The sequence below is a fragment of the Aotus nancymaae genome, unplaced genomic scaffold (assembly GCF_030222135.1).
Source record: "Aotus nancymaae isolate 86718 unplaced genomic scaffold, 86718_ANA_hifiasm-v0.15.2.pri h1tg000020l, whole genome shotgun sequence".
In the NCBI taxonomy this organism is placed as follows: domain Eukaryota; kingdom Metazoa; phylum Chordata; class Mammalia; order Primates; family Aotidae; genus Aotus; species Aotus nancymaae.
The window spans coordinates 10,111,334-10,183,422 of record NW_026988432.1 but is presented as its reverse complement, the minus strand read 5'-3'; the positions used below and the strand labels follow the sequence as shown (position 1 = coordinate 10,183,422).

General features: G+C 34.5%; 1 protein-coding gene and 1 pseudogene across 1 annotated transcript; both read right to left on the bottom strand.

The window, feature by feature from the left end:
• Positions 1–31,864: 31,864 nt before the first annotated feature.
• LOC135276029 (small nuclear ribonucleoprotein G) lies at positions 31,865–32,289 on the bottom strand. The gene has a single exon (XM_064378954.1). The coding sequence runs from the start codon at positions 32,220–32,222 to the stop codon at positions 31,992–31,994; it is 231 nt and encodes a 76-aa protein (XP_064235024.1). The 5' UTR covers positions 32,223–32,289; the 3' UTR covers positions 31,865–31,991.
• Positions 32,290–34,031: 1,742 nt separating this feature from the next.
• LOC105726061 (myotubularin-related protein 14-like) lies at positions 34,032–42,946 on the bottom strand (annotated as a pseudogene).
• Positions 42,947–72,089: the final 29,143 nt, after the last annotated feature.

Genomic DNA, 72,089 nt, shown 5'->3' with positions numbered 1-72,089 from the left:
AAAAACTAAGCTGTTTACAAACAAGTTTGTATATTTAAATTAATTTTAGTCATTTAAATATAATTTACAAAGGGAGAAGCAGGAACATTGAAATAGTAATGCCTGGTAAGAAATGAATGGCAATTTTATTTCAAACAAATCTACAAGATATTAGTGTTTATGTTTTGTTACTTTCTGATCTATACAAAATTCATTACATTTTTGTTTTCCAATATTATACAGATAGGTTTCCATAGCAGCTTTCTACAATGGGAGTGTCTTGGGAATATAATTCTTCATTATTTATCCCTAGATTTTCATTTAGGCACAGATTTTATTCTTACATGCCCCTGAGGATTATTTTCATTAGCTCTGAGTTCATTTTTTAAAGAATATGGCAGGAAACCAGCAGGTAAAATTTTAAAATTGCTACGAATGCCTTTCCTTGGTCTTTCAAGGTTTACATTTTCTAAAGGAGTCTGAATACTAAGAGTGACATTCACACTGATTTCAGATCACTTTTGTTAGTCTTCAGAAAGAAGACTGATTTACCATGTGTGGGCAGTCCTTCCTTATGTTTCCACAATAAACCCTTAAAGAGTAGGATGGGTATTTTTAACACCATCCAACCCAGTTTGAATGAATGTCTTCTTTCATTATGTTTACTGCAGAAAATAGCCCCAATATACACAAAGCACTTTCAGAATTCCTCCCTGCTCTATTTTGTATAAGGATGTGGAAGACCAGGTCCAAGACTCAGTTATTTTATCAGAGAACAGTGTGACTGTGAACAAAAGGGTCAACCTGCATATTTCAGTTTCTCATTGACAAAAAAAGTAGAAAGGATGATATCTCTAAGCTCACTTCCAATCTTACATTTCGAGACTTTTAACTGGAAAGATTTGAATATGAGAAGCTTCTTTTTCCATCTCTTCCAAACCTTATCTTATTATCAACAGACTGTTGAATTGAATAGGATAAAGAAATCTATAAAATTTTTATGCCGAAGAGGGATATAATGGCACTCCCCTCTCCTTTGGTGTTGGTAGGTGGCAGTGATGAAATATATAAATACCATCTTAGGGCTTTATACCGTTAACTGATCAAAATCAGTCCCTCGACTCCTCTCCTATTGTCTCCACGAGTCACTGCCCATATTAGAGTCTGACGTAAGAATTAGTCACTGTGAGACATTCAAAGGATGTTAGAAAATGTAACTATAGTAAGCACTGATACATGAATGTATACATGGGGTATTATATTTCCCTTATAAATGTAATGTGATTAATTGTTGAAAGGCATAAAAAAGGATTTAGGTCTCAGGAAAAGAAATTGTGCCATTTTATAATAAACTTCTGAATCCTAGATGGACCCTTCATGTAATTATTGATATGTTAGCAATAGAACTAAACAATATTTTTGTAGTTTCCAATTTGCATTCTACAAAAGACTAAGCTCTACCTGTATGTATTACAATGTCTACATTTTAAAGTTAAAAGGAGGGAGAAGATGCATGAGGATTTTACTTGCAAACAGGAGTGGTAGATGAAAACTTACAGGTGACAGGGATGAGACAAAAAAATGATGGTTGGATATTGTGAGAGAGCAAAGAAATGGGAAGGAGAAAAAAAACACACAAGATGGAGGGCAAGAAGTAGGGAATCGTACAGAAATGACTAAAAGCAAAGTAAATCATCTGTGAGCTATAAGCTATTCATAAGCTTCTATTATTAAATTATTTTCGTTCACTCTGAAACGGATTCTCCTGCTGGATCAATTTATTATGTATTTTGTCTTGTCAATTTTTAATCTAGGCGTCTAGTAATTCTAATTACAATGTTATGCCTCTCCCCACCTCTCCAATGAACATTCAAAGATGTAAAGGTATTATGTTTATAACCAAATGCTGTTCAGTTATTTCAGTAATCTAAGTACAAATTTAAAACACATATAATGGTGGCTGATTTTACAGTATACGAAAATAAAAACATGTGAAACTCAGTAGGCACAACAATAAATGCTGAGTATGTGGGTGATTTAATGAATAAATAAAGCACATCTACATGACAGTCAATAGACAGAGCAAAATTAGTAGCAAGATTCTTAAGATTAACTCTTCATGATTTTCTATAACATTGTGTAAACTTGTTAATAACAAATACTGAAACAAATTACCTGCATTTATCACCCGCCCATGATTCATTAGTTTAACTCAGAGATTGGCAAACTCAGCCTGTGGGCTCAGTCTATCCTGCCATCTGTTTTTGACAATTCTTTCCTCCACATCTGTAGTTTAGTCATCTTTAAGTGTATAATTAGTATCTGAACCACTTTTTATCTTGTCTTCTATTCTTTCGTAGAAAATGAGAGCCATTGAAATAAAATTTTGTTAAGAAAAAAATGACTAATAATAAGCTGTTTCTAAAAGTCCAGTGGAAGTAAGTTCACTATCTAGACCTTAAGGACAATTAGAAGTTAAAAAAAAAAAAGGGCACATTTATTTATTTTGCCTTTGGTCAAAAATAATAATCATCTAAAGAATCCATATGATTAATGGTAAAACACATAAAGAAGAACTGAAGTATCTGATAAAGTTCAAATCCCAACTCCCCTACCATTTATAACTTTTTGCCTTTGCTTTTAAATCTATAAAATAGTGATTTTAATATTTTCCTCATAGATCATTGTGCATATTACATTAATATAGAAAAGGTACTTAGAATATAATCTAGTACATAGTGTCCCCTCAGTAATATTATATCTTATCCATCACCATATTGAAAGTCAACTATACTATAACATTTGATGATGATATTTGGACATTTCTGGAAAAAGAAAAATCAACTGCAATCTCAAATCAATGTTTGATGTTGCAGAATTAATATGATGCTATTATTGGAACTATTTTGCCTTTGTAACACTTAGTGATGATTTTGTGTCTGATTTCTTACCAGGCCAGGAAAATCAGTTAATTTCAGCTTTGTGGTTTCTTTCTCCTCTTAAATAAATATATTTAATAAAATTAAATCACAAAAAAGTAAAATCTCAACTTAGATTGGTATTAAACTTCTCTAGATGAAAAATATGAAGAAATACATAAGGGTAACATCTTTCTTTTTCTCTAAGTCAGTATTGTGACTTCCTACTCTGATTATATTAAGGAAGTAAAATATTCTACTTCATTTCAATTTACAGCATTTTTTGATAATATATTTTGTTTCCAGGACACACAAGTACACGATCTAACTCTCTAGATCAAGAAAGAAAAATATACTCTGTACTAGAATTATAGGTCTAAAAGGTCAAATTGTAAACCATTCATTCTCACTGAAAATAGATGATAAAAGCCTTCAGTCTTGGGTGTACTCACCAATGGAAAATTCAGGGGAATTGGAGAAAAGGAGCTTATGTACTATATCAAAAGACAGGGGATTTGAATGCAGCAGTTGAAGTTACTGTTGCCAGGTGACAGGTGACAATGGTGAGAATTAGAAAGATGCTGGCAAGTATGTCAATTTTGCCTGTCTTCTTTCATTATGTATTCATTTTGTATACATAGATATTTTTCTGAAAGGACATGTAAAAATAGAAGAATAGCAGTAAATAGTGTGTCCATTTTATGACACCCTATAATTTGCCAAAGCGGCAATTGTTTATTCTCTGTGAAGGTACAGACAACCTCCCTCTGTTTCCATTTCATATTCAGCGGAATGCTGCCGTGCGAGGGCTTGTGCCAGAGCCTCACCTGACCCACGCAGCTTCCCTGGAAAGGGCCCGCCTGGCTCCCGCTGAGAACACTGCTGGTCTGCATGCTGGGCTGGGAGTGCTGCTGCTTTTTCAGTGCCCTCAGCATTTTCCCCAAACCCAACCACACTGGAATCTGGCTCTTCTTTAAGCCATTTAAAAAAGTATTCCATGGCTACTGTTTAGATTTAGATTTGGTGACTCGACTCTCTTCTTTCAGAGGTAACTGTTAGGTTGGGAAACTCCTTGACATCTTCAACCCTTGGCTGCTTTCGAAGTATCAGGAGTCCTATTTCAATTTAGACTTGTCTTTCTTTTCTTTCTTTCTTCTTTTCATTCGTTCTTTCTTTTTTTTTCTTGAGGCTTCATTTTGTTCAAGGTCACCAACATGTGATGCTTCGGACGTTTTCACAGGATAGATAATATGTTTCTCTTTGTTATAGGAAGGATCTGAAGATAAAACTTCAAAAAGTTACACACTGTAACACCTTTAGGCTCTGCTGATGAAGGAATACTTCTTCATAGGGTCATAGGTTTAGCATGGAAGTATCGTTAGGGATTGGAGACAGTGCTATATGTAATGTCTGCCAAACAGCATCACCACTGGTGTCCAAGATAACGCTTGTACAGGAAGGGGAGTTGGTAGCAGTACTAGCCATTACAGATTCATTACTTGTTTTTCACCACTATTTCACCCTCTGAGAATATGTCAGCTGATTTTACTGTTTCTCTTAGAAGATAAATGTTGGTCCAGGTGGAGTAACCAGATCCCCACTTAGGCTGCTTTTGTATCTCTGACATATTATTGTTCTCTTGACCTTGCAGTTAAGGAAAATCCAGCCTGATAAATTCAAATTCAGGATTGGTGAAAGACCTACTTTTTGCAGTGGTTCTGGATTTCCTGTTTGTTTTTGTTGCCTAGGCTGCAGGGCAGTGGTTAGATCATATCTCACTGCAGCCTCAAACTCCCAGGCTCAAGGGATCCTCCTACTTCAGCCTCCTGAGTAGCTGACACTACAGGCATGCATACCCATGCCCAGCTAATATTTTTATTTTTTGTAGAGGTGGAGCCTCACTATGTTGCCCAGGTAGTCTCAAACTCCTGGACTCAGATGATCTTCCCACCTCAGCCTCTCAAAATGCTGGGATTATAGGTATGAGCCACCAAGCCTGGCCCCTGTCTATTTGTTCATAATATTAACCATCTGATTTCAAACTATTTTCGGCATGAATGGACTAATGGTGTGAATGTTTGGCTGATTTTGTCTCAGATGATATAGTTCCATCAGCCCTTTTACTGTCAAACTTTTGCTCATCACACTTTTTTTTTCTCATTATTGTTGAGTTTTGTTTCTTGTGGAAGATGGCACATGGAATCCTTTTAGGGCTTCACTGTTTGAAAACCTTGGTAACAACTGGGTTGGTTATAATTGTACTGGGAGCATGTATTGAGCAAGCCTTTTGTGTAGAGTCAGGGTAAAAGGAGAATAGGCTTACAGATGAAGAGTTATCTCAGAAGATAAATTCTGAGGTGGGAAAGTTGAAGCTCCTAAGGCCTTATTTGCAGAATATATTTTCTGCTCTGTCACTCGTGGTTCCAGAACAAATAGATAGTGGAACCATAGACGTCCAGCCACATCTATGGAAGACACATGCTTCTGAGGACTCTGATCATGCCACATTGGGCCCAGGTAATCTGGGAACAAAGGGTTTGACATCTACTGACAACATAATGACCTAGTCTTGCAGCTCACATGGTCCCTCCAGGGAGCACAGGGTGGGCTGTGTGGGGATAGCCAGCAGCCAGCCTGTAGGCTGGTCCTGATTCTTTCTTGATATCTGATTCCTGCAAGATTCTTATCATCAGCCTCTCTTCTTTTCTCTACCCACTCCCACATTTACAGGCAATAGTCACCTTCAAGAAAACTTTGTTCTCTCTCCTCCAAAAGCAGCACCTTTCCAAGATTGCAACCATTGACCTCATGTACTTCCCAAGCTCCTTCCTGCTGACTCCCTGTTGCCAGTGTTGCACTTTGCCATGTGTCAGATGTACTGTATCAGATGTACTATATCAGTTTCTACTCAGGGTAAACTCTTTTCTTCCCAGGGAATACTTTGGTTGACATCATCTGGGCTCTAACACTGCTTGTGCTCTTTCATGTACGTTTGCTTTTGCATAGATCCTGCCAGTTTCTCTACACTGGCATGGGATATATAGCACCTATGAGACTGTTTAGGGGACAGATGTTTTTACCTGTAGACCACTTGGAGTTCATTGTTTTCACCGTTATTCTGTAGGTAGAGATTATGATCGATTTAATTGTTCTCCTCTGTCAATAATACACAGCAGAGCCAATTATTGAAATCAGGTCTGTTTGAATCCAGAATGAAGATCTTCCTTGTTTACCAGGCTAATTTTTCCAAGTAACTAAATGTGATGCTTCTGCTCATATTTTTTATGTTCAATTACAATAACTTTTTAAAAATATGATTTGAAAATTCTTTAAAATATTTGGTTTAGTGTACTTATGGTTCATATTCTTCATTTTTCTAAATGATAAACATTGAACTGAATGGAAAGTTAGGGAGTAAATTTTTTATTAAGTGATGCTGACTATTATTTAATATATTTATCATCTGTTTCACTTTAAGATATTTTTCATTGTATAATTATTGCCTTTAAATCTGGAAATCAGCAAACATTTTAGGAATCCTTTTCTTTCCTAAGCCTTTTACTGTTTACTGCAGTATTTTTAAGCTTTATCAATCAATTAATGAACCAAAAAATTCCATTAAACATTCATCACAATAATGCCATCTGCATCAACACCCGACTATATCCCTTAAAATTTGGGATGAGTTTATTGGCCTAGAGATATTAATAATGATATGGTTTTGGGAGGGGAAATTACTTCTCATAATTACCTCCGTAACAAACGAACACTAGAATACCACCTAGTGCATCATCTGATATCAAAATAGCTGTGTGTTTTATTCTTTCTTAATAATTGATGGTAGAATGATTGTTAAATTTGCCTCTAGCAACTTTTTCTTTACAGAGGCTTTATGATTTGAAAGCCATATGACAGAAACTCTTAATATTTTCTCATATATACATTTTTTATTTTCAGAGTGATTCACGCACAGACACAACAATTTTAGTACAATCAAAACTTCACTATTTCCATCATAAAGCATTACTAGCTAATCTTTGAATGTCTGAGGAACGGTAACTTTTTGTTTCATCTTCTAAACTTTCTCATGCATAAAAAATTAATCTTGTTTTGTATGCTTAATTCAGTTACACCTTTATGTATTTCGATTTACTATTATTTGTTCCAAATATTTGAATAAAAGCACTTTTTTAAGACTGTGAGGTTAATTTATTTTCTCAACAAGGTTTATCTTGTTCAAAGATGATATTGTCATTGCAATATAAGAGAAAACAATGATGATAATACATAGCATTTTTAATCAATGTAATCCAATTCAGAGTTTGAAATATGACTGAAGCAAACTCCACATTTTCTCCCTTGAAATCACACATTGAAACGTGTGTTGGCACAGAGATGGGAATACATGACAGCAGGTTTTCTATTTTGGTGGTGAATTTTAAGTAAAACTGGAATTGTCATAATAAGAAATATTAAGTTCATGAAAATTCAGAAAGTAATGCATACCTTTATCTCTCATTAATTAAAATATTTTAAATCATTTGTTTTTATAATTTTGTTTGATTATAAAATAAAGTTTATAATTTATTGCAATGCATTAGAAAAATATATAAAATGTATTTGCTACAAATTACAAAATGGTAAATTTCCCCCCAGCTTAGCACCTTAAAACAACCATTTTATTTTCTTCATGATGTTTTGTTTCAGGAATTTGAAATGTGCTTCGCAGAGGAGTTCAGATTAGAAAGAATATCTCGTATAGCTATAATCAGATGTTGCCTTGGGCAGCAGTTCACTGAAGTTTCTACTTGGCTGAATGTTTAAGATCGCCCATTCAATCCTGGCATTAGAGGCTGGTTGGCTGCAGTAAGTTCAATGGTGTTGCTGACCAGATCACCTCCGCTTTCCAGCATGGCAGTTTGAGGGTAGTCAAATTGCTTGCATGTTGGCTGCATTGACCTGAGCAAATGTATAATAACCAGACAGAAGCTGTCCGGACTTAATTGGCCTAGCCTCAGAAACCATATAGCATTATTTCTTTCTTACTTAATTGTGGAAAAGGTAAACCAAGATTCAAGAAAAGAAAACATAGACTCTAGTCTTCAAGATATTGCTTTAAATATCTTTGGAAGAATAGTCTGGCATATTAACTTCTATTGGTGTATTTTAATAGTAGTATTTTGATTAAACCCATTGCCAGCTTTTTTTAAAAAAAATTGAGAGACAAACACTAATATGAGGTTTTTCTGTAAAACTGTATCTATACCTTGGTAGGTCTGGAGAACATTGATATTCTGCTTTGCTGTATGTGTTGACTGCTACCATGATTAGTTCACTTTTTAAAAATTTTCAATTTTATTTTTTATTAACAAATAATTTTACATATTCATGGGTACATATTTTGATATGTACAATGTATAGTGATCAGATAAGGGTAACTAGTATGTCAATCATCTCAAAAATTTATTATTATTTTTATTATACTTTAAGTTCTGGGGTACATGTGCAGATCGTGCAGGTTTGCTACATAAGTATACATGTGTCATGGTGGTGGTTTGCTGCATCCATTGCCCGGTTATCTACATTAGGTATTTCTCCTAATGCTACCCCTCCCCAATCCTCCCACTCCCTGCTATTCCTCCCCTAACCCCCCACCCCCCAGGCTGCAGTGTGTGATGTTCCCTTTTCTGTGTCTGTGTGTTCTCATTGTTCAACACCCATTCATGAGTGAGAACATGCAGAGTTTGGTTTTCTGTTCTTGTATTGGTTTGCTGAGAATGATGGTTTCCAGTTTCATCCATATCCCTGCAAAGAACATGAACTCATCCTTTTTTATGGCTGCATAGTATCCCATGGTGTATATGTGCCACATTTTCTTTATCCAGTCTATCATTAATGGGCGTTTGGATTGGTTCCAAGTCTTTGCTATTGTCAACGTGAGCAAAAGATATAAGCAGACACTTTTCAAAAGAAGACATTTATACAGCCAACAAACATATAAAAAAAAGCTCATCATCACTGGTCATTAGAGAAATGCAAATCAAAACCACATTGAGATACCACTTCACATCAGTTAGAATGGCGATCATTAAAAAATCAGGAGACAACAGATGCTTTAGAGGATGTGGAGAAATAGGAACGCTTTTACACTGTTGGTGGGAGTGTAAATTAATTCAGTTACTGTGGAAGATAGTGTGGCGAGTCCTCAAGATATAGAAATAGAAATTCCATATGACCCAGCAATCCCATTACTGGGTATATACCCAAAGGATTATAAATCATTCTATTATAAAGACACATGCACACATATGTTTATTGTGGCACTGTTCACAATAGCAAAGACTTAGTTCTCTTTTAATGTGGCCATGATTTTCCCCATAAAGTTGGTGGCTTGGGTTACTATCATGTATCTGTATCCCTATCCAAAACTTTAACCATACAGATAGGTAAATAAATACAACAGTCAACATAATACAGATGGTGAGTTTTACTATAAAATAATGACTTATAAATATTGCAAAGACATAGATGATTTATGTTTAATTTGGATACATGATTGCTTCCAGAGGAGTTTTGGGATCAGAACAGACAGGAACACAATGTTATCGAATTGCATCTTAATGTATATTGCTTTATTTAAAAAGCAGACAAAGTAAATATGACAAAATGTCAACCAGCATACATTCTGGGTTATGAGAATCTAGTTTTCTCTATCTTCTTTTATATATTTTCAAAAATACTCAGTATGATGTAGAATATTTATAATAGTTATAGATGTGTATAATAAAATATTCTTTAACATGTAGAATTTCACTTTAAAAATGCAAGGTATAACTTTAAATATATCTTATTTTCATTTTGTCTGCTTTTTAAATAAATATGTTGTGCATATTCTTTTATCTTAATCATTTCCATATATTTAAAATATGATATCAACAATTTAAAATAAATGATATTAAATTTCAATTTAATTATATGAAAATATTGTACATATCTTTACAGATCATTTCTACCTAAATAATTGCAGGTACAACAATATTATCTTTCTGCATTTATCATTCCAACCTAAGCAGTCATGGCTTCTTGTATTTGAAAACATTTCTTTCCTCCAATCTGTAAGACTGCCAAAATCAGAAGAGAGCCAGACTAATGACAGCAACTAGACTTGTTGTGTCTGGAAGGCACTGATAATGCTCCATGCCTATTCATGACATCTGTGTAACTGAAAACAGTGATACTTAAATGAATCTTGGAATCATAAAAGTGTAACAAGCAATTTCCTATTTTTCTGCTGTGTGAAATGGTGCTACTTTGCCTTGTCTACCTTGCATTAGTCTCTGAAATCAATATGCATGGAAAAAGCAGATCATTTTTAATAGGGTCACTTTATTAGCTTAAGAGCTAAAATGTTATCCTAACTGAATACTGATTTCTCAAATATAATATAAATGACTTCCTCTTGAAGGGTCATTTGGATCAATATTGAATCTGCCTTAGGGTCTTTTTGTAGAGGTAATAGGATAATGGTGAGAGGTGCCGTGTGCTAAGAATTTTAACTGAGTTCGTGTTAACTAACTAGTTCTTTAGAACCTAGAGGAAAATAGAACATGACCTAGAGAAGGCAGGAAAAAATAAAGTCTAATTTCCATTTATGACAGTTTGTCAAATTAGACTTTGTCTGATATGTTCACACCATCTTATTTTACAATCTTTGTGTACTTTTCCACGTGAGATTTTGGTAATATAATATTGTCATCTATAACCCACTACATATTTTGGACCAAGTATTAAGATGAATTTTCTTAAAGAAAGAAAAGGGTTAGGTTTTTTTTTTCTTTTTCTTTTTCATTCTTTTTGTTGTTGTTGTTGTTGACTTTGCAGTGTCTAGGTCTTCCATCATCTAATAATAATGGTGGACATTAGAGTGCTAAGTACGTGCTAACATTTAGTCCACAGTTCAACACATTAGGTAGACATTTTTACCCATGCACTTTAAAAAATAGATTAGAAAATTGTAACCTGTATCAAAGCACACAACTGTCAATTGTTGCAGTGTAAACTCAAACTGCATTCCAGATCTAAACTCTAGGAATTTAAATGTTGCTTCACATCACCTCTCTCATTTAATCAAATCTCAAATCCCACAGTTAGGCGTTTATCTCTTTGTCCTTCTCTTTCCATTCTAATTTCTAGAAGAGTCTATCTATACCATTATCTTCATTTTTCACTCCAAGCCTTTTGACAGCCTTGTCTTCGATTCCAGTCCCAATCTTGCATCCTAGGTCTGATCTTACGTCCTGGTGTCCAGATAGTATCATCACTTGGAAAACCTGCTGTTGTCTCAGAGTAAACACAATTCAGGTCAAACATATTTTTTTCCATCTGTAATACTTTTTATTTTTTTCTCTATCCATGTTTTTTATCTTTAGTAAAGCCACACAGTTTCAAGAATTTCTGCATGATTTCAAAATCGGTTAAGATAGAAAGCAATATGAAGAATTAATGTTGGGTTCATTGTTCAACTCTTGCTGTGATTGGACTCATGATACATGCCAGACAAAGTTTATGCTTTCATGGAGTGTAATACACTATAATTAGAGAAATGTATCTTAAACATTTAAATACACAAACAATTGTATAATTTAAACTTGTGATAATTGCTATGAGCAAAAAAATATACATTTCTATTTAATAGCATGATAATGGGGAAATTTAAAATGAAAATCATGCAATAAGGAATAATAAGAGGGTTTACAAGGAGGAGGCATCATACAAGTCATCTCAAGGCAGTAATACATAAACTGAGACCAGAATGATGCCTACAAATATGATGAATTATCTCTCTCTCTGTCTCTCTCTCTCTCTGTCTCTGTCTCTCCGTCTCTGTCTCTCTGTCTCTCTGTCTCTGTCTCTCTCTCTCTGTCTCTGTGTGTGTGTGTATTTAGTTGGAAAACACAGAAAGAGATTTGAAGAATAATTCCCTGGTATTTCCTTGAACACTTAGTTTCATGCATAGTGGTGTCTTTCACTGAGCACCGAAAAAGAACGTGATTTTTGTGTTGTAATATCAGGTAACAATAATTCTTTCTTGAGATGATTTTTTTCTCACATATGTTCCTATTGTTAAATTCTCATCTGGGGTCTCACCTTACGTACAAATCACTTCACTGCCACAGCCAACTCACTCTTAATTTTAATTTCATCATCTGCCATTTCCATATCCCTAAATATGCAATTTGACATGATTTGACTTTCAGAATCTATTACAGATTCCTATTATTTTAGGAGTAGAATATATATTTTCATTCAGTGTTCTTAATCTACTGATACTACATGAACTGTACCGTTATGACCATAGGGTTTTATTTTTCCTTTGGTTATGAGGATGCCATTACATTGATATTTTTCACTTACGAATGTATACCAAACTTAATCTCGTTCACCAGAAACTGACCCAGGTTTTCAGTACTGTAGAAGATTACATTTCCTCCCCACTTCTTTTCTTAGTAACAGCATATCCATTCTTCAGGTTTCAGTTTACATATCCTTGAGACGTTTTGCTTCATTCTGCCCAAACTAAATTATGGTGCCTTTTGATACCTATATTTCTTTCACAGCAATCATTGTCATTTTAAATTATGCATTTATTTGCATGTTTGTGTATTTAAAGTCCATTTCCCAGGCTCTAATTATATACCACGAGATAAAGGCCTTTCCAGTATCCAGCACGTACTAAATACTCAATCATAGAAGAAAGACTCAAGGAAGGTGTAGTTTATGGGCTCTTCATGCATATAACATGCTTATTCATATTTCTCCAAGTTTGATTATATAAACCCTTTTGACAGAAATGCTCTCCTCTCCATTTATTCATTTTATGTTCTATCAATTCTTTGAGATTCAAACCAAGTTTAGATGCTTCATCATGTCCAATATTATTTTAAATAAAATGTTTCTATACCAATTTCTATGGTGTTTGTAGCCATATTTTACAATTAAATAATCATTCATGTGATGTTTTCCAGGATTTTCTTGCCAACACTGTGAGTACTCAGCGATTGATGCACTGTGTTTTCTACTTTTATATATCTCTCAACATCCAGAGAACTACTTAAGATAAATAGTGCTCTTTAAGAAATGGCTTGAGTTTTAAATTTCGACTTCACCTAACATGTAATTTAAGATTTGAATAAAAAGTAGAAGTTAGCCTGTCCAATTCAGGCATCTACAAGAAAAATAATTAAATACCCAACAATGTAATGAGAAAAGTAAAAGGATAAATTACAAATGAAATCAACAGCGAGTGGAGAAAACTCCACAACCAGCCTAGAAATAAGGAGAGGGAAGAGTTACATTTACCACTCTTTGAATTGGGAGCTGTGGTTCCAGCAATGAGAGAGACAACTGGTAGGAACTTTGTCATCTTCAAGAAAGAAATGAAACCACTGACATCCCTGACTCTAGCAAGCAAGAGATCAAAGGAAAAACGGCACCATTCTCATTCTTCTTTCCCTCCACAACCTCCAGCTTATGTTTCTCATTGGCTGAACCCAAACCAAAGACAGGGCAGACATTCCTTTGTTTTCATAATAGCCAGCAGCCCAGGAGATGAAGCAAAGTGAAGAAGACAGGTGAGCTGAAGGGACAAGGAGAATCTTCAGGACCATGATATTTCCAGTCTTCCTGCCATAGCACAGAGGTCTGAATATACATTGGGAACAGCAAGACAGAAATGTTTCTCTCCTGTATAAGTCTCCAAAGGTTGATAGTCCAGCACTGGTAAGTTCCCTCTGTCCTTCTAAACATAAAGCTTCCCCCTCTGCACCCAAAGATCCTGCCAACAGTCTTTATCCTAGGCAACAGGAATGAGAAAAGCAAGCACAGTGCTTTGAAGAGCTTGACGTGAAAGGAGCACCTGTCACTTCTCGTGTGCCATTGTCCCAAACAAGGTCATCCATTGCACAAAGGGCCAAGCTAAGCCTTGGCGATGTTCATCATGAAAGCAGAGAGAACTGATGCTGGTGTGAAACCATCAAAAGTGCTCCAGGCAGAAGAAACAGCATATATGAAAGCACCAAGACATAAAGAAGCTTGTTTGGAAACATTTATGCCTGAAGGAGAATGATTACCAGTGTTTATAAATACAAATACATATAATCTTTTCCTGAAGTTTACACATTATGTCATATATTGTATACAATATTTCTCTTAAAGTGCCTTGTCTTGGACTGTCAACTTGCTACATGAGCCAATAAAATGTGTATACTAAATATACAGATAGAGTTTATTGCTGCAATCAAATAAAACTCACAGCAAATTTAATAGGATATATTTCTAATGACATGCATAATTGTCTTTTTGCTACATGCTAATTATGTAGATATAAATGAAATGCCATTTCCATATAATATAATAGTAACTATAATCACTTAAGTGGAAAACCAAATCACATACTTAATTCTACAAGATTTCTAATAGACATTTTCACTAGTTTTTAATTCTCCTGTGCATCCTAGTGAGGCAAATAAACAGACACCATTACCTGCTTTTACCATCTTCTGGGGTAGTTTTATTTAACACTTTACTCTGAGATTCTCTGTGTTCATTTTCTATTAGTGGCTGTCTCCTATACATATCATATCTCTATGGTATTATCACATTGCCCTGCCCTTTTATAAGGGCCAACAGTGAAGTTATAGTAGAGCAATGATGCACATTTAGAAAGAGGCAATACATTGTGAGGAAGTCAGTCCTAATTTCCTACTTTTGTCTTTCACCCCTTCTTCAACTCCAAGTCCTAACAGTTCAAATTCAGTTATCCTTCGCAGGCCTATCTTAAGGAGCAGAATAATTACAGGATATTTTCTCAGTTCTATCTGCACTAATTGTCCTGGGTTTTACATGTCAAATGATAGACCAAGTCATTCCCTACTCGGAGACAAAATTCATAATATGCAATTTTTATAAAATTAATAAATGTTGAAATAGAAGGGAAATGTACCATGCAATTGACAAAATTTGATAGCTTTTTGAAAGGGAAGGGCATTAGGAAATAATCACTGAAACTTGGAGAGTGAGAGATTTTTTTGTTGTTGTTTTTTGGAGTAAAAGGAACAAGAAGACACTTAAGTTTTAAAAATCATATATTTTACAATTAATTTGTAAACTGTTTCCATTTGTCCAAATATGGACATTGATGCCTAGTTGTGTATACAAAATATCATTTTTTATTGTTTTATATTTCTTGGCCACATACACTTTTAAATGCTGAATGTCAAATATCTTTATGAGTACAAAATAATCTTTAAAATTTGGATTGCATTTTATCACGTTGATTTCATCAGCAAGGAATAAGTGCCAGGCATTGTGCATTTACATACTTTACCTCATATGCCTTATATGTGACCATACAATTAGCTCATGACTGCAATTGCTATATTTCAGTTTCCTAGGTAATCATAACCGATCACTCTATTTTAGTGTTTATATAAATATATTAGGTACATATGGGTGACTCCTAAGCTATGTAGCTCTTTTATCTACCATCTTGTGTTTACATCTACCATCTTGAAAAACTTTTATATTTTCCCAAGTTAATACCTGTATCATCTTTCTTGCCATTTTCTGTGTTCCTTTCAATATTGCCACCTCTAAAATATCTGACAAAGTTATAGGAATCTATTTAATATGTTTGAACAAATCACCTCCTGTTAAAAAAATAATCACCTTTCCCTCATGTTTCACAAAGTGCTTATTGCACCATTGTCTTCCTAGAGATTCTTTTTGTATAAACCTAGGGATGCTCATAACAGATACTATATCTTCTGTCCTGAGTCCTCTAAGTATTCCTTTTTATTAGATAACAATCATTTTAAATAGAAACATCCTCTTATATCAGGTTGAAAAAGGCCATATGAGAATAAATGATTTTTGACTTTATATTTAAAGCTGGCTTTAGTCTACCCTTCCTCCAACACATGAAAATATACTTCATTTGGGAAATTAGCTGGATATTTTTAAGTGCTAAAGATAAAACTTCTATGTGTCCATTGGTTCTTGGCTTCCAAAACACATGTAAAGATGTTTTATTCTCTGTAATTAAATCAGCGTATAATTATGAAGTCTAAAAGGCCTAAATAATTTATACATATTATAAGTATTTAAGTTATGCAATAAATGTAAGTTGATAAAGCATGGTGGAAGTTTCTTGGGAGTCTCAACTAAGGGTCCCAATTTTGAAGAAAGTATCACTGTGTAGCATACTGACTGCAAACTATGTATCCATATTAAATATATTCCCAATATTCAGTATTTAATATGCAACTTCAAGGACAAAAGTTCTTTATGACTTTAACAGGTAGTATACACATTTTTAGTTAATTTAGACAAAACCATAGTCAGCATTTGAAGAATATATGTACCATGAAATGTAAAAAATACTCAAAAAATAACAAATTTAAAATTTCGATACTGAATTTTCCCAAACTTCACTAAAGCTTGAAACTTATCTTCTAACTGTGTTAAAATAATCAGATTTCTTAAGTCCCAATGCAGATAAATTTATGCTAGTGCATCCTATGAATGCAAATGGAAAAACGGCAATTGGAATGCAGTGGTTTGTAATATATATATGCACCTATTCATAATTAATGTTTGAGGTTCTCATCTTTAAGCAGTCTTTTCCCCTTTTTCCTGATAGACGTCAACATTTCCTTCTTGGTGTTTCTATACTGCTTTTAGAATGTTTCATACAGTTTTTTTTTAAATTAATAATAAACATAATTTGAGAGAAAAAATGTATTGCTGGATGAGAGATAGTATGATGTCCAGCACAATATTCAGGCCATATTAGTTACTTAGGAAAATTTAGCTGATAGACTATGTTCATTAAGATTCATGCTTCTAGAATACAAGCAACAGAGTTAAGCTCATTGCAATTTCATTGTTAGTTGTTAGGAGAATTTGTCTTATGTCTCATGCTTAGATGCATGTGTCACCAGTATTTCTGTGTGTTTTCAGAGACACTATCTGGTCTTTCAGGAAAATCAATTTAAAAAAATATAGTCATAAGTGGAGAATTATAAAACATAGTAGCCTCAAATGTAAATATTTGACCTGATAGAGGTATAAAAGACAATTTATCAGATAAGAAGGCAGTTTCCCTAGAACTGATATATTTCATGCACATATTGGTGGCTTGCAAACAGAGATGAAATCCACTCTTTTTTAAGCATGAGAGATTACTGGGAACTTTGTTTGGATTTCTCCGACTGCTCTGATGTTTTCCAGTGCTTTATTTTTCCTGTTATATTGTATCCTTTGCCTTTATTAGCGTATATGTGAATATACAGAAATAATTGTTGCAGTGAAAGTGGCAGAATTTTTGTGCAACATCTCCAGATTTAATTTGAATATGACTAAAGCTTTGGAAGAAGTAAAGAGAAGAACAGGGAGAATGAATCTTCTCTAATGCCAGGTTGCCTCTTGAACCACCCCTGTTTTGAGGTTTTCCAAACACTATGATCAATGAAGGAAAATGGGATGTAGCGATAACAAGTCCAATATCAGGGGAGATAGTAAAATTGGTAAAGGACAAGATAAAAGCCAAGGGAAAATCACAAACCATTTGGTTCCTTGGCTGTAAAAAAAAGGAAGAAAAAACTATATTATTGAAAGTCTAAATAGAGCCAAACATGTTCACAACTCTAAAATCTGTCTACTTTAATTATGAACCAGGTTAGGAATTGAAATGTCATCCTGATGAAATATTGTAAAAGTATCAGAACTGATCCCACTTCTTATTACACAAAGCATTCTAAATATATGGGTTCTGAATAGGTAACTCTTGAGATTACAGGTTATTTTGTCAAGGAATTGACTCATAATGTGGACGGATATAGGTAGCTCCCACAGTACTCTTACTGCAGAGAATTTTACATATTATTAATAAGAGCAAATTTCATTGGCTCTGCTCATGACTGAAAGAAGAGAGATGTTTAAGTTAACACACGATTCTCAAGTCTCAGTAGACAACTACATTCACCACTGTCTGTTTGAGAAATGACACCCTTTATCCTATCCCTAATTTATTAATCTATATTAAATGAGGAGTTAGATCAAAGTATAGGGAGAAAAACAATTGCTTTGGTCTTGCTGAATAGAAATTGTAATAGTCCCACTGAGGCTGTAAATATTCTGATATACAAGTGTAAGCTACTTTGGATTGGTTATGTCAGTGAGTCTCAACTGGGGCTGACTTTGCTCCTCAAGGGATACATGGTAATGTCTGGAAAGTGATTTAAACACTTTCTAAGTTGTTACGAAAACCTTCCAAATTAAAAATTAGGAAATCTATCACCAAGATTAAACCCAGTGGTGGTTTTTAGAGGCTTTCTGAAAATGGAATGTAATAGGAGAACATGAATGATGTGGCTGCTGAGGTGCTGATGGTCACCATCAGAAAGTAAGTGCCTCCAAAGTGAATCTCATCTATCAACTCCTCTGACATTACAAGAGCCTCAATTGATTTGTTATATATACACAGCCTTGATAAGTTTAACAAATCTGGGAAAAAGAAAACCGAATATGCAGATTCTCCCGGGTAAAACCAGTGAAGTCGATACAGGGTGAAAGAGAGCTATCATTCTGAATGAAAGGGGAGGTCAAAGTCTCCTGGCACATCCCCCAGCCATCAACATGGGTGTGGAAAAATGACATGCACGTGTAAGGTACTCTTATTGGCATCACTGAACACCAGAGCATGGTGCACAGACCCTAAACTCATGATAGAAATTTAAATGGCAATGTGATGATTTTTGAGGATGATCATGTGGTGATTAGAAAGCATGTAAGATACAGAATTGGGAGCCTCTTCCTTTACACAAGTCTCCGGGAAAATCATCCTGCATATCTGCTCTTGGTGTGCTTTTAACTGGACACTTTTTAAGGGAAGTTTTAGATTTACCTATGTCCATTCAGTAAGATAATTGAAAACAATACCTTGGCTGGGGTGTGTAGAGGTATCAAAGCCTTTCCGTTCTTACTCAAGATGTGTTAGAGTACATGTCAGTCCAGCATAACCTGCAAGAAAAGCTGCCATAACTTGGAGGTTAACGATAGACTCTAGATGGGGGGAAAAAAGTGATGTCTCCAAAGGTGTCAGCTTTACTAGAAGTAGAGCTAACAAGACAAGCTGTGCCACAAGTTGAAGTATATTTATATTCTGTTGAGATCGATTTGTCTAATTCTGTCTTTTGATTTCTACTTCATAAGAAAGTCAAAGTAAATTTGTATTCACATAGTGACTTACAATACATTTTTACTCTGCTGCCACAAATATACTTATAACTTGGTTAAATACTGCATTAGGATGATTTTCGTGATATAATATTGATATCTCTATGTGAAAATCAAGCTAAGACTAAATTACAAATGAGAATTAATGGTATGATCCCCTGGGGATAGCTGCTCAACATACTACAATACAAGGTGTGGCACAGATGGCAGAAGTCTTAGGAATAACGTGGACATGAGCTCATTACACATCATTTGTCAAACAATCAAAAATAAATTGTTTATTCCTGAACCAAATTATGTAAAAGAGGCACAGACAGTAAAATGGTTCTTTTATTTTTGAAGAATGATAATTAAACTAGTGTTTCTATGAAACAAAGTTGAATTTGAATAGGCCTCTGTTGTGGGTTGAATTGTGTTTCCCCTGAAAAAAATGTATTCATATACTAACCACCAGTATCTCAGAATGCGACATGATTTGTAAAAACAGTCATTGTAAATGCCGTTAGTTAACATCAGGTCTTATGGAAGTAGTCTGGGCACCTGATAGGACAGGTGTCTTTATAAGAAGATGGCCACGTGCAGACAGAGACACAGGGAGAACACAATGTGCCAATAAGGGTGGAGCCTGCAGTTGGGTAACTGCAAGTTGGGAAGACCAATGACTGCCAGCAAGCTGTCGGAATCCAGGTGAATGAAAGGAGGTAGCAGAGGGAGCACGGCCCTGCTGAAGCCTTTGCTTCAGGCCTCAATCCTCCATCACTGACAATGATTTATGTGATTTTTAAGCCATTCAGTTTGTACGATTTTGCTTTGGCATACCTAGGAAACTAATTGAGGTTCTGAACAACACATTATATTGCAACTCCATTGCTTAGTTGACCTCTCTGGGTCTTCAGTGTTAGATTGTGCAGATCATATTATTAGAAATGTTAGCAACCCCTACTGATTTAACTAACATGTTTAGTAAGTCCTTTGCTGCTACACTGCTATAGCCGCAAGATTTTGTACTAGGAAGTTACCTGGAATTGTTAATAAATATATACTCTTTGGAGATAATAATTGTCCTATGATTGGGAACCCATTCAAACTATCTTTATTATTAAAGTACATAATCCTAGTTTGATTCTTAAAATATTCATGGTGACACAAGTAATGTATCTAAGCAACATTCTAATAGGGAGGAAAATATACAAAGAAGTTTTCTCGTGAAATATAGATGGTATATTTAGATGGGGAAGTGTAATAGATAGTTGTCACATAAATGAGCAGGTGGTAGTCAGGCTTCTGGGCAATACTTTAGAAGCGCCTGAGAACCTACCTAATCCCACAGCTAAATAAGCACTGTCTTTTGGTAAATTGTTAGGTGATGTATAAAAGGCATCAGTGTTTACTTGTGGTGGTTTTCAGGTCGCTGGGAAATATTTGGTTTAGAAGGTTACTGCTTTATGTCAAGATATGGTCACATTCTGAAAAATGATACACACACACACACACACACACACACACACATCTCCTCAATGACTAGAATTACTAGTGATATTCTTTGCAATATCAGGTGAAATTAAGAATAAAAATGGTAGTAATAATATTTCTGTAGTATTGGATTATACCAATTATTAGGTAGCAGCCATTGGACTGAAAATACAGTCTAGAAAACAGGCCTGAATAATTAAATAATAAAATGCACTTTTATGGAAAATGCTATTGGATGCAAATTGTTATATACATGGAAAGAAATAGAATTAAGTGGAGCTATATTAATACCCATCAAAAAACTGTTCCTCTGAATGTGAAAAGGCATAATAGAAACAAGTAATGTTCTCATCTGTTCTTTGATATTAGCATTCTGGGTACCTGAGATGAGCATTTGTGATATTCAAGCAATGTACATGGACAGAAAAAGGTCATTTTCTACTGTGTCCCTCAAAAGCACAAAAATAGATTAACAATTGTCATCCTTCTCAACATACATCAGAAACTAAGGTGTGGTAAGCCATACTATGCAGGTGTGGAGCAGCCCACAGTGGGCAAATGGACTGCATTGGTTCTGTTATTCACAGATCTCTGTGGATACCTATGCATCTTAACTGGGCTATAGACTCATTCTCTGTTTAGATCTGCATGCCCAACCACAAAAAGCAAATGTCTCTAAACAACTACAGGATTGAAACAGAAAATGTTATTTTAATTTGGAATCCTTGCTCAATTATTATAAGAAAAATGAACCCATTTCACTGCAGGTACAGGGAAACAATGGGCTATTTGATTGCTTTGAAAAAGTACCTAGTCAGCATCATACAGTTATTTAATAAACATTGTTTGAGGTCATGTGCAGTATTTTATTAATATTTCATTATGAAGAACACAATAGCTTCTTTATAGCTGGGTATTGTTAACTTTATTTTTTTAAGAAAAAAAATCGTTGAAAGCTAAATTTGTTTTATTCTGGAGAGTTTACAGCCTCAATCTACACAAGAAGTTTAAAATAGAGAACATAATCATTGTTTGATACCTTTCAGTTTCTTCTATGGTTTTTGAATTCACACTTTAAATTCTTTGCATTTTAAATTCCTCAGCTACAAGTTTGTCAATTTTGCTTTGCAATTTTGTTGAGATTTCCTAATTTATTTGTTTAGAAAAATTTAAGCTATTGTCTCTTTCATTCTTCATGTTTGTTGATACAGCTGCTTTCTTCCTTCTTTTAGATATTGGCATTTTTTCTTGCTTAAATGTATCTGTTGTAGATCTGTTAAGTATTTTTCTTTCATTCAAGCTCTTTGATGCATTCTAATGTATACTTTTTCATTTTAAAAAGTATTCTGATTTTTTAATTATTTTCTTCTAACTTTCCACTGATTTACTTTTGTTATATCATTACGTATCTCACTTACATCTTATAGACGATGAAAATAATAAAAACTTTCATATGATAGATTACATTACTGTTTACCAATATACATTTTTCCTCCTGGTGATAATTATACTATTTTGCCCCTTATGGTAAGACTGGGCCATGGAATTTAAGGGATATGATTTCCCCTGCCCTCTCTTTTCTCTACATTGTATGCCAGAAATATGCTGGCATTAGCTTGATAACAGAATAGATTAGTTCCCAAAATATTATGTGGGGTAAAAGCACCAGCCAACCAGTGAGACACAAATAGTGTGTTGATGTTGAATAGTTGCTGTCTTCGCATACTACAATTTGGCATTGTTTGTTACAATTATATCCCAACTAAACTGTCTCTTTCATTGTAACAGGGCTAAAGGTAAATAAAATTATGTTGTTCAAGAAATGCATTAATATACATAGGAATATTGCATCTTAAAACTCACAGGACCCCAAATCTAGTACCCAGTCTAATCAGGAGGAAAAAAATCTGCTAATTTCAATACATGCACATCCTATAACATATGTGCTCAAAATTGTCAAGATTATTTTAAAACAAGGAAAGTCTGAGAAAAAATCATGGTCACATAGACAAATTTACAATAAAAACCCCAAAAACATCAAAAAGTAGGCAAAGGATATGAACAGACACTATTCAAAAGAAAACATTTATGAAACCAACAAACATATGAAAAAATGCTCATCATCACTGGTCATTAGAGAAATGCAGATCAAAACCACATTGAGATACCATCTCTCACCAGTTAGAATGTCAGTCATTTAAAAATCTATAGACAACAGATGTTGGAGAGGATATGGAGAAATAGGAACACTTTTACACTGTTGGTGGGTGTGTAAATCATTGCAACCATTGTGGAAGACAGTGTGGCAATTCCTCAAGGATCTAGAAATAGAAATTCCATTTGATCCAGCAATCCCATTACTGGGTATATACCCAAAAGATTATAAATCTCTCTATTATAAAGACACATGCACACGTATGTCCATTGTGGCACTGTTCACAATAGCGAAGACTTGGAACCAACCCAAAATGACCATCAATGATAGACTAGACAAAGAAAATGTGGCACATATACACCATTGAATATTATGCAGCCATAAAAAGGATGAGTTCATGTCCTTTACAGGGACATGGATAAAGCTGGAAGCCATCATTCTCAGCAAACTGACACAAGAACAAAAAAACCAAACACTGCATGTTCTCACTCATGACTTGTTGTTGAACAATAAGAACACATGGACACAGGGAGAGGAACATCACACACCAGGGCTTTTTGGGGAGTGGGAGGGCTACGGGAGGGATTACAGGGGTTTAGGGAGGAATAACATTAGGAGAAATACCTAATGTAGATGACTGGGGGATGGATTCAGCAAACCACCATTGCACGTGTATACCTATGTAACAATCCTGCATGATCTGCACATATACCCCAGAATTTAAAGTATAACAATAAAAAAGGAAAAATAAAAAAAAAGATCATGGCCAGCATGCACGTAAGAAGAAAAAAATGACTAAATATAATGTGGTATCCCACATGGGATCCTGGATCAGAATACAAAAAGCAAAAGAAAACCATTAGGTAAAAATGAAGAAAATCTGAATGAAATATGGGCATTATTTAATATTTTTTTAAATGAAAGAAAAAATATCTGGAATGAAGCCACAGAAATGCTAAGATTCTGATCTAAAATACTTCTCTGAACTGAGCTCATATCCAGTATTTTATAAGAGCTATGACTGCACAATTTCTGAGTATATGCATACATTGAATACAGTTCAGTTACCTTTACATACAAACAGCAAATTGGCTGGATGTAGAATTTTAGGTCTCAGCCAACCATCCTAATAGTCTGTGGACGTCTTTCCCTTATCTTGCTGTTCAGAATTGCAAAGGAAAAAAATCAGAGACATACCTAATTTTACTACTTTTCTAAAGTAATTTGAATTCATATTTAAATGTTGTACAGATTTCTTGGAATTACAAATATATGTTATCAGGGCTTTTCTCTGTGTATGTGACTATTTTCAAACTTAATTTTAAATTAATTTTTCAAAACTTGGGTGAGGATGCTTGATCTCTAGATACTTTGTGGTTCAGGTAGTTAGTCTTACCCACTTCTATCCATTTATTTTCCTGTATTCACTTTGAAGGTTTACATAATATTGAACAGTTGACCTCTTCCCCTATTTCTTCATTTCTATTATATTTTTTTCTCATCAATTTTATCTCTTCCTACATTCATCTGTATTTTGAGAGTTCCTTCCAAAACATCATTTCCGTTTAATAATTATTTTAAAATGACAAAACTATTGAGATCAAAACTTTAGAAAACACATGGAATGAGGAATATTATTGCTTCATTTATGAGAGCTGGGATATCCTTCCTTTCAAATCATAGCTAGTGGGGGAATAAGTACAATCCCCACTGAAATTCTGAGACCCAGTTGCTGCTCCTTTAGGGTTGCTTTTCTGAAATTCTGCCTTTCCTGACGTCTTGAGTCTCTGAAAATCCTGGCATAAACTACAAGGTTTCACAAACACCATTTTCCTCGACACAACATCAGTGCTATCAGGGTCACCACCTGCCTTGGGCAACATAAAAGCCATTCAGCCAGCAGGAATGCCATTTGGTCTTTTCCTCAATCTAACCAACTTCTAATGTTATTTTTTGAAGCATCTACAAATCTCAGATTTCATTGAGATTGTACACAGTCCTCTAACCCCATATTTGTGTTTCTAATTAATATCTGTGGTCTTTAAATAAATATGGAAAAGGAAGATAATTGGAGTGGTAGGGAATGTGTCTCAGTTCAACAATGAAGTGAAAATGGGAGTGGAAATAATTATTGTCATTTATTGGTTCATGATCAGTTGAAAACTTGCTTAAGAGAGATACTTTGATGAATAAGCTAGAGCTGTTTTCTTTATACTTCTGTTTATTGCACACAGTGACCACAAAGCTTTTCCTTGATGGAATTTCTCTATTTTATTAATTTTTTCAATCCATGCATTTTCAAAACAGCATCTATGCTTTACAGACTTATAAGCCCATTCATTGAGGATAATGCTTGTGAGGCTTATCTGAATTATAGCATATAATTCTAGAGTGAGCTATTTTTAATACATTTGTAAGCAATTGGACTATTGAAATTTGAGTGTATTTCTATGATACACTCTATTTAGAAATGAATAAACAAAAGGCAAAATCTACACTGAATGCAGCTGCCAAAATAATTTGACATTGAGAATGCTGTAGCTATAAACATGAGATAAACATGAGATAAAAATGCAAAACAGTCTAATGTTTAATTCATCGTGACTCTAATTTTCTGTAAACAGGAAGGTCAAATATAGAACGACCTTTCTCTCATTTCTAGTCAGGAAGCGCAGCGTTAGTGCTGTGCAGGTCTTCACATTCATTTCAGCCTGAGGAAGACTTACCTCAGGAATTCATCATTAAATCTGTAAGGAACTGGGTTTCGTAATCCAATATATTTTCTTTGCAGATTTTTACTTTCTATTTTGGAGTAATAAAATTTGTAAGTGTCATATATAGAAACTTTACCTTCTCTTTAATCTTTTCGGTGATTTTTGGATGGCATTTACTGGTAACAAATTGTGTAAATGTGTGAATGTGTGTGTGTGGGTGTGTATGTATGTGTGTAACTGTGTAACTGCTTTCAATCAATTTTTAAAGAATATTCATTATTCTAAGTAATTGCCTTTAAATACTTAAACTCTGTATTGATCCGTAGGTCTGCAGCTCAATTTGGCTTCAATTAGTGCTACTATTCTTGTCTAGCCTTCTACACAATTGCTAGTTTGATATAAGGAAATAATGAAAATTCCCAGAGCAGCCAGTATCGTTGTTCTCAGGTCAGTCTGTTAGACCTTCCTTATAGGCAGTGATTGTTTTCCTTAGGATGGCATGAAATAGAGTTCACATTTTAGAGTGAGACAGGTCTTGTTTCAAATTCTCTTCCTGCTGTTTTCCCTTAGACTGGTTATTCAGTCTCTCTGTAGAGCCTACTCCACTCTCTTACCCACTAAAGGTAAAATAAGCCTTTATTCTATAGTGTCTCTTTCATGTAAAAGTGTAAAGATAAAGATGGTGACATCTGCAAAATATTTAACAGAATGATTGCCTCCTCATAAGCCCTTACAAATCCTAGCTTCTTAGTCATTAGCATCAGTATTACTGAAGAAAACTACAGGTGATACAAGAATTGGCATGCAGAAGTGACCACTTTTTTTGGTCAAAAGTGACCGTAGCTTTTTTGTTTTGTTTTGTTTTGTTTTTTTCTTGAAAGAGGTTCCTGAATTCATTCTGGGGCCAGCTAGATTAGGTGGATTGTGGTTAGATGTCAATGTGGTAGGAAAGATTGGGCTTGTGCTGAACATCTAGCAAGTCTAATTCCAACACTAGGGAGTCACCATGGATAGATTCCCCAATCACTAAAATGATCTCAACTTACACAAGAAACTATAGAAAGTTTAGAGTTATAACAAAGTAAATAGATTAAATCAGTAATCTAAAACCTACCAAGAACAAAAAAGTTTAGGACCAGATAGATACAATAGTGAATGCTAATATTTGATATATAAATAAGAATTAACACATATATTTAAGGAATATTTAAATGTTTAAAGAAAAATATACATGAATCATTTTCAAGCTCTCCATAAAGTAGAAGAGGGAGCACTTCTAAACTGATTCTATCAGACCAACATTAACTTCATACCAAAACCAGATGAAGACATCACACACACACACCTCCCCCCCACAATTACAGTCCAACATCTCTCATAAATATTGATGTCGAAATTCTAAAAAAAAAAAAAAAAAAAAACTAACCTGAATCTAACAATGTATTTGTAGAATTATTCACCACAGTCAAGTGGGATTTATCTCAGAAATGTAAGGATGATTAAACATAAAAATAAATCAATTAATACCACATTAATAAAGCAATAAAAAAACCCAAATGATTATCTAAATTGACACATAAAAGTCGTTTGACAAAATACAACATCATTTCGTGGTTAAAAACACTCAAAACTAAGAATATAAGAGAGTTTCATCGACATACTAAAAATATTAATAAAAACTCACAGCTAGCCTTATACATTGAATAGTGAAAGACTGAAAGCTTTCTCTCTAAGATCAAACATAGAAGGTTGCCTGCTTTTACTACTGCTATTCATCATTGAACTGCAATTTCTAGTCAGCATTTAGACAAGAAAAAGTAGTAAAAGGAATCTAAGTTTAAAATGAATTAGTAAAACTGTGTAATATTAGATGACATGATTCTATAATATTAATAGATGACATGATTCTATACATAGGATTGTAAAGATTCCATAAGGAGCTACTAGTCATAATAAATGATTTAAGCAAAATTTCAGGGTATAAGAGTAACATGCTAAAATCAGTTTTTTCTATATACACTTGCAAAAAATCAAAATAAGAAATTAAGAAAGGAATTTCATTTACAAAAATTAGCACAAAATGAATCAAGACTAAATATAAGTGCTAAATCCTTACAACTATCAGAAAATAACATAGACTTACATTTTCATGAAGCTGGATTTTGTAAATGAATTCTTAAAAGTGAACCAAAAGTATGAGCAAGAGAAAAATAAATAAATATTTAATATTTAAAACATTTATATATAAAAGGACATTATCAAGAATGTAAAACCACAACTTATGGAATAGGAGAAAATATTCACAAATTATTTATCTGATAGGGGTTTAACATGCAGAATATAATAATAATTGCTAAAATCCAAAAACAAAAAGACAAAAAATAGACAAATGTGTTGAACTGGCCTTTCTTAAAGAAGATATACAAATGGCCAAGAAGCACATGAAAAGATACTCGACATTAGGAAAAATGCAAATCATAACCACAGTGCAATACAACTTCACATCTACTAGAATGGCTGTAATAAAAAAACAGAAAATAGCAAATAGTGATTATATGGAGAAATTGGAACTTCATACACTCCTAGTGAAAATGTGACATGATGAGGCCATCATGAAAGCAGTTTGGCAGTTCTTCAAAAAGCTAAAAATAGAATTATCCTGTGATCCAGGAAAGTCAATGCCTATGTACATATCCTGTATAATTGAAAACAGAAACTGGATACTTTTATGCCAAAATTTATGGCAGCATTATTCACAACAGGCAATAGGTAGAAACAACCCAAGTGTCCATCAACAGATGACTGGATAAATGTTGAGTGTGGCCACTGTCACTGAATTACATATTTTATAATGGTTAATAGGAAAATTTTATACAGATTTTACCACAAAACTTAGTTATTAGCAAAAGAGGTACAGTGGGTTGAAAAGCTTTAGCATACCCATTCCAAATGGTGAAACTTACAATAATCTCTTTGCATTTAAGTACAAGAGGAGCCTTGCTTCTTGGATACAAGGACCACTTGGGTTTGATACGACCACAGCATCAGATGTAGATCTGTGAGGGTGTATTCTCTGTTGGTGAGGAAGCCAGGTCACTAGCTCCGTGAAGAGACCAATATTAAAACCAGAGTAGCCACAAATTTTACTAAATATGAATATTGATTTAATGGATATTAATGGAACACCCATTAAATATCTATTCATATTGAGATTCTTTTTTAAGTCTCCTATATTATTCCTATATTTCATGCTTTTTTTCTAGAAATAAAACTGTAAAAATAAGTTGATGGGAAACATTGGAGTAATCATAACACATAATGACCAAATGATATATGCTAAGCAGTATTTTCTTTTTCATGTAATATTATCTCAATTTTAATTGTTTGAGTAATCTTGAGAAGCAGGCATTGCTACGTGGATTATAAAAGGGGGTGACATGTGAGACTTCAAGTATGCAAAATCTGTACAACCAAGAAAAGCTGGAAATGTGATTAAGACCAAATCTGTCAGACTCTTACATTAGTACTTACTATGTCATTGCTTTTTGCTACGGCTTCTTAAGAAAACACCATACAGTAACGGGACAGAGAGACAGACCTGTGTTCAAAAGGTGGTTATATAGAAAAACTCTCCCCTTCTCCCCAGGGAATTGCTCTGTTACTAAAATTTTCCACTATTGCTTTATAAAGAAAGCAGATTACCACATTATGAAAATGAATTCTTAAGAAGATAATATTCAAGGGGTTTAAATAATTTCTTTCTAGCTAAACAAAAAGAAGTACTAGTTATTTTGAAAGACAGAAGGTGATAATTGTTTGGCTGTGTCTCATCTTGAATTATAGTTCCCATAATCCCCACATGTGGTGGGAGGGAGCCCATGGGAGGCAATAGAATCACAGAGCAATTTCCCCCCATGCTATCCTCCTGATAGTAAGTTCTCATGAAATCTGAGGGTTTTAAAAAGGGCTTCCCCCTTCACTCTGCTCTGATACGTCTCCTTGCTGCCGCCATATGAAGAAGATTCTGTTTGCTTCCCCTTCTGCCATGGTTGTAAGTTTTCTGACGCTTCCTCAGCCCTGCAGAACTGTGAGTCAGTTAAGCCTCTTTCTTTTACAAATTACCAGTCTCGTGTTTTTCTTCATAGCAGCATATAAATTACCAATCTCAGGCGTTTCTTCAGTGGACTAATACAGAAGGCAAGTACCCTCATGAATTAATATTAAAACTAAGTAAAATAAAAGGATACTTAATTTCTAGCAACTTAAAATAATTTTAATAGATAGTGTAATGAAAATTCTGAAAAACCAGAAATTTCCACATTGAAGAGTAGAGTGGACCACAAGAATAGATATGTTAAGGCAATGGCTAGGAAAAAGGTGAGATAGAAAATAATCATGATCTTTGTTCAAATAACAGTTAGTAAGAGGAATGCAAATATGTCTGACTTATGATTAGCCCTTGAAATGTAAGAACAGCCTGCCTGCCTTCTTTCCTTCCTTCCTTCCTTTCCTTCCTTCCTCTCCCTTCCCCTCCCCTTGACTCCCCTCCCCTCCCCTCCCCTTCCCTCCCCTCCCCTTCCCTTCACTTTCCTTCCCTTCCCTTACTTTTTCTTCCTTCCTTCCTTCCTTTCCTTCTTTTCTTCTCTTTCCTTTCCCTCTCTCTAAAGCCAGGACACTATGAAATAAAATCAGTCTTTTATAAGTCACAAAATAAAACACAGTAATGAGCATCTGGTATTCTGGTGTAGGGCTGTCAAATGATTTTGAATATTCACTCAGCAGGGTATCTGCAATTTAAATACCTTGTAATAGCTAATAAGGATTGTCAAAGAAGCACATTAACATGCCTTAGGGATTAATTCTGTACTTTACAGACTTCATGTGTGTGAATAAGGCAAGCCCATCACGAGTTGCACAATCCCAAAAGGCTATACTTACATTTTTTATGCAATCATCCTTGAATAATCAAATACTATGTCTCACATTGTATTTTACTAAAAATAACTCAAATACAGACTATTAATGATGTTATTAAAAGTTTATTCTGCTTTGTCTTTTTGAATTAATAGCAATGTGTTTATATGTCTATAACAAGTTTGTCACTTTAAAGGTAAAAAGTATCTTAGTGTAGAGTCAAAGATAGGGCACTAATATGTCAATTTAGAAAAAAAAGTAAGAATGGCTTTATTTAGGCAGATTTTCCATCTCATTGCTTTTACAGAGAGCACTTTTAGTTTGTTACACCTTGTAGGAACTCTGCCAACACAAAGCTGATGATTTCTAAACATGAACATGTCATGTCAACTTTCAAAAGAAAGGAGAGTAGATAAAGAGAAGTAATGACATAAACTTTAGAGACTACATTTTGAACTTCATCTTTTCAGTAAACCAAAAAGAAGACAAACTACCTTCTACATTGACTTTTTATGATCTTTTTATGAATTTTTGTCATTGAATATGTCATTTCTTTTATAGTGAGTCAATATACTTGTTTCAATGAGATCACAACGACCCCATAACTTGTGTTTAATTTGATTTACACAAATTATATGAAACAAGTTGCTGAATAGTAATAATTACACATGATACTAGTAAAATAATAGGTAACTGTTTGGGAAAGTGGTACTATTAAGTATCATCTTAATAATGACAATACATTTAGCCAATTATCACTTTAATTAGATCAAGTATAAATTGGAGAGGTAATTTCCTATTGCCTTAAAGCATTCAACTTGAATCTGGATTTGAATGATGATAATATTTTATAAAACCAATAGGAAATACATATTATCATAGGACCACTTGCCAAAATGCTCAGATTGATCAAGATTATGGCATTCTGAATCCTCCATCCTATAGTTATGGCTTTCTTTTGGCCATCAAAATGTAACTCAGACACTACGAATGTCCATTCCTCTATCAATCATTCACAGAATTATTTTGACACTAATTGGAAATACTTTTTTATTGTAGCATTGGTGAAAGGATTATACACTAATTCTGTCATTCTTTCAATAATCTGTAACTAGCCATCTTTTACAAAACAAAGCTTTTCCTCATCATCTAGAGCTAGTTGGTTATATCGAAATGTTGTTCTTTGGAAAGACAAGGTAAATGCTTTAATTTTACCTTTAATTCTAAATTTAGAAGTGTTTTAATGGCCACCTCAAATGGTGACAAAGGCTCTTCTAAATTCCTCTTTTTTGACCTTATTATAAACCTATGAACTTTATGTTAATAAATAAAACAAGCTTGTATCTTTAGTCAAGTAAATTCATATGACTATACCTACATCTTTTATATTTTATTTCTTTAAATCAATTTTTTTTTTGATTATTACAAAAGTTTATTTAACAAAAAGTCTAATATGAAAATGTACATGATCTAATTTTTACATCATAGTAAAATAGGCCCTATGGAGAGAGGACATGGGTTTCTCCGCTGAACAGCCATTATTTATACTCGTTCCAAGGCTTCTAACATGATGATACTATTTCCTCGTATTACCACCATTCCAATATTGTTCTGTTGTCCGCTAGTTGCCATCTCCACACATTCATCTATCACAAGATTCATAAAGGGATCAAATCCCCGCAATATTCCTTGGACATGTCTGCCACCATTTAATTTCAACGATAACTTCTTGTCCATAAATTTTTTCAACTCGGGAGGGTGAGCTTTACTCATGGTGGCTACTCCGCGGGCACACAGAGGCCTTGGAACGGAATGCACGGCCTACTCTACGCTCCCGCGGTAGGCCCGGCCTCTTTAAATCAATTTTTATAAAAAATATACATTATCCTTTATAAAAACTTTGGCCATGGTGTATCCTTTTAAGTCTTTCCTTCCTCGCTCCATTTTCCCCAACACGACGTAGGTGTTATCTTTATTAGTTCTTTGCTTACTGCTGCAAATGTATGTGTACAAGGAGACACTTATTTTCTCCACACATTTTTACAAAAAAAAGCAAACAAGGTCCGCTATTCAGCACTTTGTTTTTTCATTAACAATTTATCTTAAAGATCTATAAATACTAATATATAGACATCATCATTCATTTCTTTCTAATTTCTCCATAATACTTCTATTGTGTATGTACCCTAGTTTATGCAGCCAATCCTCTATAATAAGACTCAGCTTGTTTCCATATTTTTCCTATTTAAATTAATATCACATTAGAAATAAAATCATGCATATATACTTCATACATTTGATGATGAAGTATCTCTTCTATAGATTCTGAGATGTGATATTGCTGGACAGAAGAGTAAATACTTCTGTCATTTTTGTTAAAGATTGTCCATTTCTTTTCTATATGGATTGAAATATATACATTTTTATAGACTTCACTTTTTAAAGTAATTTTAGGTTCACCAAAAAATTGAGATAATGTGAACAGAGATTTCTCATGTACTCCTTGCCCCATATAAAGTATCAGCCTTTCCCAGTATCAACATCCTCTCTCTAGAAAAATCCATTTGTTATAATTGATGAACCTATATTAGCACATCCAAAGGACCCAAAGTTCATAGTTTACCTTAAGATTCATTAGTTCACATCAAAATGACTCAAAGTTCATAGCTCACCTTGGGGTGTTATAATACCATGGAGTTAGACAAATTTATAATAACAAATATCCCCTATTAGAGCATCATACTGAATAGTTTCACTGCCTTAAAAATCCTCTGCTGGGCCTGTTCATTCTCCCTTTGCCTTTCCCCCTACAGCTTTTGGCAACCACTGATGTTTTTACTGCCTCAATAATTGTACCCTTTTCAGAATGTCATGAAGTTGGAATCATACAGTCTATAGCCTTTTCATATAGGCTTACTTCAGTTAGTAATATGCACTTAAAGTTCTGCCATGTCTTTTTTGGGTTCGATAGTTGTTTCTATTAGTGCTGAAAAATATCTTTTGTGAAGTCATGCCCTCCACAGGGCCATGGGAAACCTCACACAGTTTTGAGAATTGGGGAATCCTAGCAAAGATTGGGGTAGGTGGAGGCAGTGACAAAAGGAGACCACTGTCACTAGCAACAGGTCAGGGGTTCGGCAATCCTGTCCTTGGTCCTGATGAATTTGCGGGCTGCCAGATGTATGATGGAGAGGGAGGAGTGAAGCGATTTCTCCTGAGCTTGAAATAACCTTTAGCTAGGCATGGCTTTCAGTCAGTTCAGGGCTCATCTTAGCAAGGAGTAGAAAACTATCTTGGACTGGCTGCTTCAGCAGGTGCTGCTGGTGGTGCCCTGGAGATAACACTGCAGGAAAATTGCTCCAGCAGGTCCCAGTGGCGTCAGAGGGACTGGGATCTGTGCTGCTGTGTGTGGCCAATAAAGCTAGGTACACTCTTGCGGCTAAGCCCCCTGATAACTCAGGGCTACAAGTCTTCCTCTCGGGACTTCCAGAGGACACCACCAATTTTGAAAAAGTTGTTACAAAGGTTCAACAATGAGGAGCTTGAAGACTGGGTTTTTGCAGCCTCTGTTGAAAAGGCACATCATGTCCGAGGGCTGCAGTCATTTCCAGAGTATACTTTATGGAGAGAACAAGTGACTCTTCTCCAAGCTGCCCGAGTCTGTGATCCTTCTTGCTCCACAATCTCACAGGTGAAGCTCTCAGTGACGCCTGGGGCTCTCCATGACCAGGGAGAAAATTCACTGCCAAGGCTGAGATCCCTTCATCTCAGCACACAGATATCCTCCATGGTGAAGCCTGCATCCCAGCCTGACAAATTGTCACCTGTGTGTCTTCAGGGCAGAGAACTCCTAGGAGATAATATGCTTCAAAAACTGAAGCAGAAAAAATCTCCCCTCCTTTGCTGAGCCTATCTACCATCATGTGCCCAAAGAGGAACTGGGAATAGGCCGTGGGGAGGTGGAGGATCTCAGCAGGATTAAGGAATGTGTGGATGAGCCCATCAGCCCACAAAGAAAGGTGTAGAAAAGAGGGATTTGATCCCAGACTGAGATACCAGCAGCTTGCTTTCATAGTTGCTGTTAACTATGGAAATCAGCAGTTGGGGATAGTTTTGTATTTGATGCAGCAGGTCCCACCTGCTGATACTGGTTCCACTGATACTGGTTCCAGTGAATGTTCAGAGAGTGAGTCTATGAGTCAGATGTGCTCAATGGGGACTTAACATCCTGCTTCCAGTTAAAAATCTGCCTTTCAGCCATGTCATTTCAATCCGTGTATTCCTTGAAAAATTCACAGCCCAGATGTAGGATGCAGAGCAGAGTGAAGTTGGCATAGAACTGGGCTTTGTCCACCTCAGAGGACGTCACATTCAATAGAAAGCTTTGCTTTCTATTCTCTACCATCAGGTCACAGATGTATTTGACTGATAGGTATTGAAGCAGCTTGATGTCACAGCCTCTAATCTCCTGAAAAAGATGTGTATGGACACTTCAAAAAGCATATTCCTCTTCTATGAAGTCCACCGCATCTGTCCAGGAAGCGTTGGCATCCTTTAAAAAATACAGTTGTAGCCAGTGGATTCATGCAGCTGCCTCTGTTCAGCCAGAGGCTGACCTGTCAAATTTTCTGGCCCTTGAATAGGATTACTGGGCAGATAAACTGGTCTCTACATCTGACCATCTTGCTGCAGTTGAGGTTTTGCAACCTGCTCATCTGCACAATGCTCTCAAAGCTTCTTTCTACTTCTCAAAAATATGTTGCATTTTAAGTAGTACCAGATGAAGGCTTCACTTCACCATAGCCTCACCATTGCCAAAGCGATTAGTGAGAAAAGCAAGATAGTTTTAATTTGCATTTCTCTTTTCAGTAAGGTTAAGCATGTTTCATATGATTGAGAGTCATTTTTATTCCCTTCGCTTTACATATTGTATTTTTTCTTTTTCATTTCTATAATATTTTTAGATATAAAGGAGATTAGCCTTTTATTTTTGCTGTAGCTAAAATATATTTCTAATTTATCATTTATTTTTAAGCTAATTTTCAAGTAAAAGCTTTCATTTATTTTTATTTCTTTCCTTTTTTTTAAGAGATGGGGTCTCACTATGTTGTCCAGGCTTGCATGCAGTGGATAGTCACAGGTGAGAACCCACTACTGATCAACACAGAAGTTTTGACATGTTCTGTATTTTTTAAATAAAAATATATCAACATTTTTAATGGCCTTTGAATATTTTCTCTGCATTTTTTTTTATTAGCCAGGCGTGGGGGTACACACCTGCAGTCCCAGCTACTTGGGAGGCTGAGGTGGTAGAATCGCTTGAGCTCATGAGCTTGAGGCCAGTATGGGCAGCATAGAGAAACCTTTGTCTCTAAAAAATGTAATAAAATAAATGAAGAAACAATTGTTACAGTCTGTGATATGAGCACGGTCCCAAATGAGAATTTTGGGAAATTGAGCAGGTTCTACTCCATCTCAGCCTGTAGGTTTCCCCCTAAAATTTTGATATCATCACTAATCTATTTGATCTATTGGTATGTATCCAAGACCTTCAGTTCCATAGTGATGAGATGAAGAATTCAAAGCAAGACTTCTTAATTATGAGATTATTATCATTATTCCATTGGGTTATTGGTGGAAAATATTGGACACTTAGCAGAGCAATATTGGGTAGCTATAAAGTTTTTAGTAGTCTTCAACACATAGATAGTTATTTAAACTATGAGATGAAATGATAGCCTTAGGAGAGACACAGAATGAGAACTAAAACCAAGCTTTGTAAATGTTCACATTTATTTGACATGCTGAGAATGAGAACCTTGAAAAGAGATAAAGGAAGTAATCAGAGATGTAGGAAGAAACCAGGTGAGATTAGTCATAAGTCTTGGAATATGAAGAAAAATACAGATATTTATAAAATATTTTGTTCATCAGGTCACACAAATGCTACAAATCTGTATATGTAAATGAATACTTTCTATTGGTATAGAATTTTAATTTATATGCCACATATAATTTCACTAATGTAAGTAGAAATAGCATAATAGATATTTAGACATTGCACTGACTTCTAGTCCTTTTTATGCAGCACATAGTTTGATATATTAATTCTTTGAAGGCAAATATATAATGAAAATTTTTTCCATGTCAAATATTCCTGCAAAATTTTATTTTAGCATTTTGTGCCTTTGTGATAATTTGAATTAGAAATTATTATTTATGTATTGCTTTATTTCTGCTAAATACTTGTAATAACAGATTAAAATATAAGAACAGTTAAAAAGGAGAGAGACAAAATGCAAGGCCAGGATTTTCAAAGCAATAAAATAATGATTGTTAGGTAATTTAATTATATTTAAAAATTATGAAGAACTTACTGTAATCTAGGCTCTTGACAATAATTTTCATAATTTATCTCATTTTATTTTCATATATGCATAATGGTGTGAAAAATTCTAGTGTTATAGATTTAAAATCTGAGACTTAGACTAGGTAATATGATCAATGTCAATAGCTAGTGAGTGGTGAAACCTGGGAAAAAAAACAAAACTGTGGTAGAAGTCCAAAGCATATGCTGTTAACCAATCAATATGTTAGAGCACATTCCCCAACAATAGGACAGATGAATGGAAAAAGAAAACACTCGACCTGACTTGTAGTCCCTCTAGATATCACATCTCTTTTGAAACAGAGCTTTTGAAAAAAGAGGAAGGAGGAGAAAAGGAGGAGGAGAAATAGGAGGAGAAGGTATTTTTTTCTTCCTTAACTCCCAGTTCCCTGAATGAGCAGAAGGTATTTATGATGACAATAAAATTATTACACATTTATTTTTCAGACATGTTCAACTATGTAATTATTTTGTTAAATCAATTCAAAGACAGCAATTCTATCAGTGCAGAGAGCAATTCTCCTATGAGTGAAGCCATTGGAAGTGAGAACTGCATACCCATCTGCTCTCTGGGAATATCTTAGAAGGGGCACTTATAACAAGATGAAAATGAGGTACACAGATAACATAAATAACAATTTTGTACAGACGATGCTTCGTTAGAAAAATGATAGGCTTTAAGGAAAAAGCATTGTATGAAGACAAAGGGAATGACATCCAAAGGCAGCACGGTGTCTGAAAATTATCCAAGGCAGGATCCATGCATAAATTTAGTGAATTGTTTGGAAGCTTCTATAAAATGCTATAAAGAATGTTTCTCTGAAACACAAAGGAACAAATAAAATGAGTTGAAAGGACACACAGTAAACTGAAAAGACAGCAAGTTTAGCTCTAAACTGAAGCATGATTTAAATGATTTTGAATAAACAAAAAGAAAATCATTTGTGAAATCAACTATGTATTGAAAATAGTGAGAGCTGATCAATGTTACAGAATCAGTGAAGTAGAGGTATTTTTACGTCTTATTTTATTGAAGAGTTTTCTGTATTGTTTGCATTCCATAGTTGCAATGTTAGTACATATAAAACTTACTTTCATGAAGGAAATAATCTTGGTAAATATTCAAAGCCTAAATCTTCTACTTGCTTCAAAACTTTACTGTATTATTGAAAATACACCAAAATGATTATTTTCACTGATTTAATATTATTTAAGTTTCACAAGAAACAATTAACATTGTCCCCACTTCAATTAATAACTTCCATTATATGTCCTTTATGTTTGACAATAAATAATTATAAATCATTAGGTGCCCCAGTAAAGGCATTTTAAAGATACGTGTTTATTATAAATCTTAATTCAATTTCCTTAATATTTCTTATCAAAACAGAAGCCCATATTCTTGTGAAAATGATTGAAGCAATCAGCATACAGTTTATTATCAATACATGTAAGTTTGCTAATCTGGCTTTAAATTTCTAATACATTTGGCACCCATGGATTTCTACTACATTGTTTTTGAAAGTAATATTAAGAAGTCATATTCATTTAACTTTGGTACTCACCCATATCTGTCTATAATGGCTGTGGGCTACTCACCATTGCTTTTGCTCATGAACTTTGATGTAGAGGCAGCCATGCATAGACAATTGGTGACAGAGGTCAGGGATCATCCTGTGACCACTGGTCAAGCTGTCTTATCAAGCACAGATGGCAGCTAATATGCGTTATAATATGCAAAAGGGAACACTTGTTAAAATTGCAACTGTAATTCAATGACTGACGCAGAGTTCCTCATATGTATAGTCACTGTGAATGGTGAGGGTGATTTTGAAGGTAGAATATCTTATCTTGCCTAAGAAACAGAAGCAAATGTATATTGTAAACATATCTGTTTCCTGCTTTCAAATATTTGTAGATACACTTAATTGTTTTTGAACAACATTTTATGTAGTATTTGAAAGCTGTGTCTGCATAAGATAGAAGTTATTTGTTTAGTATACATCTGTTGCTTTGCATTCATGGAAATCTTATTCTAGTAACAATTTTTTTTTTTTTAATTTCTGGAATGACTCCTTTGTCTTCCTCAATGTATGCAATTTAAGAAAGCTTAATTTCACTCACCCATGTCTAGGGATAATAATAGCAAAAATTAAAATACTGCATGGTAGATACGTTCTAAATATTAGTTATTAAAATAGCCTTTCATTTCATTTCTTCTTACTCTGAGCAAGTAGAGGAAAACCAAAAAGAAGCATGATAAATATAAAAATTTTAGGAAATATGTTAGAATATTTCTTGTGAGGACATAAACTGTAATGCAAGTTGTATTGTTCAGATTAATGCACTTAATATCCTGTAGAATTAGGAAGAGTCTGTTTTCTTTTCATGGATATAAGACTGTACTGCCAAACCATAGAGAAATAGTATTAGAGTCCAGCGTTACATATTTTAACTGTGTTACTCCAGACATTTATTTCTTACATTGGAGAGAATATGACAAAATAATCATATTCTTAAAATATGAAACATCTGCCAGAGTGAGAAAAAAAGTATTTCAGAAAACACATTCTGCCATACAGCCTTCCAGCTTCCAATTTCACCTTATCACAGCAGGCCCATGTATGCAAAACAGCACCCAAGGTTGAACTATATCTCTGAACTCTGGTTATTTGGCCATTTCTACACGTTTTACTTTCCTATTATATTAAATGTTCTTTATGGTAAGTGGTTTTTGAGTCTAGTTTTTAATATTTTATTGAGCCTAGTTTTTAATATTTTAAAAGGCTTATATAAGTAATTTAACATTTCTTTCATTACTAGATACATTCTTGAATTATATGTTACCTGTTAAATAACACAATTTTCCTGGTGTTATTGGGAATGGATACCATCTTTGGACTCACACCACTGCTAACTTTCTGAGTCTGAACTAAGTGGCTTACGTTATTTTTGGTGTGACGTGTGTGCAGAAATGTCACTGAGCAGGTGAAACAGCAGCATCGGTTTCCACCACTATTTATTCAAAGAGGATGGGAAAGTGAGTGATTTAGATACCCTTTCCTCTATTACCCTGTGTAGATCCCCCTCATTTTTGATAGCTGCTTTACTAAAACAAAAGTGTCTCATTCATCTTTTCACATGTATCAATTTGGTAATCCATTCCAGAAATGCCACATTTAATTCAGCATTTGTTTGTCACTAGATGTGTAAAATTTGTTGATAAATAGTGTGATAGCATGGAGATTAAATAAAAACCAAACAAAAATATTATTTCTCTGTTTTGAAGAGCACAAATATATATGGTCGAAGGGGAATGTCACGAAGATGTTAATAGAAGGAAATGGTATCCAGATTAATGACTCATGACAACTGAGTGGGCAGGAGTATCATCCAATAGCAAGAGTTCGAAGAACCTAAATAAGAAAAACTTCCCTGCACCCCACTCACCTCCGTTAGCTGACCCCTACCATCCCTCTTCCCCAGCACTCATGGAGACATCGCACGCACCTGCCTTGGCAACAGAAGTAGCCTATGTTTTCTATTCTTGTTTATAATTCTTTCTACCACAGTGTATCTACATCAGCACTGTATCACCAATATAGTTCCAATTTCTCACTCCTTCCCAATCCTTAAATTCACCGTGGCCTCTACAATTTCCACTTAACAGCAAAATATGCTATTTCTGAAATTTTCTCTGAGTATTACTTTTTTGCAGAAATATTATTCCTGTTTTATTTTTTGGTGATTTCCATATCATCAGAGATAATCATTCTAATTATGTGGTTTTTTAGTTACTTGATAGTCTCTCCTTCAATTTTCTTTCCCACCGGCCTATTCATTCATTTTGCTGGTCACACCTGGTTTGTCATTATCAATAACTGAATTGCCTTAGAAGCTGTAATTCTAATTCCCTGCCCTCATTCTTTGATCATCACCTCTTATGTTTCTGACTCACTTCCTTTTATCTTGCAATTATAGTAATAAGCCATTCAATATAAATATTTTTTGTATTCATTCTTCATTATGTAGCTTATTTTTATGGCCTGTCATTAAAGCCATTTTAATGATAAAAGTTTATTCTGTTCCACTTTTTCCATTGTAATATTTGTCATAAAATTAAATCCTGTAGTTAAAGGCAACTCTTTGCCCATTTTGCATTACCCCCATACTTGAATAGCTAAATATGGCTGAAAACAGCCAACCAAGACGTATAACCATGCTGACATCAGAGTTTTGGTATAGGGGTTAATGAGGATCATACAATTTCTGAGCAAAGAGTAAACTTTGTCCATGCATGTTTTATTAAAAAATTCATAAATTGCCTTTTAAAAACACCAGATAGATATTTGGAATCCCCCAGGCAGAGAAAATAAAAACAATAACTTTCAGACTCTGTGAGTCACATAGCATTCTGATTGTTGAATGTTTCAAACCATGCAAAAATAAACTTACTGTTACTAGGATATAATCAAAATATATATGAGAATCAATTATAAAAATCCATTTAGAGGTGTTTATAGGTTCTATATACCTCACTTTTATATGCTTTCCAGAGTTACAGCATTTAAAAGGAAGGTAGGTGACAGTAATGCCCACTACTGTCTCAAAAAAGTTTCCCTATAATTTTTACTCAACAGTGCAACCAACTGGTCCTAAGTGGAGTGTGTTGTGCCATAAAGGGTTTTGTCAATCACCCACTTAAGGTTGTCTGGTGCTACTAAGGAGATCTTTTGGTTTTACCAAGTTTTATGAACTTTAAGGTTTTTAAAAATTGTTTAAAGCAAAAAATCATAGCACCGCCTAATGGTAAGCATGTAGAATATGTATGTATATATATGCACACACACATATATATAAAATATAGATATATATTTACATTTATAGATACTTATTTTATATAAATATATATATCTACATGTAAATATAGAAATATATCTGTGTGTGTGTGTATATATATATATGTGTGTGTGTATGTGTGTGTGATTGTGTATACATACATATATACAGAGATAAGACCAGGTAGATAACTCTTTGTGGTTAAAAGGTTTTTATATTTTTCATTAAGTACCACAACATTAATTATAAATAGATTAGGCAAACTTATGGAGATATATATATATATATATATATATATATATATTGAGAGAGAGAGAGAGAGAGAGAGAAACCATAATGATATAATACGAAGACATAGGGCTATAAAGTCCAAAGATAAATTAAATAGAATTTTAAATATTCAATTCCTCTCAAAGCACAGAAGAAACAGCAAACAAGAAGCCTGAAGAAAATCAATTGTAAAATGGTGGAACTAAGTTAAGTGCATTGTTAGCTACTTTAAATTTTATCAAATTAAACACTCCAACTAAAATATTTTCATAATGAATAAAAAAAAGTATCAATTATATGCTGTTCACAAGAGATATGCTTTAAACAAAACACACAATAAAAAAGTATATGTGATTAAAAATTAAACCGTGCAAAGTAAGTGCTGGAAGACAAGAATGACTGTATTATACCAAATAAATTTGACTTCCAGTGACTTCCAAAAAGGGAACTGAAGAGATGGAGGCAAGATGGCCGATTAGATCAGCTAGGAGGAATATCTGCCACCACAGAACTGGGAGACCAAGAAGACCAATGCACTCTGCACAGATCCTTGAAAGGAGAGCACTGAGAGTAGATGGAGGAAGAGGACAAATGCTGGGCTGAGCAAAGAGAAAGCTGAGAACCGTACATAGGATTACAGCACATGAGGACTTGTTCCTGGCCCCCAAAGACTCTTGGGAAAGGTGTGAGTTGAACAGGTGAGGAGTAACCTGCTCTGGCCATGGGCCTCTGGAATCCTGGCAGCAGGAGACCCCACAGCCCACACAGACACTCACGCTGGCAGGGAGAGCTGCTTAGAGAGGTGGTAGAGGCAGAACTCCAGACTGTGTGGAGCCTGGAAGTTTGGTCCAGCAACCTCTACAGTGGAGCATAGCCAGGGACACCTTAGGGGAACTTTCAGACCTGGACAGAGCAAGGTGATGTTGCCTGTTAGATGAGGCCAGTTTAACCTAAGCACTCTTCTGTCTGGTGGCCTCTCTGAGGGCTCCCGCCTGGCCATAGCTGCTTACAGTGCAGCCTCAGAAGCCCAATTGTTGTGCCTCCCAGGGCCCACATCATGGCCCCTGTACTGGCAGACCATGCCTGACCAAAGGCGAGTTCCAGCAGAGAGGCCCCCTCTACCACATACCAGCCCGTGTCTGCCCTCTTTCCACTGCAGCCTGTCCCATGACACTCTACAAGCATGCATTAACCCATGCCACCCCCGCTATTGTTTTGCTATCCTGTGTATGTATCGGCAAATCTGCCTTCCCCTTCCCCACTGGCACATGGGTGCATATGCAGCCCACCGTGTCATTGCTGCCAACATGAGCACAGTACCATCCCATCGATGCTGCTTCTCTGTGCTGCTGTTGCCAGCCTGAACAGGAGCATGGACACCAGTGACCCTGCCCCCTGCCCTGCCACTGCTGCAGGTGTGATCACATGCAGGGAGATTGCTGTATCTGTGCCTACAGTGCCCCACCCCTGTAGTGACACCTCGGTGGATGCCAAGGCACACAGGGATGCCAGTGGCCCCATCCATCTCCCCACTCCTCCTCTCCCACTCCCTGTGCTACCACCACCACTGCTGTCAATGCCCATATGGATGCTGGCAGCCCCAAGCCACCTAGCTCCCCTCCTCAGCTGACTACCATGTACCTCCCTGCCCTGCCAATTCCCACATCCCCACTTCTGCTGGCATGTGAGAATGTGCATGGATTCTGCTGCCAGTGCTTGATGAAGTGCTGTGGGTGGCACCACCCTTTGTAGTGCTATGGCTAGTGGTCTGGGAACACCTGGGCTCCTTCAGTACATCAGGTTTCAAAGTTTGAGGAGCCAGAGAACAAAGCCAAGGGCTCAATACCAGACTCCCAGAGTTTGAGCACACATTCCAGAAAGGGTGAGTTGACCCTTAGCCCCCTCAAAAATCTATCAAAAACAAAGCCAGTCAACTAAACCCACCTTATACCACAATCAAACCCCCAAGAACATAAAAGAAGATAAAAGAAAAGCAATAACAACAACACAAAACCCCTCTCTAAAGGACAGCACCTTCAAAGATTAAAGGAACATCAGCCCAGAAAGATGAGAAAGAACCAGCTAAAGAACTCTGACAACTCAAATAGCCAGAATGTCTTCTTATCTCCAGACGATCTCACTAGTTCCCCCAAAATAGTTGTAACTAGGCTGAAATGGCTGAAGTGATATAATTCAAATACGGATAAGAACAAAGAAAATTGACCTTCAGGAGAGGTCCAAATTCAATCCAGGGAATTTAAGGGATACAATAAAACAATACAGGAGATGAAATACAAAATTGTCTTTTTAAGAAAGAACCAAACTGAGCTCACAGAGCTGAAAAACTCACTTCAAAAATTTCAGAATATAATAACAAGCATTGATAGCATAATTGACCAACTGGCAGGAAGAATTTCAGAGCTCAAACACTGTTCTTCAAAATAATATGTCAGACAAAAATAAAAAAAAAAAGACAAGAATGAACCAAATCTCAGAGAAATATGGGATTTCATAAAGAGACATCTATGACTTATTGGTATCCCTGAAAGATAGGGAGAGAAAGCAAGCAACTTGGAAAACGTATTTCAGGATATTGCCTGTGAAAATTTCCTCAACCTCTCTAGGGAGGCCAACATTCAAATTCATGAAAGGCAGAGAACCCCTGTGAAATACTGCATAAGACCATCCCTAGACACATGATAATCAGACTCTCCAAGGTCACAATGAAAGAAAAAATATTAAAGGGAGTTAGAGAGAAGGAGCAGGTTACCTAGAAAGGGAAATCCATAAGGCTAACAGTGGACCTTTTAGTAGAAAACCTACAAGCCAGAAGATAATAGGTAAGCGCCTATATTCAGCATTATTAAAGAAAAGAATTTCCAACCAAGAATTTCATGTCCAGCCAAACTAAGTTTATAAGTGAAGGAGAAATAAGATCCTTCTCAGACAAGCAAATGCTAAGGTATTTTGTTACAAGCTGACCTGCCTTGTAAGAGGTCTTGAAGGGAGGGCTAAACATAGAAAGGAAAGGCTGTTAGCAACCAATACAAACACATACTTAAGTACACAGACCAGTGAGGCTGCAAAGCAAATACACAAACAACTCTGCAAAATAACAAGCTAGCAACATGAAGATGGGATAAAATTTAAACATATCAATACTCACTTTGAACGTAAATAGGCTAAATACCCCAACTAAATGACATAGAGTAGCAAGTTGGATGAAGACACAAGACTCAATAATATGTGGTCTTCAGGAGACACATCTCACACACAATGCCACATATACGCTGAAAATAAAGGGGTGTAGAAAAATCTACCAAGCAAATGGAAAACAGAAAAAAGCAGGATTGTTAATCTAATTTCAGACAAAATAGACTGTAAATTCACAAACATTTAAAAATAACAAAGAAGGACATTTCATAACAATAAAGGCTCAATTCAACAAGACGACCTAACTATTCTAAACATATATGCACCCAACAAGGGAGCATCCAGATTCATAGATCAAGTTTTTAGAGGCATAGTAAAAGACTTAGGAAACCACACAATAATAGTGGAAGACTTCAACACCACACTGATGATATTAGACCGGTCCTTGAGGCAGAAAATTAACAATGATATTCAGAACCTGAACTTCACACTGGATGAAATGAATCAAATATATATCTACGGAACACTCCACCCCAAAACAACAGAATATAGATTATTCTCATCTGTACATGGCACATATCCCAAAATCGACCACATAATTGAACATAAAACAACCATCATATTACAAAAATGGAAATTCATACCAACCACACTCTTGGACCACAATGCAATAAAAAATAAAAATCAATACAAAGAAAATTGTTCAATGCCATATAATTACATGGAAATTAAACAACCTGTTTCTGAATGACTTTTGGGAAAATAATGAGATTAAGTTGGAAATCAAGACATTCTTTCAAACTAATGAGAACAAAGATACAATATACCAGAATGTCTAAGACACAGCTAAGGCTATGTTAAGAGGGAGTTTCATTGCACTAAACGCCCATGTCAAAAAGTAAAAAAATCTCAATTTAACAACCAAACATCATAACTAAAAGTATTAGAGATACAAGAGCAATCCAACCTAAAAGCTAGCAGAAGACAAGAAATAACCAGAATTGAGCCTGAACTAAAGGAAATTGAGATGTGAAAAAAAATAAAAAAAAATACAAGAAATCAGAGAATACAGGAGTTGCTTTCATGAAAAAATTAATAAGATAGACTGCTAGCTAGACAAAGGAAGATGAACCAAATAAATACAAGCAGAAATGGCAAAGAGAACATGACCATGTCTCCATAGAAATGCAAAACTACCATGCAGTTTTTGCAAAGACTACTATGAATACCTCTATTTACACAAGCTAGAAAATCTGGAGGAAATGGATAAAATCCTGGACACATAAACCTTTCAGGATTGAACCAGAAAGAAACTGATTTCCTGAACAGACCAATAATGAGTTCTGAAATTGAACAAATAATAAAAAGCCTGCCAACCAAAAAATTACAGGAGCAGAAGCGTTCACAGACAAATTCTGTCAGATGTAAAAAAAGAACTGGTACCATTCCTAATGAAGCTATTCCAAAAAGTTGAGAAGTGGGGACTCTTTCCTAACCATTCTGAGTCCAGCATCATCATGACACCAAAACCTGGCAAAGACACAACAACAACAAAAGAATACTTCAGGCCAATAACCTTGATGAACATAGATGCAAAAGTCCTCAACCAAATACCAGGAAATCAAATTCAGCAGCATATCAAAAAGCTAATCTACCACGATAAAGTAGATCTTATCCTTGGGGATGCAAGTTAGTTCAACATATGGAAATCAACAAATGTGATTCAACACATAAAAATAACAAAAAAACAAAATTCACATGATCATCTAAATAGATGTAGAAAAGGCTTTTGATAAAATTCAAACTCCCTTCATGTTAAAATCTCTCAAGCCTTGAAGGTACATAATTCAAAATAATAAGGGCCATCTATGACAGAATCACAGCCAACATTATATTAGATGGGCAAAAGCTAGACACAGTCATCTCAAAAACCAAAATAGGGCAAAGATACCCTCTATCACCACTCCTATTCTATAAGGGACTGGAAGTTCTGGCCACAGCAATCAGGCAAGATATAGAAATAAAAGGAATCAAATAGGAAGAGAAGTCAAACCATCCCTCTTTGCAGATAATGTGACTCTATACCTAGAAAAACCCATAGTCTCTACCGAAAAGCTCCTTGGCATGATAAGCAGCTTCAGCAAAGTTTCAGGATACAAAAATCAATGTACAAAAGTTAGTGACATTCCTGTATACCAACAGCATCCAAACTGAGAAACAAATCAAGAATGCAATCCTATTCACAATAGCAACAAAAGGAAAAAATATATACCTAGTAATACAGCTAACCAGAGAGGTAAATTATCTCTACAACAAGAATTACAAAACACTACTCGAAGAAATCAGACGTGACACAAACAAATAGAAAACTATTCTATGCTCATGGATACAAAGACTCAATATTGTTAAAATGGTCATACTGTCTGAAGCAATTTATAGATTCATTGTTATTGCTATCAAACTATCAACTAATTCTTCACAGAATGAGAATAAAACTGTCTTAAAATATATCTGGAACTAAACAAGAGTGTGAATAGCTAAGGCAATCCTAAGCAAAAAGAATAAAACTTGAGGCATCACTTTACCCGGCTTCAAACTTTACTACAAGGCTACAGTAACCAAAACATCATGGAACTGATTTAAAAACAAACACATAGACCAATGGAACAGAATAGGGATCCTAGAAATAAGGTCACACACCTACAACTATCTGATCTTTGACAACGTTGCCAAAAACAAGCAATAGGGAGAGGACTCTCTAGTCAATAAAAAGTGCTAGGATAACTGGCTAGCCATATGGAGAAGATTGAAACTGGACCTCCTTCTTTAACGTCATATATATTAAAAAAGTGCAAGATGGATTAAGACTTAAATGCAAAGCCTAAAATTATAAAAACCATGAAAGATAACACAGGAAACACCATTCTGGACATAGGACCAGGCAAAAATTTTCTGTCAAAGATTCTAAGCAATTGCAACAAAACCAAAAATTGACAAATGAGATATAGTTAAACTGTAGTGATTCTGCACAGTTATATAAACTATCAACAGAATAAATAGACAATCCCATAACCATTAAACAGTCGCTCCCTGTTTTCTCCTTTCCCCATCTCCTGGCAAACACTGATATGCTTTCTGTCTTTATGAATTTACCTGATCTGGACATTTCATACAAATAGATTCGTAATATGTGAACTTTTGTCTGTTTTTTCCACTTAGCATAATAATTTTCAAAGTTCATCCATACTTTCATATATATCAGTATTTTATCCTTTTTATATCTAAATAATATTATATAAATATACCTAATTTTAATTTTCTGTTTACAGTTGATGAACATTTAGGCTGTTTCTACATTTTGACGATTTTTACCAGTTACTTTTATTTACATCAAGTTTAAGATATGAAAAACTGAATTTTTAATAATGTTGACAAAGTTATGGCAGGTTTTTAAATTTACTGTTGTATTATGTGCATATTTAATTGACATGTCATTTGGGCTCAGTTCCATTTCGATTTCTTATTGCAAGAATATGAATCTAGCAGTTAATTTTCACATTTAAGTTTCAAGAGCTTTAACAACTTTCAATCTGTGAAAAATAAGAAGCATGAAGAAAGTTAAAGATCCAAATGAACACAATAAATTATATGACACTGCTTGGTTAATGTTTTGAGGAAAAAATATTTAAAATTTTCTATTTGAAAAACTTATGAGCAATTATTATGTAGCCTGAATTTCTAGTTAGTGTTCACATTTATATGATGAATAAGTTAAATGAGTAAATGCTCTTTACTGGCAATATTTGTCTCAATGAAAAACTAAACTGTTCTCAGAATCTGAAATTTAAAGTTCCCTATCACTGAAACTTGCCTTCATGTAAAATGTTTTTGTATCACTACCTTTTCCTAATTGGCATTTTTCTCCTACTTTTTAATCTCTTTGACATTGAGAGAGGTTATGTTTCTAAATGTCATATATTATAGTTGCTTTTTAGATGAATGCTTATAGTTTAACATATAATGTTTAATACATGAGAATATCTATGTTTTGAAGATCTATAACAACAGAACCATTTGCAGAGATTGCTTGTTAATGAGATCCTTCCATTTTATAGACTGATATAAAGATCAGTGTATGTTTGATGATAAGCTACTGAAGGCAAGATATTATTTAAAACAAATGAAACAATAGAGATAGAACATAAGAAACAGTACTGACAATACCAAGTAAAATAGCTCTAAATAAAGATTACAAATGATTAACAGTATCTGAAATTAATATTATAAAACTTCAAAAAAGTCTAAATGATTAAACAGTGAAATTAAAAATAAAAGGAAGTAAACCATTTAAATGGAGGCAGATGCTGAACGACCAGGCTGGTAAACCCATTCTCTGCTAAGTACTCTCATAAAGAGTATGATAAATTGAGTGGGGAAATCAGAAATACCAAATGACAGAGGACAATCAGAATTAGGTGATCAACTGCAGTAGCTAAAGTTAAAAGTTGCACAAAGAATAAACATTTGCAGTTGTCAAAAATGAATTAGAAAATTTTAGAGGAGTTAAGGCAGTGTGGCCTTTTAAAAGCATTTATTCGTTAAGTTCTTCAATAAAAATGCATTAAGAGAACCTACTAGATATTGCCTTTGATAGTACCAATAGAGTCGTAAACAAGTCAAATATCTCTCACTTCAGAGAATGTACCATCTAGGAATTTCTTGAAGCAATTCATTTGAAAAAATTCACATTCTTTATGATCAATGATAAGCTGGACTCAGTGTCCCAAGAAGCAGTGTTCTGGAATAATAAAACTAAGAAGACAGCTTAAACATCCTCTGTGCCATCCAATCACAACAGGAATTTCCAATTCAATGTCCATCTGAGTATTTGTATTTGTTACTCATGTATATGATACCTTTGAATTTAATACCCTCTAATACCTATGTCTGATTAGATATTTTTCCAAATTATAAGTGTTAGAATTTCTGACTATAAAAACACATTGTGTATATATATATATACACACACACACACACATTCTATGTATGTATATATGTGTGTGTGTATATATATATACATACACACATACACATAGAAGAAAGAAATACCTTCTTACACAGAGAAGAAAATAAAAGTCAGCAGTAATCTGTAATGAGTTGAAAAATATCCCTGTGTTCTTCCCATAGTCACATCCACCAGTACCTTCAGAATATGACATTATTAGGAAATAGAGTCAGGGCAGATATAATGGAGATAAAGGTCTCTAGATAAAATTCATCCTGGATATGGTGTGTCCTAAATCTAATGACTTGTGACCTTAGAAAAGGAGAGGGTACAAAGATACAGACAGAAGTCCATGTGAAGACAGAAACAGATTGGAGTGATGCTGCCACAAGCCAAGGCATGCCAGGTACCACCACAAACTGCAGGAGGCAATATAATATTCTTTTCTAGAGGCTCAGAGGAAGTGTGGCCCTACCAATGCTTTGATTTTTAACATCTGGCTCCCAGTACTGTAAGAGAATACATGTCTTGTTGTCTAAGACATTTAGTCATTGGTTTATGTCATGGTATGTCTGAGAAACTAATATATCAATTATAATGTTCATGATGTCTACTGTAAACTGTCTGAAATCCACATATTTTGTACAAATATATTAGCATTTTTGTATAAATGCATTCAGAGAGAGAGTCAATAAATGCATATTCAACTTTTAAAAAGAAGCTCTTCTTGAATTATATTTACAGCATTTTAAATAATTTGGTTAACTTAACTTAGGTCTGTGAAGTCATGGTGTGTCCTTTGTGCAAATAAATGCACATGAAAAGGTAACATGGAACAGAAAGAGATGAGCAGTGTGTAAACATAGCTAATAGCACAGAGAGTTTCTAGCAAAGAAAAGGGATGAAAGGGGACTTAACTCTTCTGGAGTGGTTGATGGGTATTGAACTCTGAAATGAATGTCTATTATATTCTACACACAGTATATATACATTGACATACTTGCAAAATGACTCCTGTTATTTCCAAAGTGTTAAGATATTTTGAAAGCGCTTCTAGAAAGTTTTATTCCCCTTTGTCTTAATTCCCTGTAATTTGTGGTCTTTTTATGACTTGTTTTTTATCTGATGTGTTCTTTCAAAAGCATTCAAACTAAAACTGTTGTTATGTTTGAAAATTAGGAAAACTGTTTTGCATGATAGTGTGGAATTGTAACTGTGAATTACACCTTACTACAAAATGTTTCTAAAATCATAACACTGGCTCCCTACAAAGCTTCTGGGCATGTAATCATATCTGTTTCTCAGGTCTATGTGAGAGGATGGGAATTCCAGGTAGGGAGGTAATCTACATATGTTAATATGAGAAAGAATAGAGAGTAAGTGAGGGAACACCTAACACTGATTTTGTTTTGTAATCATTTTGAAAGCACTTGCTTTTTGAATTAGAATATATTCCTGTATAATTTACCCTACACATTCCAACCCATTTTAGAGAGAAAATACTAAGAATAAATCTCTCTGGAATATGTTCTGCAAAATTCTCCCGTTCATTTATTCTAAAATCTAGCATATATTTTTTTAAATGTGGGATGTAAATTGTGTGTGTGAATACAAATATATATATATACACATATATATATATATACATGTGTATATATATACATATATATATATATATACATGTGTATATATATATATATATTCTCAAAGAGATACACATGTTCCTAAATAGCTCTAATATCAGAAGCTACCTTGAAAATGTGCCTCTATCTGATGCCTATAATTTGTCAATAGAATTTTCTTTGAGAAAATAATTAAGACAAATTTCTATGAAGAAAACAAATATAACAATTTCAAAACCTAATATTGCTTAACATATTTTCAAATGTATTTGCTGGAAAATTACTTTTAGTAAAGGTTTTATTGGAAACAATAGAGATTAGTATTTCATAATTAGCAGAAAATTAGTTTTATTTTTGAGATTTTTAAAAGAACAGTGAAAAAAAGCCTTTGAGAGATGACAAACTTAAGCTAGAGACATATAACTCTCCTAAAGCCCACAAACCAGTGACTGGAAAATGCATACATTATAAGCCTGGATGGGAAAGAATTTAAGATCTGACACATGATATCAATCAGGGGCCAGCAGCTAGTGCTAAGTTTAATAACATCTTCTACCTATGTTGATGACAACTTAAAGAAATTCATGAGCTGTACAATTTCAAGAGGCTCTCCTCTTGTCTGATAGCAATTACCTGGGCTTCAGTTCTACAGCTCTAAGAGGTTATAAAGAAGTTCAATATCTGTGAAGAAAAAGAACTCTCCAACCTATATGAGAAAAATAGGCATAAATCGTCACATTCAATTTTGAAAAGCTATAAAGTTGGTTATGTTCTTTAAATAATATGAACTGACAAAAGCATATTCATGCAGTTTTTGATTATAATTACATAATGTATATAATATTTACATATAAAGTCTTGTTGATATCTGACTATGACACATTTTGTTTTTGCAATTGATATTTAGTTGAAACTATATGTATTAATATTTCAGAGCTTTCCTGTTGCAGCATTAAGACTTCTAAATTATAGTAGCAAAATACTTTGAAGTGTATCTTTTAAAATGTATACTATAGAAGCTATGGTTTTACAGTGGTGTTAGATGAAGATTACCAAAGATTCTTAGTAGATAATACTAAATAATATATTTCCATTTTAAATGAGATCTGACAAGCAAAACCAAAGTAAGTGTCAGTATTTTTAATGAAAACTTCACTTTTAAAACTAGCACAGCCTATACACATTTTACTTGAGGTAAAGGGAAGAACATTTGACTTTACAATTAGTGATTTTGTGTTTTGCTGGTGAATTTAGCCTATGGCTTATGTAAACTTTGATAATTAGTTATTAAATCATGAAATACATAAAACAGTTAAATAATATACTTTAACTCATACATTTCTGTGTCTTTGAAATATTCCCATATCTTGCAAACAATTTGGCAACTTCTGAAAGAGTTTATGTTAAAACATCTGTACAACAGTAGTAGTCAATGTGTCTATTTCTGTTAAGAAAAGCACACCTTCAGCTCACTTTCACTGATCAATATTGCATATCAAACCAGAGATGTCTTAAAAATGGGCAAAATAGAGAATATTTTCCCTATGTTGATTTCATATGCAAATTTTCAAATGATTGCTGATACATGAGACACAAAAATAATTTTATTATGCAAGTTTCTAAGAGATTTTAATTTAAGAAAAATAAAGACATTTGTATCCTATAAGTATTAAAAATGATTTAATTTTTTGTGGACAAAAACATTAATTTGACACTTTAAAAGGGATATATATCTTGAAAACCAAAACAAAATTATGAGTAATAAAAATAAACTGCACAGTTTAAATATATTGTTATTGATTATCATTTACATGCATTATAAGAAAAAGAAGTAAAGAACCAAACAAAAATTTAAGAATAAATTCCTGTAGCATAGCTGTAGCACTGAAAAATAAACACACATACACACATATGCATGCACACATGCGCACACACACACTATTTTGGTCCTCCATATAAATGAAAAGCAAGTTAAATAAGAAACATATTTGAATCAGTAGTGTGTACACAATGTAGATACCATTACGATATGTGTAAGGAAATAAATATGAATTGATTCCATCCTAATATATTTGAGATTAATATTATTGTTGAGATATTTTGAGCCGCAGCACTCAATTATTAGGTGAGAACATCATGACACTGGTTCACTAATAGTAAATATATACTTCTATTAAAGATTTTGTTATGGTAACTTTTACTGAAACTTGATATGCTAATTTTTCCTAAAGTAATAGTCAAAAATTAATTAGTATCAACATCATCTAAGATATAAATGTGACCTAGGATATTTATAATGGAAATGTGGTAGACAGAAACACTTTATTTTGCTCTCAAAACAATTTGTATTTAACATGTTTCAGTCTTTTGTTTTACGGTAATACTAAAAATAATACTTTGAAACATTCAAGGAATATTAGACATCAGATTCACCACAGAACTATTTGCAAAGTAACTTCAAGTTCCATACTTGCTGCAACTTGAATGAATGCAGGGCAATAAGGAAAATATGCAGATGTATTTACTTTTGTATCAATATGTGATGTTATATGACAGACAATACTGGAATAGTGTGAAATGGTAGATTTGAAAGAAATATAAAAGAAAAACAGGAATGGTAAAGAATGATGGAATGTAAATTTTAATACTAATAGAATAGAGACTGATATCATTTTGCAATTCAAATTCAATAAATTTACCTGATTGGAGTTTATTATTAGGTTGTTGTAAAAATAATTGCTGTTTGGGCCATTAAATGTAATAGCCAAACCATTGTAATAGCCAAAACAGCAATTATTTTTGCACCAACCTAACAAAAAAGTTCTAAGAAATGTATATAGCAATCATGTCTTGACCCCCAATCACCTTCCTTACTTAGTAATCTTACTAGAATTTTAATAATTTTACTTAGTAACCTAACTAAAATCTTATTAGTAAATGCTGTTAGATTTTAAATTCAAATACCTCTATCAGATTCTTCATCCAAGAATACTCCTCCTATGTGGAATAATTTATTATGTTCCATTTCTTCTGCTTCATGTAATGTTGGCATAAATATAAGGGAGTGATCTACTCTTATTTAAATTGTATTTTTTTCTACAACTGGTAATTTTTTTTTAAAGGAAACCACCATATTGAGTAAACTACCATATGTATGTGGGAAATAACAAACTGTCAAAATATTGATGATTCAATGTAAATAACCTCATCCCGGTCAAAATAAAATGCTAGCTTCATTAAGACCATATATATTTTCCTAAATAGCACAGTATTTCAACATTTTATGTACATGTTTTAGAAAATTCCCTCTACCACATTATGTGAAGCATTAAAAGTAAAATGTTTTTGATAGACCTGTAGCTAATATTATTTTTAAATTGCACCCACAAATAATAAACACACTTTCAAAGTAAATGAACATAATGAACTCTGAAATTGGCTAATTTGCATATTAATAGTCAACTGGTTTGTCCTTCTATCACTTGGGTGGATAAACAACCAAATCAACAACTTGAGAATAAAGCCCATAGCATACTTGTAGTACTTAAAAATACCCAGACACACACACACTATATTTGATCCTCCATAAGTTAAATCACATCACTATTCATTGGATAAATGCAACCCAAAACCACAGTGCAATATCATCTCACACAAGTCAGAATAGCTTTTATTAAAAAGTATACAAACAACAAACTCTGGCAAAGCAGTGGAAAAAAGCGAATGCTTATACACTGTTGGTGGAAATGTAAATTAGTTTAGTCACCATGGAAAGCAGTTTGGAGATTCCTCAAAGAACTTCAAACAGAACTACCATTCCACCCACCAGTCCCATTACTGGGTATATACCCCAAAGAAAATACATTGTCCCACCAAAAAGACTCATACACTTGTATGTTCATCACTGTGCTATTCACAATAGAAAAGTCATGGAGTTAACCTAGGTGCCCATCAGCTGTGGATTGGATAAAGAAAACATGCTATATATACATCATGGAATACTATGCAGTTATAAAAGAAAATGAAATTGTATCCTTTGCAGCAACGTGGATGCAGCTGGAGCCATCATTCTAAACAAGTTAATGCAGGAATGGAAAACTAAATACCACATTATGACTTATAAGTGGGAGCTTAACTTTGAGTACTTGTGGACATAAAAATGACAATACACAGTGAAAACCATTGGAAGGAAGGAGGGGTCAAGATTTAAAAAACTCTCCACTGGGTACTATGCTCACTACTTGGTGATGGGATCAATCAGACCTCAAATATCAGCATCACACCATATAATCATGTAACAAACCTGCACATGTACCCTTGAATCTAGAATAAAAGTTGAAAAAAAGTTTGAATCAATAGTGTGCACACAATGTGTGTGTGTATATATATATACACACATCTATATACACACATATTGAACATATATTGATGTGTGTGTGTGTGTTTATACAGCTAAGCAGTTCTTTTCAGCATATTTATCTTTTCAGAACTTTCCTTTCTAAGAGGAAGAAATCTCTCTAAGAAACCTGTGAATCACTTGTGCATGGCTTTGTACCATCTTGGCCTCTTCAGGACAACAGTGCAACTATTTTTCTCTGTCCCTGGTATCCTCAGGATTATTCTAATCTGCATTTAAATATGCTGTAATTGCTCTCATATAAAGAGTGACCTCTTGGACCTCACCATTTACTCCAGATCCATCTTTTTTCCTTGATTTGCCAGTCTTTCCCTGCCATCTCTGTACTAAAACTATTCTTGTAAAAGCCCCTAATGACTGACAATGACTGCATTTGGAGTAAATTCTCAGTATTCCTTTTGCATAATCTTTCTGTAACTGCTCAGCCTTATTTAACAGTGTTGATTATTTCCTTTTCCTTATAATACTATTCCTAGGACATTATTTTCTGGTTTTCCTCCTATTTCATCATTGTGCTTCCCATTTTTCCTTATGTGCTTTCCTTACTTTCTCTTAATTGACTGACTGTGGTGATCCTCAGGGCTTAGCCTTTGGATTCTTCCAATTTTATATCCACATTTATTCCCTTGATGATCTTATCTACAAATGTCTTCAAATATATCTAAAGTTTGTATGCCAGCATTAACCAGTCCTGTTAACTTGAGTCTATATTCTGCTGCTTATGTGACATCTGCATCACTTCCTCTCTTGGACACGCTGATCTTAATCCAAGGCTAAATATGTTGTTTTCTCACTGTGACCTGATAGAGTTTTATACTTAATTTTCATCATAATGAACACACAATAGTCATTCTTAGCTTTTTTCTTTCACATCCAAATCTATTGTATCAATAAATCCTGTTGACTCAACTTTCAAAATATTTAGAATTTGATGAGTTTGGAAACACTGGATTTTTAGGTCCAAGCTTAGAAGATACCTTCTATGGACTATTGCAAATGCCTCATACAAATGGTTTCTCTGCTCCTCCTTTTGTCTCTCAGTGTCTTCTTAAACCAGCAGCCAACATGATCTTATTAAAATGAAAGACAGATGCTAATGGCACTTTTCTCAAAGCCTTCAATGACTTTCTGTCTCTTACATAGTGAAAGCTAAATGAACTCTTTCCTCAAGAGTTTATACTCTTTCCTCAAAGCCATGACCATGATAGGCTTCTGCCTGAAGAAATCTGTCCCCACAAATGGTTTGCACCCTCACCTCAACCCAGTCCTTGTTCAAACACCACTTGGCCAGTGAGGCCAACACTCATTGCTCCTTTTAAAAATATTAACAGCACCATTACCCAGTAGTTCCCATTACCTTTACATTGCCCTGTTTCTTTCCTTTGTTCTTAACACCTTCTAAGATATTATAAGGTTACCTTGTTATGTGTATTGTTTTTCTTTCTACATTAGAATATAAACTCCATGAGAGAGAGACTTTATTTTTCTTCCTATTTTAGTCCCAGAATCTTACACAGTTTCTGGTACAAGTAAAGTGATCAGTAAATTCTTTTAGAATCATACCTGATTGAATAAGTGCAAGTGAAAGTTTAGTCTAATATTGTATTAGTTTTTTTTTTATCTCACTGCTATAAAGCACTGCCCAAGACTGGGTAATTTATAAAGGAAAGCAATTTAATTGAGTCACAACTCCACATGCCTGAGGAGGCTCAGGAAACTAACAATCAGGGTGGAAGGCGAAGAGGAAGCTAAAACCAAATTCACACAGTGGCAGGAGAGAGAAGAGCAAACAAGAACAGAAAAAACTGCCTTTTTTGGGTTCTCAGATTTCAGAAAAAGATCACCTATCATCATGAGAACAACATGAAGGAAACTGCCCCCATAATCTAATCATCTCCCACCTTCCATATGTGGAGATTACAATTCAAGAGATTTGGGTGGGGCCACAAAGCCTAATGTTATCATTCTGCCCCAGGCACTCCCAAATCTCATGTCTCTTTCACATTTCAAAATCAATCATGCTTTCCCATCAGTCACCCAAAATCTTTTTTTTTTTTAAATTTGTTTATTTTACTTTAGGTGCATACTTTATCTGGCATTTCCCACCATGTTATCCCTCCCCACCCTCCACCCCACCCCCAGCTGTCTCTCCCCTACCACCCCCAACTGCCCACAGTGTGTGATGCTCCTCTCCCTGAGTCCACATGTTCTCGTTGTTCAACACCCACCTATGAGTGAGAACATATGGTGTTTGGCTTTCTGTTCTTGTGTCAGTTTGCTGAGAATGATGGTTTCCAGATTCATCCAAGACCCTACAAAGGACACAGATTCATCATTTTTTATGGCTGCATAGTATTCCATGGTGTATATGTACCACATTTTCTTTGTCCAGTCTATCATTGATGCACATTTGAGTTGGTTCCAGGTCTTTGCCATTGTACACAGGGCTGCAATGAACATACATGTGCATGTGTCTTTATAATAGAATGGTTTATGATCCTTTGGGTATATACCCAGTAATGGGATTGCTGGGTCAATTGGAATTTCTATTTCTAGGTCCTTAAGGAATTGCCATACTGTCTTCCACAATGACTAAACTAATTTACACTCCCACCAACCGTGTAAGAGTGTTTCTATTTCTCCTCATCCTCTCCAGCATCTGTTGTCTCCAGATTTTTTAATGATCAACATTCTAACTGGTGTGAGATGATATCTCAGTGTGGTTTTGATTTGCATTTCTCTAATGACCAGTGATGATGAGTATGTTTTCATATGTTTGCGGGCCTCATAGATGCCTTTTTTTGAAAAGTGTCTGTTCATATCCTTCACCCACTTTTGCATGGGGTTGTTTTTTTCTTTTATATCTGTTTTAGTTCTTTGTAGATTCTGGATATTAGCCCTTTGTCAGATGGGTAGATTGCAAAAATTTTTCCCCATTCTGTTGTTTGCCGATTCGCTCTAATGATGGTTTCTTTTGCTGTACAGAAGCTCTGGAGTTTAATTAGATCCCATTTTTCTATCTTTGCTTTTATTGCCATTGCTGTTGGTGTTTTAGTCATGAAGTCCTTGCCTATGCCTATGTCCTGGATGGTTTTGCCTATATTATCTTCTAGTGTTTTTATGGTGTTAGGTTTTATGTTTAAATCTTTGATCCATTTGGAGTAAGGTGACAGGTAGGGGTCCAGTTTCTGCTTTCTGCACATCATTCTAGCATTAACCCAAAAGACCATGTCCAAAGTTCCATCTGAGAAAAGGCAAGTCCCTTCTGCATAGAAGCCTGTAAAGTCAAACAAGTTAGTTACCTCCAAGATATAGTGGGGGTACAGGCATTCCAAATGGGAGAAATTGACCAAAATAAAGGGGACACAGGCCTCAGCGAATTCTGAAATCCAATGAGACAGTCATTAAATCTTAAAGCTCCACATAATCACCTTTGACTCTATGTCTCACATCCAGGTCACACTGATACAAGAAGTGGGTTCCCAAGGCCCTGTGCAGCTCTGCCTCTGTGGCTTTGCAAGGGACAGCCCCTTGCCCAGCTGCTTTCATGGGCTGGCAATGAGTTTGTAGCTTTTACAGGAATATGGTGCAAGCTGTCTGTGCATCTATCATTCTGGGGGCTGGAGGACAGTGGTGTTCCTCTCACAGCTCCACTAAGTAGTGCCCCAATGGGGACTCTGTGTGTGGGCTTCAACCCCACATTTCCCTTCTGCCCTAGCAGAGGTTCGCCACAAAGTCTCCATCCCTGTAGCAAACTTCTGCCTGGACATCCAGGCATTGCCATAAATCCTCTGAAATCCAGGCGGTGGTTCCCAAACCTCAATTCTTGACTTCTGTGCACCCATAGGCCTCAGGCCATGTGGAAGCCACCAAGGCCTGGGGCTTGCACCCTCTGAAGCAATGTCCTGAGCTGTATGTTGGCTCCTTTTAGACAAGGCTTGGATGTAGGGCTACAAGTCCTGAGACTGCACAAATGAGTAAGGCCCTGGGCCCAGCCCACAAAACAATTTTTCCCTCCTAGGCCTCTGGGACTGTGATGGGAGGGGCTGCTGTGAGGATCTCTAACATGTCCTGGAGTCATTTCCCCCATTGTCTTGGTGATTAAAATTTGGTTCCTTATTACCTATGCAAATTTCTGCAGAACTGAATTTCTCCCCAGGAAATAGGTTTTTATTTTCTATTGCATTTTCAATAGGCAAATTTTCTAAGCTTTTGTGCTCTGCTTCCCTTTTCAACATAAGTTCCCATTTCAGATCATCTCTATCAAGTTCAAAGTTCCACAGATCTTTAGAGCAAAGGCAAAATGCTGCCAGTCTCTTTGCTAAAGCATAGCAAAAGTGGCCTTTGCTCCATTTCCTGATACGTTCCTCATCTCTTTCTGAGATCACGCAGCCTGTATTTCATTGTCTGTATCACAATCAGCATTTTTAACAAAGCCATTCGACAAGTTTCTAGGAAGTTCCAAACCTTCCATATCTTCTTATCTTCTTCTGAGCCCTCCAAGCTGTTCCAACCTCTCCTGTTATCCAGTTCCAATGTCACTTCCCCATTTTCAAGTATCTTTAGAACAGTTCCCCACTACCTCAGCACCAACTTACTATATTACTCTGTTTTCACTGTGATAAAGATACTACCTGAGGCTGGGAAATTTATAGAGGAAAGAGGTTTAATTGACTCACAGGTTAACAGGCCTGGGGAGGCCTCAGAAAACTTAAAATCATGGCAGAAGGTGAGAGAGAAGCAAATGTATGTCTTACATGGCAGCAGATGAGAGTGAGAGAACAAGCAAGGGGAAACAGCCCCTTATAAAACCGTCAAATCTAAAGAGAACTCACTCACGCTCATGAGAAAATGAGAGAAACTGCCCCCATAATCCACGCTTCCTACCTTCCACACATGGGATTACAATTCCAGATGCCATTTGGGTGGGGACACAAAGCCTAACCATATAAAACATCATCATTTTTTCACAGTCCAAAATAATTAAATCCTTTTCAGCAAAAATTAGTCACACAAGGAGCTTGGAATCAAATATGTTTTTTTACTGAATATGAGTTTTATAACTTTCAAATTCAGTAAAATATAGCAAAATTATATTGCTCATATACAATTGATCCCTGAACAACATGGATTTGAACTCTGGGGATCCTCTTATACATAGATTTTGTTCTGCCTCTGCCACTCCTGAAACAGCAAAATCAACCTAGCCTCATGGTAATCCTCCTCAGCCTACTCAACTTGAAAACAAGGAGGATAAAATACTTTATGATAATCCATTTCCATAAAATGATCAGTAAATATATTTTATCTTTTTTACAAATTTTAATAAAATTTTTTTCTCTAGTTTACTGTAAGAATACAGTATATAATATATATACAAAAGACATGTTAAATAACTGTTTATGTTATCACTAAGGCTTCTCATCAACAGTAGGCTATTACTAGGTAAGTTTGAGGGGAGTCAAAACTTATTAATGGCTTTCAATTGCATGGGGGGAGCTCTGTAACCCTCCTGCTGTCCAAGGGTCAACTGTACTTCACTCATAATCATAATTACCAGTTATGACAATGAAGCTTTGCTATTCATGAATCAAATATTTATAACATCATTTATAAAAATTATTACTCTTTTTTGTTGGCTTCTGAGATATTTTCAAATTTTTACATCGTATGGTATGTATTTGGAGCAGTATTCAACAAAATATTGTATTTGGAATCTAAGTGTTTATTATGGCTTGTTAAAAAATTAATGCTTAGATTTAAAAAATACATAAAGCTAGGCAAATAAATATGCCTATATTTTACTGATATTCCAAAGGATCATGTGACTGTAGTATGTTCCATTCTACCTGCTTGTGCAGATGAGGCAGGAAAGGAAGAGCAGGGCAAGAGAGGCAGAAGCAGAGGAGGCATGCAGCAAAGAGCAGACAATATGCAGAAACTCAGCAGATTCATTTTCAAATACGACATTTATCTACCTCATTTTTTTCTTGGTTTATGGTTTGGCCTTAAGATGTTCCATCACTTTAATTCTAATTTTCAGTAGTTAGAAATATTTATATTGCTAGCTAAATTAATATAATATGGAAATATGGGTATTGTAAGCACCCAAAGGAATAATAATTAATTTTGTTATAGAGTAATGTTTTAGATTTATCTTTCCCTTTGCATGGAATTTAAATCATATGGTCCCTTATGAGTACAAAATAACTTACCTGCAAGTTTAGCTCACTTTGAATCAATGATTACAACTGATAACACTGTATTTTATGTTTCAGAGCAAAACCGCTGATGGCTTTAAAATTAAAGTTATTGGCATAGTCTATGAAATAGAGATGACTGATTTCAGTTCTTTCTTTGATCTATGGATTTAAATTTTCAGTTTATCTTAAATAGAACTATTGCTAAAGAAAATTAATTGCAGTTATGCTAGTCTAGTAAAAATAAGAGATCACCGGATTGCATACGAAAGGAATAAATTGTGTTATGTGGCTTTGCTATTACCTGCAATGACATAGTTGAACTACAGGTTTACACTCTACTTTCCAAAGAGTCTGCTTTCCATAACAGTTATTGATAGCACTTTTATTTTTTGGTAGTGTTAAGGCAAGCTATTAAATGTTAAATCCTAATTTGCATATATCCTAGTTTATTTTTTAAAACGTAATTTTCATAACTAAGACTGTAATTAATGTTATATCTTCAGGTAGCCATGCTAAAGTATGTTCTGGTCTTTAGGAATGAGTGAAAAGTTGTAAATTCCAATATTTGGTTCTGTATTTGCTAGATTTGGATACCAGTGCAAGTTGCCCATACACTTTCTGTATTTTTATAGAAATTACTGATTTAAAGTATGAATTTATATTTTTCTTTATGTGTGCAAACGTATTGCTATTTTCAAAATGTTAATATTTATAAATGAGATAATATGTATACTCATTTCCAAATAGGTGAAAATAAAATTCAAGTTTAGACATTGGTATTTTATATGTAATGATATTTACATTCTATATTTCCCTCAAGGGAAACAATATATGAGCAGCTAGTTAATATTATCATGTTTTTTAAAACTAGCTGTTTTCTTTGGATGCATATTTTATCAATAAATTAATTAAGTAAAAATATGAAAATAGATGTTTGCTATGACAAGCTTAATTTATCCACAACAATAAACATATCATCATCCATTTTATGAATAAGACAACTACTAATTCAATTATGATAAGGTTAAATATTGCTAAAACATTGACTGCTAAGGAGGCATAGAAGGTTTTCTTATAAAATATGATAATATAGAGGATGGAATATGTACAACTATATTATATCTATACATATAGTTGCCTGTCTTTCTATAATTTGTCTCTCTGTGATCTAACTATCCTAGTTTTCAGAAACACATTTAATATAAATTAAACCTATTACCATCCTAAAATTTGGAATGACCCCCCAGTAAGTTCCTCTGTGAATTACAATGTAATTCTGAATTTAGGAAGGAGTTCAAACTGGACTAAGGACTCTCAAAGTTGTTTCTTGAATTAGACTTCAATGGAAATCTACTATGCCCTTACCTTTTAAAAGAACTCAGAGTTTTCTTAAAGCAGAATATGTAGCCCAAGAGATTAATTGTTTTGCTGGTACCCTTACAAGTATGCTCCCTTAGAAACATGAGTCATTGTGTGACATTCTGATTGAAGTAATCTAAAAAGACTGAGCGATACTATGAGATGAAGATTAAAAATTAATTATTCCAGGCTAATTCTTGACCTTTTACAGGAAAACCTGTTAAATGAGATTTAATGACATATGTAGAATAAAACAGTTTTGTGATGCATTCATGAAGTGAGAATAATTGCAGTTTCTAACTTGCAAAATAAATGCAAAAGCAGAATATGATTTAGAAGGTTTGTGGCTGATAAGTAAGGGGAAAAAAGAGAATAAATCTAAGTCTTATGAACAAAGACCAAAACACACTTCAAAATTGGCATCACTGTATATTACAGACAGAAAAAAGCATTAGTTTTAGCCAGGCCATTTCTGTGTACCCTGTTACTAAGCTATCAATCATAGCCCCCACATGCCAATTAGAGGAGGCCAGGTGAGAAGTATCCACCTGAGTCCCCTTGAAAACTCCAGGTGGAAAACATTTTTAGTGTAAATGGAGAGTGCTATGGACATGTTTTCGAATGAGTCATAAAAGGAAACCCAATGTTCTTTCTACTTAGGCTTAGAACATTATTTTAGATTCTCCTCCTGGCTGAGCAGAGAATTAGAAACTGGAAATCATTTTCAAATAAACACACTACCGGCTGGCATATAACTGTTAAATTGATCAGGCCAATACATTTCAAATGAAAAGTTTACAGTATAAAAATAAAGTAAAATGATTTTTACAATTCATGTACTGGTATTGCAATCTATATGTGTAGATAAAAAGGAGTTGGAAAACAGTAAACAAATTATATATTAATTTAAACTAAAATGAACATGCACTTTCTTATATCTACTTCCTTACATTGAGATTGTTAGTATCAGACTTAGAAAGGGCAAGTGTGTGTATCTTAAAACAGAAATGCAATTTATAAGGTTTGAATAGATGTAGATATTGTCCTTATTGGTTGAAAATAAAATTAACAGGTTTTTGTATATCAAGTTTGGGATTTCTGTGACAGTTAGAAAACACAATTTAGAGTCATGAAATAAAATTCCTTTCACTAAAGTTGAAAAACCAGTTATTTGCTATGTGCCTTTCTCATTCCAAAAGTTATATTTCTGAAGAAGCCAGCCCTAAGGAGCTTAGTGCCCAACCAGAGCAGCACTATTCACAATAGCCACAATATGGAATCAATCTAAGTGTCCATCAGTGAATGGGTGGATAAACAAAATGTACTACATATATATAATGGAATATTATTCAGCCATAAAAAATGAAATCCTGTCATTTGCAACAACATGGAACTGGAGGATATTTTGTTAAGTGAAATAAGCCAGACCCGGAAAAAAAAAACAAATATTGCTTGTTCTTACACATATACAGGAGCTAAAAATATAATGAACTCTGAGATAGAGGGTAGAACGATAGTTACTAGGGGCTCAAAAGGGCCCTCTGCATGGGGGAGTGGATAAAGAAGAGATGGCAAATGGGTACAAAAATACAGTAGAGAGAAAGTAATAAGATTTTCTGTTTGGTAGCACAATAGGGTAGCAATAGTTAACAATAATTTATTGTATATATATTTTTAATTTATTTTATTATACTTTTAAGTTCTGGGGTATATGTGCAGAACGTGCAGATTTGTTACATAGTTATACATGTGCCATGATTTGCTGCATCTATGACCCGCCATCTATGTTAGGTATTTCTCCTAATGCTATCCCTCCCCATCCCCGACTCTCGACAGGCCCTGGTGTGTGATGTTCTCCTCCCTGTGTACATGTGTTCTCATAGTTCAACTCCCACTTATGAGTTTAAATAGCTAAAATATTGAAAATGAAATATTCTTAACACAAAGAAATGATAACTACTTAAGTGATGGATACCTTATTATCCTGATGTGAACTATTAATGTACCAATCGTAATGAAAAATTAAAACAAAAAATAATATTATAAAACCTACATTCATATACATACTACATAATGGTTATCAAGAGTATACTAAAAGATTTTCAAATATTCCTGTAATGAAACATTACTGAAGAATAAAAATAATTTACTTATTAATAAATAACAGATTAATTTTACAAATATGCTATGCAAAATAATGTAGGCATTACACAAAGGAACATGAGGAAATTTCAAGAAAAATAAAAATAGTCTAGACTTTGAATTTGGTTATAAAATAATAGAGGCACCTATTTGATAAAACTCATTGAATTATACATAAAATTATGCATTTTAGAATATATTTTATTATATTAAATAAATATGTTTATATTAAACATAAATATCCATCAACAGAATTTTAAAAGTAAAAGTAAGGCAGGCAGAACATTGGGAGGCTATTATTATAGTTCATCTGAAGAAAATCAGGGCTTGGTCTAAGGTGGTCATGGCGGAATTAGGGCATATGCAGGCTAAGGATATGTTTTGGGAGTTGAGTTGATAAAATTTGCTAATGTAGATATACTATTTTATCTGAGGGAGATATGAAGTAAAATAAAATTGTAGTCTTTTTCTATTTTCCATTTTTCTTATAAATATGAATTCATCCATGTTAATAGTTGTAACTATTAGAGGTAATATTTATTCTGCTTTCATACTTATAAGAATATTTACCATATACATACACATGCATACATATACACACATGCATCTTGCAAACTATAATATAGTATACAGAATTGCATTTGATAATTATAAAATAACATTTCAATAACATTTCAATATGAATGTTACATTTATATATAACAAATAGTTATATGAATCCTACAAAATGTAATAGATTTTACCAAGCTAAAGTTGTTCGTCTATCAGTGTTACTGCTTTTTAGCATCTGAAATTGCACTATAATGTATTCCACATTCTTATCAAAAGATCATTCAATGCATTTTGTCCTTTGTTCTTTAGCTTCATTAAAAGTTAAAAACATTCTGTATTTAAAATTATAGCATATAAGTAATTGAATTTATAGTAATGATTAGCACAATAATGAACTGCTTAGCTAACTAGCCACTTGAGATAAACCAAGATAATCTGTAATTTTGGTCTAGTGATGTGGAGAAAATATGTTTCTTTTCTTCCATGTGTTCATAAGGTCCTATTTTACCTCTTAAGCAAATAAAACATCTCTGTATCTATAAATTGCTTATTCTTGACATCTCTTGGAATTATGAGGGCTTTCAGTATAGCTCACATTATAATATCTGTTGGTCACTTGCCCTATTGTTATACTTATTAAAGATTCAGTTTAAATGAAGCACCTTTTTAGGATTCTAATAAGACTCTACCTCTCCCTTACTTCATTCCAGTCTATACTAGTTTTATTTCCTATCTGCTTCTGACCTAAATTCAGCTGAGACTTCATTGTTACTACAGCTGGGGTCTTGCAGATATAGTACTGACCACATTGCAACACCAAAGACAGCTCGAGCCTTTCACTAACATAGTGCAGTAAAACAATATTATGTTATTTGAGAAATTCCTTAGTTCCAAGTGTTGTGTATTACTCATATCATTTGTCTCATGCACTAAGGCCTTCTGTTAAAACAAAACTTTGAGAGAATAAGTATGTTTTAACATATTGGTCATAAATGTCTTAGCTAGGCTATAGTTTGCTGAATTAATTTCTAATGAGATATCAAGGAAGGTAACATGAGTCAATACCATCTTGATGATAGGAAAAAAGTGAAGGAAGACAAGACGCATTAACATTAATTCAAAGGTCTACCCTGAGAGCCTTGGCCAGGTGGTGGGATGGAGTGGCTGGTTCAGGTGGGACTGACCTGCAGACAGCATGGGCCACAGTGAGACAGCACCAGCACAGAGCGACATCAAAAAAACAGAGAAGACCAGAGGTTGAAATAATGACCTTCTCAGTGCAATAAAGTCTGTGTTACTTAGATAAACTGATTTTAAAATCCAATTGTAAATGAAGACTTTAAAAAAATGTTACATCATGCCAAAATTTTACTACTTTATGATTTCCCTCCTATGAATGCTTTCAAAGTCACTGTTTCTGACATAGAACCCTTAGGTATACGATTTAGATATTTAAATACTATCCAAATAAATTCAAGAAAAAACATAGTCCTGATATCATACTTTACATTTATGATATATGTGTGTCTAATATTTTTGAATGGCAATTATGTCTATGTTTGATGTTTACTGGGGTGGTAAACTGTTATTTCTTAGGCTTTGCATGACTTATTTTCAAGTCTGGGATCATAGGTAAGGAAATACTCATGAGTGCCAACCAGTTCCTCTACTGCACTAATTCTTTTTGACACTGTGCATTATAGTTACTGTCACCTGCACTTGGCAGAGTGCTTGTGCCCCAGCTCCTTTCCTTATACTTCCCTTGATAATGATCTTTGGAAAGTTTGCCAAGAGAAAGTGACAACATGTTCCCTCTGGCTATGCTACATGTAGCTAATTTTACACCACTGTAGATTGGCATATTCCTAAATAGGTCTTCTACTACATTTTTTTCTGCAAATCAGCATCACAAAAACAGTAACATTTACACATATCCATGCTCAGGGAGTGACCTTCTAGCTTATACTTTTCAAAAATTTCAATTTGTGAAGTCATGTGATATAAGCACTATATGGGGCCTCTTTATTTTTTCTTATTAAATCTCACTGATAAGATACATGTATAGATTAGATGACTCAGATTACCCTTAAGTTTGTAGTCATAGCCACAAATTCTATTTGGTTTTATATATTGATCCTGATTTTACATTAGCTTTGTCACAGGATTTAATGCCACTTTATGTGTATACTGAGTTAGAACTCAGATGAAAATATTTATAGGATTATTAGTTTTGTTTCTAGTTTTTACAGATTTTATTATCCTAATTGAGAAATACATTAATACAACTCTTTGCATCTTTTGTCTTAAATATCCAAATTTCTATTGATGTGTTAAAAAGCAAGGAAATATAATAAATATAAAGCCTGTTCCCTATAACAATGTTAACAAGAATTTATAAATATCTTGTCCATATGTGTATATATATCAATATATATGGTTTTTGAGACCAAATGACTGTTAATATTGAAGCTTTCAAACATATGTAATTCTAATTTGGGAAAAATAATCAAAATCAGAGGTGTTCCTGGAAATATTTCTAGTCTGTCATAATGGCCTAGTTCTTGGTCAATGAACTATTGAGCTGATTGTGAAAACTTAGCTCAAAATCCAGGGAAATCTGAGAACAATCCAAACTCTCCATCTTCTACAGTTGTAGAATCCATAAGACCTATACTAACCATGCAATTGCAGTCTACAATCACATATCCCTACTGAGGCTATCTTAGAGGAAAATAATTCAGATATATTAATAAGTACATATTTAATGAAATTCTAGTTTGACCTAACAATGGAAGATGGGCACTATATATCAATAGTGGTAGCTAGGTTATGTTGTGGTAACAAATGAGAAATTACTTCTAGCTTAGAAAAACAGACTAAATTTCTAGCTTATACTATATCTTTCTCATACCTTAGCTGCAGTGATTTTCCCATGTTGTATTTACTCCAAAATCTACCCTGAAAAACCAAACTGTAACTAGAGGAAAGGATAAAAATAAACATGGCAAAGCATCCTCCCATTCTTAAAACATCTGCTCAGTGGTGGCATCCATCACTTTGGTCACGTTGCTATGCCTGACATTCAGTGAAGCATAAAATTGGGACCCCAAGGTCCTCGAAATGCAGCACTTACTGGTAAACAATAATATACTATATTACAGACACATATAGCACCATCTCTCACTGGAATATTTTATGTATTAGACTCATAAAAGGAAATCCAAATCTACTTTTCATTTTATTTTATATATTTTTTTATTGCATTTTAGGTTTTGGGGTACATGTGAAAAACATGCAAGATTGTTGCATAGGTGCATACATGGCAGTGTGATTTGCTGCCTTCCTCCCCTTCACCTATATCTGGCATTTCTCCCCATGCTACTTCTCCCTAACTCCCCACCCCCCACTATCCCTCCCCTATTTCCCCCCAACAGACCCCAGTGTGTAGTGCTCCCCTCCCTGTGTCCATGTGTTCTCGTTGTTCAACACCCACCTATGAGTGAGAACATGCAGTGTTTGATTTTGTGTTCTTGTGTCAGTTTGCTGAGAATGATGGTTTCCAGGTTCATCCATGTCCCTACAAAGGATGTGAACTCATCATTTTTGATGGCTGCATAATATTCCATGGTGTATATGTGCCACATTTTCCCTGTCCAGTCTATCATTGATGGGCATTTGGGTTGGTTCCAGGTCTTTGCTATTGTAAACTGTGCTGCAATGAACAAAACACTGGTTATCTGATCCTCAGTAGTGTTTAATCAGCCTCTCTTCTAGTCCCAGGTTCCAGAAAGCTACTTCAATGGTTTGGGGGGGTGTATGCTCAGGACCTGTGCTCCTTCATGGCATGTGTGTTGAGTTGACATGATGTAGTTGGTATCTGCATGGGCTCTGAGGTTACACTCCTTGGGTTCGCATACTAGCTTTGCACTAGCCAGTTAGGTCCTAGGTCACTTTAGATAATCTCTTTTTGAACTAATTACCTCTTTACCAAACTATGAATAATAATAGTTTCTCACCTCAAAGCATTGTCGTGAGGAAAATAGATAAGACTGCAAGGTGTTTAGAAAAGTGCCCAATATCTATTACATGTTCTTTAGTATTTTACACTCAGAGTTTGAAAGTTTTGGTTTATACAAATATGCATGACATCAACATCTGTGTTTCTTACACATGAATAGCCATATAGATCCATCAATTGAGTATATGATATATTCAAAAGTTGGTTCATACTTTATATAGCCTTTTGAACACTATCTTTTCTATCTCAATTATTGTAAAACAAGGTAATTTTTAAAAATATGTAGGTATGATATTATGATGGAGAAACTACAAAAAAAATTTGGTGAGGTCTTTCTTCCTTCATGTCAAGCAAAAATGTTTTTTTAAATATATTTTTAGTACTAAGGACATCACTGATAATGACAAAATACTAACAGGCAGCATTATTTAAAATGTACTAAGGTATGACTCAGTCATCATGCTAAAGCGTTATTGTACCTTACATAATCATGACTGTAATTTGAAGTTTTAAATTCTAGGTAGTATCAACCCTATTTTATAAATGAGACCACTGAGGCTTGAAGAGCACAGCAGTTATCCCTGCAATGCAGAGCAGTGTGTGTCACAGGAATGGAACTTATTGCAGACCGCCTGACCTGGAGCTCATGTTCTTTTGACCACATTTACCTTTGCATATAATTTTATCATAAAGTTAAGACTTTAAAATGTATAGAACAAAATATGATCACAATTATTTGTGACTTGAGTGTGACAAATATTATTTAATTAGAAAAAGTAAAGCTGTAAAATTACAAATTTAATAAATTATACTCCATCAAGATTTAAAACATAAAGAAAAAACTCTTTGAAAGACACTGTTTGGAAAATATAAATGCAAACCACAGCCTAGGAGAAAATATATACAAAGGAAGTATGCGATTTAAGGCTCATATTTGAAATACAAATAATTTTTAATAATAAGAAAACAAAGTAATGAAATACTTGAATTGGTTTGTACAGATTCTTCTCCAAAGAACATACACCAATTACAAATAAATACATGAAATGATGAACAACACTGAGTCATTACGAAGATGGAAGTAAAATTACTACACCTCTCTATAACCACCAGAATGGCTAAAATTTTAAGGCCTAACAATACCAAGTGTGGACAACAATGTGAAGCAAATGAATAGAACATAGATTACTTAGGGGAATGCAAAGTAGTACAGCTATGTTAGAATATATTTTGGCAGTTTCTACAAATTAAAAATTGCCATACGCCGCAGTAGTTGTATCCCTAGGTATTTACCCAAGAGAAATGAGAGCATATGTCCCCACAAAACATATATGCAAATATTCACAGTATCTGTATTCATCATTCCTTAAAACTGGAAAGAGTCCAGATGTCTATCACATCAGTGGATAAACAAACTATGGCATCTCCATAGGATAGAATGTTTCTCAGCAATGAAACTGAGTCACTGATACATGCGACAACATGGATGAATTGCAAAAGCATCATGCTAAATAAAAGAAGCCAGGCACAAAAGAAGACATTCTATTTGATATGTTTATATGTAGTTCTGGAAAAGCCAATTCTAGAGGGATAGAAATGAGATCAATAGTTACCAGTGGTTGTGGATGGGGGAGGTGGTGAAATATAAAACTAAAGATAGGAATACAAAGCT

Bases quoted from the DNA above. Each gene is read 5' to 3' on its own strand.
- LOC135276029 (XM_064378954.1), bottom strand. From the start codon at position 32,222: ATGAGTAAAGCTCACCCTCCCGAGTTGAAAAAATTTATGGACAAGAAG.